The 72089-nt window shown below is 40.2% G+C and overlaps 2 protein-coding genes across 4 annotated transcripts; one reads left to right on the top strand and one right to left on the bottom strand.

Moving 5' to 3' along the window:
- Nucleotides 1-39957: 39957 nt before the first annotated feature.
- On the bottom strand, nucleotides 39958-52801 carry PCTP (phosphatidylcholine transfer protein). Of its 3 annotated transcripts, none has more exons than XM_067308430.1 (6): nucleotides 52629-52801; nucleotides 48952-49069; nucleotides 45098-45177; nucleotides 44591-44762; nucleotides 43833-43900; nucleotides 39958-43318 (listed from the first exon to the last, which is right to left on the bottom strand). In XM_067308430.1, exons 1-6 carry the CDS (start codon nucleotides 52776-52778, stop codon nucleotides 43253-43255), a joined length of 654 nt encoding a protein of 217 aa, XP_067164531.1. In that variant the 5' UTR covers nucleotides 52779-52801; the 3' UTR covers nucleotides 39958-43252. The 3 variants fall into 3 exon arrangements, with proteins under 3 accessions (XP_067164531.1, XP_067164532.1, XP_067164533.1); XM_067308431.1 differs by having other exon boundaries at nucleotides 48952-49066; XM_067308432.1 differs by lacking the exon at nucleotides 43833-43900 and having other exon boundaries at nucleotides 43234-43318.
- A 16002-nt stretch (nucleotides 52802-68803) lies between these two features.
- Nucleotides 68804-69208, top strand: TMEM100 (transmembrane protein 100). The gene has a single exon (XM_067308633.1). It carries the CDS (start codon nucleotides 68804-68806, stop codon nucleotides 69206-69208), a length of 405 nt encoding a protein of 134 aa, XP_067164734.1.
- The last annotated feature ends 2881 nt before the right edge of the window (nucleotides 69209-72089 follow it).

The following is a 72089-nucleotide window of genomic DNA, read 5'->3' as shown; positions in this document are numbered from 1 at the left end:
GGCTCAGGCCTGTGCTTAAATGCCACTGCTGGGCCTATGCGCAGGGAGGATGAGTGGAGGCCCCAGGTGAGGCTGGTCAGGGCAGTTAAGGCCTATTAGTGCAGTCAAGGCCCCAGAAGGAATACAGGGTAAGGATTAGGAAAGGGATGTGCTGAGACAGCACTTGCGGAGTATGTGCCTGTGTATGGTTAATCTCATCTGGAAAATGGTCCCAGTGGACTTTATGCTGGTATTAGATGGTTCTAAACTATTCAGTGGATAACTTAAAACCAGTCCCCAAGAGGAGGACAGAACTGCATCTGCCTTTCCTGAAAAGATCCTAATTGCAAAAATTAGAGAATCTGAACCTTAACTGCTGAGGCACCAGAGTGATAGTGTTTTGTACAAACCTAAAAGGCAACATGCCTGACCCGAGGATGGCAGGGCTTAACTAAGAGATGCCATTAGAAGAAGTTTCAGACATCCCAACAGATGTAGTAGAATTAAATCTAAATTGCCGCTTCCAGTACAAAACCTTTGCCACCCCTCCATGATTTATTACAGAGATGTTTCTAAACTGCATTGAGCTGAACCAACTATACAAACTGCCAGCCTTGATGCAATGTTTTCATAAAAAATGGTCTCTATGTTGTAGGTTAAGCTATTTTGTTAGTTCTAATGTGGTAAAATAATTACAAGTTTATTGGGTAGCTTCAGATGCTATTTGCTTTGTTCTTGTCTAACTCCGGTGGAAAAAAAAAATAAGCCACTAATACTTGCAGAATCTCAAAACAAAATTTCTCCTGGGCCTGCACTTTGAGAATGCTAGCTGAGATGCACTGTAATGAACTGGATTAACAGTCTTCCCATAAGAATCTCTGAGTAAAACAGGTGGGGCATTCTGGAACACCCTTAACGCTAAAGAAATCCCAAAGTATGGGACGTAAAAGAAAGATACCTTTGACAGGGCAGAAATTATCAAGAACTGCCTAGATGCAGCACTCCCATGAACAAATCTGAAAATTTAGTCTGATAATTAACTCCAACTTCCAAGGAATCAAGGGAATGGATGGGGATATTGGTGCCTTCTTATATCACGATGACCAGGAGAAAGGAAAGCCTCAGAGACCAAATCAAGTCCAGAATTTTGCACTGATCATGGAAGCCAATGCAGCTTCTCAGCTGTAGGTGTCTCCCATGAGGAAAGCAGCACTAAGAGTGCTAATGAAGCTTTCAGTAGCTAAATGATGAAAGTATTCCTCTGTTGCACACCCATGTATTGTGCTTTACATTTGCATGACTTACACGACAATGGCATGAAGACTGTAACAGTATCTCTGAATACAGGATTTTGAAGGTTTAATGCTATCAGGCCTGAGTAAGTGTGGAATACAATCTACCAGAGGCTTTCAGGGCCTTCTATGAAACATCTCCTCTTCTTTAGACTTATGAATGCAAAATCTTCCCAACTGGTGTGCTAGATAACAGAAGTTGCTACACAGAATGATAACAACATCAAAGTAATTTTGATCTTATATTGTTTCTTAAGGCAGTATCAGCTTCATAGCACATCAGCAGAACTATCACTTGTAATTGTGATAGTTAGTAGTTTCACAGCAATGACCGTGTCATTCAGCTGTCATGGTTTCCATCTTCGCTTCCCTTTGTTCCACTGAGGAATGAAATACATCTTTCAATGCCAATGGAATTTCTTTTTTCCACTTGTATTGTTGTAGTGCTTCTACACGGCAGGAAGCTAATCATTATTTTAATTTTATGTTGACTCAAAATGAATGGAAAGTACAGCCTTTTTTTCCAAAGTTGGAAATATAAGTACAGCTGCTTGCTTGCTCTATTATATTCCTTTCCTAAGCACAGCTCCTGGCTTTTGATCTGAGCCAGGACAACCATTCTTATACAAATCCTTTTGTGGATCTGGGCCCAGTATTTTGAAGAGACAAGAGAGAATCTAGACCAAACTGTAATACTTGTTTATAGCTGCAGGACAGGAATAAAAAATATTAATATGTTCAAGAGTAATTGTAAAAGGAAGAGAGGAGTTGTTGGTGTACATGAGAGTACAACATGATCATCTGTCCCTCACAATATGTAAGGGGAAAATAATTTCATTTTTGATAAATGCATTTAACAGAGTGCCTGATTTAATTAAAACAGGAAACTGAAGGCACAAACTGAGCAGGGGCTAGTGATAATAAGGAAGGACCCTGTTTCCATGACAACAGGTTTAGCATACTCTCATAATCACAGTAAAGGGTCTAACAGGGAATATGAGATCTGATGGTAGAACACAAGTCAGCTCTACTTCATTGCAGAGCTTTTCTCAACACCTTCCTGAAAACTCATTGACACTATGATTGCAACAAGTAAATGTTAAACATTAAATCAACATCATGGCAGAGACACATCCAGTGAATTTAGTGATAAAATAAGTAACTTGATTTTAATAAACATGGGCAATGAAAGAGTTTAATTGCATATGATGAACAATGCATTAGCTTTGGGACTTTGCATCATGAATCTACATCTATTTATGTCAACTGAAGAGCTGATCTATTGATATATATCTATCTTACAGTGAAAACTGAAAACCATGGACTACTTTCAAAGAGAGGACATTAGTTTTCCCATGCTGTTATTATAAAAAATGACTACAGACTTGGGGTTTGTAACAACTGATGGCAAAATCTGCCACCATCATGCATCCACTGTCTCCTCTAGATTTTCTTGAGTTCACCTTTCTCTAGAGTATTAGGAGAGGATCTTATTCCCTAATTTTCCTGGATTAGGAAGTCGTGCCTTTCCGTAATTATGGGCTGGAAATAACAAGATCTGATTTGACTGGAAGAATGAATCAACACAAATAATTGCATATCTGGACAGAGGCTTGGCATCCAACTTGCAGGGTGAACAGTACGGATTAACATCTCTATGTGGAGTGAAAAGTATAGGCATGTGTAAGAAAACAATGTTCATTAATTGCCTATGCAAAATTGAGTTTTTAAGTTGTTTCTATGGGAAATGAAACATCCAACTGATCAAATCAGAAGAGAGGAAAACACTTTTAAATGGTGCAAGAACTTAATTTAATGTTTACCAGTTCCCCAAGAAAAAAGTCAGTTTTGCACTGATGCATTCCCAGTCTGCTGGCTTTCCATTCATTCATTGTATAAATGTGAAAAGCTGGCTGGGAAGACACTTTCCAAATTGCTGGGGCATTTTCTGTATCACTGAGTAACACTTAAATCTATAGAGCAACACTGGACAGAGGATTACAAAAATATAGATCCTAACAGCAAGAAATTAACTTACCCAGACCTCCTAAATCTCCGGCCCTACCTGTGTGCTCTTACCAGTGATAGCAAGAAGACAAGCATGAGTTTCAAAGGAAAGCAACCCCCTGTCACTGTAAATCGGAAATATCATGGTTCAAAACTCTAATGACAGAACAGTTATGCTTCTATGGCATCTTGGGACTACTGCTGGAGGACTACTTGAACAAATAAAATGAGCAAGCTTACTGACACTGCAATGGTACAAAGTGTTTGAATAGGTTTCATACTGGTCCTGTACGTGCTTTATCTTAAGCAGGAAAAATCTGAGATTTTATTAACTCTTTGTAGCGTATGTGGATAAACACACAGCCATTTCAGGCAAGATTTACTAGGCCTCTAATTCTCTGTTTTTTTTACTGAACAGTGAATACTGTGCTGAAGCTATACTATAGAGTATCAGAAAAGTAGTCCTCTCTACTCTTCACCTTCCTCAATCACTAAACAAACACAACAAAAACAGTAATTTTTTTGTTTCTTTGCTATATACCAAAATACTGCTGTTGTTAGAGTTTTCTTAACCTTTTAAGGAGTCGTGGTGTATGGAAACAGATCTGACACAAGGAAAAGACTACATACAATACTGTAGGAGGGATTATTGCAGGAGCTGTCAGCGTATCTCTCAAAAAACATTTTCAAAAAAATAAAGGCAGGGATTCCATTAACTAAGATATTTCTTATGTCTCCAACAGCAATGTATTAAGGTTTTTCTTATCTCTTTTTGCCTTTTCAGTTTACTTATGGTTTATTAAGGCAATGGCAATTCGATGATGGCTAAGATAACATTACAAGTCCTTTTTTTTCCTTCTAGTTGGTGGTAAGTTACTTCTCTTACAAGAGGCAGATCCCAACAGAAAGCTTCACTGGGGAAAAGGAACAGAAATGCAAGGGCCAAATTCAAATAAAAATAATGAACTGAAATGTCCCAGATCTGCAACTGGATCAATTATTTCCTCAAGATAACTGATGCACATAAAAGCAAGTTTTGTGCATTGAATAGATAAATCCAACTCATCAAAGGTAGCAGTATAAACAAACTCATCGTATTTTATAGTGCAAATTATTATGCTATAATATGATGACAAACATGAAGATAGAAAGTTGTGACAACTAGTCTGGTAACAACTGATTAAGAGGACACAGAGGGCAAACAAGCCAATACGTGACAGATAAATATTGGTGTAGATTTCCAAAACATCACATCTTCTGGAGGAGAAGCAAGAATTGCAGTTACCCCAATATCAAACTATCTGTGTACCCTACCACCGAATGAAGAAACAATGCTTCAAAATCCAAGAAAAGATATGCCAAGAGCTAGTTAAAAATTAGTTTGAAAAAAAAAATCAGCAACTACAGAAGACTTTTAAATATGTAAGATAGATTAAATACAAATAAGATAGCAAGCTATCTCAAATGTGATAAAACAGATGTTATGATTGACAGCTTCCCTATAAAGGCCACTCTAATGTTACAGTTCCCACGAGAAGGCATTGTAGTATTTACACATAGGACCCACAAAGTTCAGGAGCAGTACTTTCAGGAGTGTCTGATAAGAAAGGACAGAAAAAGAATAATCCTTGAACATTGTGCTCATTTGGCTTTTTCTTTATGCTCGAGCATCAACTAACTTCGTTCATTCTATCTCTGCTTTATTCCTAATAAACCAACTATTACCTAAGAGCCTATAGTCTTAATATGTTGGGGACAGCAATGAAGTTACGGAATCAAGGCAACTGAGTCAAACTGGCACAGCAAAGTAAAATGAGTTTTAATTAAAGCTTTTTTAGTTTGCAGAGCAGTGCCATATCTTATAATGTTCTTCATAAAAGTTCTATTAAAAGAAAAGGGCTCACCTTTACCATTTTCAGAAAGGTGTGACCTCAGAAACTCCCTACATTCAAACACTGTTTTCATTTCTAACATTTTTACTGAAATTAAAATTAGTTTTTCTAAAAGATCACAAGAATTGTTTTAAAGGAGGCATATTTATGTAGCAAAAAATTAAGCTTTAAAAGAGATTTCACACTTATGTTAAATGAGATTTAATTTCCGGATCCTAAGGCATTTTTGCAAATGTTTTATGATTGAATAAGCTGAACGCTGACCAGAGGCCCTAAAAGAGCCTATATTCACAAGCAATTCACAGTATGGACAGACCTTTCTTTCTTTTTCTTTTTTTTTTTTAAGGTAAACTGTATCAGAGAGCAATGTCTGTCAAAAAGGCCAAATTTTGCAGAAGTGGGAGTTTTGACAGGGTTAAAACTGGAGGATTTGACCCGTTAGCACAAGCTAAAATGATAGAAAACAAAAATGAAATGCAGGAAAAAAAAAACAGAAAAGCAACCAAACAAAAAGCCAACAAAGAGCCAGACTATAGAGAGGTATAAAGCTAAATTAGAATTATTCTGTCAGGGAAGCTGAATCATACTCCTGAAAAACAACCTCATGGCACATAAGGTCAAGCTATTACATAACTTAAGAAATAAAACACAGACTTCTTGGGCCAACATCTGGCCCAATGCCCTCTTCAATTCTAGTGCCTTCAGGCTTGAATTTGGTCCTCCAAATTCAAGGAATTTTAAAAACCTATAATCAATCAGTGTTCAATTCAGCAAATAAACTCCTTGTCTCTTCCATCTGATTCCCTCTCCCTGCTCCCAACCAAATGCAAACACAAGATCTTGCCCAAAATAACAGATTGCTGACAGTTTTTGTTGCATTTTAAGCACTTAATTTTCCCTTCAAGGACCAGGTTCTCAGCTGGAATAAGAGTAGTTCCATTAACTTCAGTGGAACAACATATATTTACCTCAGCAAAGACTCTGGGCCCAGCTTTTTAGGGAGAGTTTTTGCAACTGCAAGCTGTGTACATATACATGAAAAGCTGATGTAGTCATTAACTATGCAGTATTTAAGCTCTGCATAAAGATGCTCAACAAATTCCTACCAAACCTACAGAGAATTCAGAGAGGCGGCTTAGATGGGTGACATCCTCTGCTTGATGATACATGAGGCAATTTTCTGAAGACAATTTTCTGAATCACTTTTGGAGACTATCAGTGCTGCTCTATTTCCTAGTCCCTGAGTGTGCTAATCAGTTTACGCTGCTCCTCAAGAGATATTCATACTTTTTGTCCTAACAGCCCTTCAGAATGATCTGATTTCAATAAAAGCACAAGCAAGATTTCTGGTTTCTTTAGTTTAAGACTACTAAATAGCTGGGGAAGAATTCTTGTAACTTACTGATATTATGGAATCTTTCAAAACTCCATTATTGGAGGAGAATCCAGAAAACATCTTGAAGAGCTAACAGTATGAGTATGGCAATCATTCTGTCACATAGGCTTTTCTTCTACCACCAACATGACTGGATTTCAGTAACTACAAAAATGATGAAGAATGTTTCTTTTTCATCTACTTTTCTCATATCCTCTAAAACCTGAATCTTCAGGAACTGTGGGTTTTTTGGTGTTTTTTTAATGGGCTTTTTTTAATGTTTTTTTTTTTAAATGTCATATCTCTCCCTACAGAAAACACACATGAACAGAAGTCTTCTAACAAAAAATTTAACTATATTAGTTAGGTGAAGTTGTAAAGATGTAAGATTTTGAAGCTTGATTAGAAGTTTTTAGAATCTTCATTTCAGGTTCAATATCCAACACAAATTAATAAATTTGGATTCTTTCATTTAGGTTAAACCAGGCACATTTTGAGGGTGCTCTTTTAAAAAAGAAGCGCCAAACAAATTTACTAATCTCTTCATTTTGCTGACATTGGTGAGCATTTCATTCCCCTCCACCAACTCCACCTTAGAGAGACAGGTCTTGCAAAAGCTTCGTCTCCTACACATAATCCAGTCTGGTCTCCGCTGCAAAGCAACACTGCCATCATAATAGCCTGTGATCAAAAAAAGAAACTCTAAAGTAGGAGAAGATAGTGAGCAAGGAGATTGCTAACACTCTCACCAAAATACATCTGCTTGTGAAGGAATGCCCTGATATCATGGGGTACAGAATATATCAGAATCAGTAAAAGCAGAACATTCATTTTCAACTTCCATCCAGATACCAGGTGATGAAGGAGAGCAAGCTGTACTCGAGCCTCTGAAGTCAATGAAGAACCTTCAGAAGTTAAGGACAAGACTAGAATAAAAGCTTAAATCTATATTCCAGAAAATAATATAATTCCCAGCACTCTTCTCATGTATTATTTGTATAAATAGCAAAGAAATGCTATAGACAGGTACATTTTCAGAGAGGTTTTGAAATAAATATTTACACAATCAAAATAGACACATGCACAAACATATGCCTGTACAGGAGGCAGTCTAGATGGTTTTCTGACCACATACCTTTTAGGCTCATTATCTTGGCAAATACAGCACTGGCATCGCTTGAAACAAAATTCTTAAATGTGGCCATCACGTGGCTGAAGTTCAAAACTGCATCTTAAAATTTAACTGTGGTTCTGTCTAAACCAAATAAATGATGCAAAATCAGGCTCACAAAATGTATTTCTTGGTATGAAAAATATAATCAGTGTTTTAAACTAGGTATTTCAGAAATAATGAATCCAATATGCCATTTTTGGGTATCTCACCCAGACAAAAAAATAAGTAAATCAACTCTCATGCATCAGAGTAGAAAGGCAATTACCTACTAGTGAAAGTATGAAAATAACCTTTCCTAATAGTTCACTGTGGAAATGTTACTCCATTCCCCCAGGTATCTGCTACTTGTGTTTTTTTCAGAGGAATACTATTGGAGTAGACAAACCACAGTCCTGATGCATTATAGCAATTCCTGCATTTTCAGGATAGTGCAAAGAATTAAAAGTTGCTTCCATACTGAAAAATCTCTGAGTAAGGGCCCTGTTCAGCCAGTGACAATGAAGCTACTATGATTTAATGGAAATGTTATTTCCCCATTTACATTAACCAAGTACTTCATTGCAGGCTAGCTTTTTTAGAAGAATATGTATTCCCTCAAATCTACTCATGACTTGAGTAAAATGGAGTGGTGACAAAATTCAAAACACTGACAAGTAAATATTGGAAAATCTGCTCTAGCAAAATGATTTTATTAGGAGTACATAAAACAAAAGAGCAAAGGGAACATTTCGTACATGAAGGATGTATGCGGAACTGCAAACGGTTTGTTCAGATTCAGTTTCTTTCTGACTTTACCAAAGTAAAATCAAAGAAGTAATAGGAAGGATAACAGGAAGACAGAATCTACCTGTTATCACTGAAGCTGCGATTTTTGTGTGAGAAAACCACGTTCTGTGTGAGACTAAGCGTCTAAAGTAATCTCAAAACTCACCTTCCTGCATGGCTCGGCCTCCAGCTGCACCTGTCCACCAAACTCGCCACCCAAAAGCCCACATCTGCTCCTGATTACAGGGGACTATTTCACCCCAACCTCACGGACTATGGTGCTGAGGGAAAATAACACCGGAAAGGGGAAAAATACCTGAAAATCTCAGCCTCTACCCCCCACCCCCACCCTGCTGCTACCCTTAACAAACCTCGCCGCCTTTTGGGGCGAAGCCTGCCCCGTTCAAATCCAGCACCTGCTGCATTTCAGCGGGTCACAGTTTCGTCCCCAGTTTCTGAGAGTTTCCACTTTAAAAACCTCCTTGTATTTCTGGAGATCTTGTCCCCTTTCTCCGAGGGCACTGAACCCCCTTGCTGAGGGGAACCAGGCGGGCTCTGCGCAGAAGCTTCTGGAAGGGGGGGGAGGGGAAGGCGGGAGCAGCCATGTGAGGCGCCTCAGGGCAGGACAGTGCCGGGGCAGCCTGACGGGAGAGGAGCCCTCCCTCAGGTGACAGGAGAGGAACCCTCCCTCGGGTGACAGGAAAGGAGTCCTCCCTCGGGTGACAGGAGAGGAGCCCTCCCTTGGGTGACAGGAAAGGAGTCCTCCCTCGGGTGACAGGAGAGGAGCCCTCCCTCGGGTGACAGGAGAGGAGCCCTCCCTTGGGTGACAGGAAAGGAGTCCTCCCTCGGGTGACAGGAGAGGAGCCCTCCCTCGGGTGACAGGAAAGGAGTCCTCCCTCGGGTGACAGGAGAGGAGCCCTCCCTCGGGTGACAGGAAAGGAGTCCTCCCTCGGGTGACAGGAGAGGAGCCCTCCCTCGGGTGACAGGAAAGGAGTCCTCCCTCGGGTGACAGGAGAGGAGCCCTCCCTCGGGTGACAGGAGAGGAGCCTTCCCTCATGTGACAGGAGAGGAGCCCTCCCTCGGGTGACGGGAGAGGAGCCCTCCCTCGGGTGATGGGAGCTGAGGTGACAGGAGAGGAGCCGGAAGCGCCCCAGGCCAGGCAGCGCCTCGGAGTTGCCGCACCAAGGGCAAGCTGGGTGGGAAGAGCCCCCTCTCCATGCTGCGAGGTTTGCTTATAAACTCTCCTCCTGCTTTAGGGACAGCCCGGGCTAGAATTAGCCTGGCTGACTTGGGCTCCTTTGTGCTTAATAGCAGTGCCATTTAGCCTGCTGTCTCCCCACCCAGCTGTGGATTGCTTAGAAAGTTCTAGAAGGCTTCAGTGATAAGGGGGTTGGTCTAGTCACAGGTCGTGGATTTCTTTTGGGGCCTGGGTTGTATTTTACTGCTGTGCTGGTGGTGATTTTGCTGTAATTTTTTTTCTGTGGACGCACAAATACGGGTCAGGACATGGCGATTCTCTTTAACGCAGCCAGTGGTGGTTAAAAGCTCTGATTCCTCCCCAGTTCACAGAGCCAAACTGGTGCTCACAAAGGGAAGAAACTATCAGGAAGGGACAGAGGACTTGGGTTATTCATGTGATAGTCTATATGTATCAGCAGATTAAGGGTAGGGTCCCATTGCTGCTTTGACAGTTATAGTGTTTTGATTTTTACAGTTTGTGCCTTGAGAGACAAGCAAACGCTACCCTCTTCTCTGACCTTTCCGTAGCTTTGGTGGGGTTAAGGAAGAAGCTGCATGCATAGTATATCCTCGTCTTGGACAGAGGTTTTCTTCAGATGGCAAATGAAAGTGATTTGGCATAAATAGCTAAAAAGGGGGAAGAAGGGGCAGCATTGAGAGGCACGTAGTCATTGCCAAAGGTTTCCTTTGCTGAACTGTTGCTCTCAGAGTAGATTTAATTGCCAATGTTACATGGAAGTGTGTTGGGAAGAAAGGAACTTATCATGTCCTGGATCTGCTATTGCTTTTATTCTGAGTCCCTCTGTCTTTTGGGGGGCAAATTCTAGTCCAGACAAGAAGAGGCAGATGGGTATCTGACTACCAAGTTGTAAACTGAGGCAGAAAATCTCAGAGAGTTTACTAAATATCATAATTAATGGTAGTTTAGAGCTCAGGTATCAGCTTCTGCTTCCCTGCCCACTGTTGTTTTGCTTTCACCACTCTTAGTATCTTAGAAACACATCTACATCCAAACTTCTTCGTATTTTTATTTGGAGGTTTCTACATGTGATGAAAAAGCTTTAAATGGTAGACGCAGAACCAGCTTTGGATTTAGGCAAATTTTGCGCTCACCAAAACATGTTTGAGCCAAATTTAGAAGTAGTGCCAGATGACATGCTCTTGGGGAGTGAGGAGCTGGCTGTAGGCCCAGATCTGACAAAGATCTTTTGCACATTTTTATCTTTATACTCTGTAAATAGTCCTAGTGACAGTTCTGTCAACCTGAAGTATTAAAACATCATCAGGCTGGCCTTTAAGATTTAAAAGATGTGATCTTTAAACCAAAGAGCTTTTTTTTAAAGTTTTTTTTTAACTTGCTTTCTGTTTATTAAGTCTTAAGGAAACATCTGTGTCATATTTTCCAGTCCTTTTTTGTACAATGACAGGGCTAGAAATTACTTTTTTCCTAAATGAATCTGGAGGTTCTCGTGCAGATTTATGGTTTTCAGAAATGAGGTTTTAGGCAAATGTCACGTATCGTAAGATTCTCAGTATGAACTGAGAGAATTGACAACATAGCCAATGCAGCACTGAGTCACTGAAGCACTTAAGACTTACAGAATCAGGGCTTTGGATCATAAAATCTTTGGGGCAAGAGTCATAGTTGTGCTGTCGTTAAGTGATATATATAAGCTTCTGTATGTACACTGTTCTGGTGATTGCTCTATGTATCTGCTTTAGTCTTTCTCCTCATTACACCAGTTTCAGCCCCTCATGCATCTGGTCCTATGCAAGTACCGGTGACTTTAAAATAATTACAGGTCAATGACTGACACTCATATGCTGTGGAAGTGATGGGAGGAATGAGTAAGAAGGTGACAAAGAGGCTGATTTACCTCCTACCTTCAGAAAGACTTTCTCTGTTTAAGGCAGGTGTCCTTTGGAGAAAGCCGGGCATATCTCTAGCAGCAAAAGTAAAAGCTCTTAATAAACACTATGGAATTTCTCCAGATAACCACCAGATAATTAAATGTTCTGTAAATGAGGACAACAAAATTAGTGTGTAGTTGGAAACAACAGAGAGACAAGCATTCAAAGCATAATATTGATGTATTTTAATTAAAAATTAAAGCAGCTTAGGGCTGACCTAAAGTGCTGGCAGTGAAATCATGCCGAATCCAAGAATGTTGCTGTTCGTTTTACAAGCAGCACTTAGCAGCCCCAGCTGAGATCAGCCAATACTGCTACAAGGTTGTACAAAGAACATAATTACACAGCCTCTGTACAAAACATCTTACTGTTTTAGTGAAACAGAGGGTGAGTTTTACACGTGGAGAAATATAGCACAGAGAAAGTGATTTGTGCATAGTGACGTAGAAAATCTTTGTGAGAGAGGAGCTGAATACAGATCTCTCAAGTCTCAAAGGAGTGCTTAGCTACAAGAATACTCTTTGTCACTTTTGTGACAATCCATATTGTCACTTTTACTATGTAATAGAAATATTTTATTGTAGTTTCACTTGAGAGGTCAGGTAAATACATAGTTACTATATATTTTTATTATGACTTGTCAATGTCTGCTTGTTTTACCTGTAGTCATTTAGATGCCCATAGCAGGATGAGTCTTGTTTACCACAGGGCTAAATTATGCTATTGATGACTAAGTCAGTGCATGTTTGAACACAAGCAGCAGATGCTGCATGCAGTTTGAATTTCCTATCTTGAAATTCCTAGCTGAACTATTAAAATCTATTTTCATAAAAAGCAAGTGGGCAAAGGGAAATGAAAGCAGGTTTGCTTGACCTGCAAGAAACAGATAAACAGTGAAGCAGAGCTCAGCTAAAAATCCCCGTTTCTGTGGACAGTGCTAGTAGATTAGGATAATGAACTGTCAAAAACATACTGTGGCAGCACCTATGTCTTTGCAGATTGGAGAAAAAGTATTTTCCCTTGAAAGATGCTATCTTTAGCCAACCTCCCTCTAAGCTTAATTATTTACAGATTCTAATTACTGACTTTCCCATACTGATGCCTCCTTACATATATCCTTCTTTGGGGGGAGACTGTGGATGAAAGGGTGGCAGCATCTATTGGGGTTCCATGATGGTACAGCCCCTGGCATTGTTTAGGGCTAGGCAGGCCTCCAGTATTAAAGTGGTTCTGGACATTTTTCCTTAAAAAGATCTTGATTTGTTAAAATTTTTGCAGGAAGAGGTAAGTTTCCCTAGAATTCTTTGGGAAGGTTTCTCAGGTCTAAAATACTCTGGAAAACCTTACAGGATGAAAAATATCAGTGGGCTACAAGGCTTGTTCCAAAGCTCATCAAATGTAAAAAATTCCTTTGACTTTAAGAACACTACTTGGATTATTGCATTAATTGTAAATGACCTAAGAATCTTTTGGAAAGGGAGCCTTCTGTATTAGGCGAGTGATATAGGAACCAAAATTATAATAAACTTGACCCAGATACATTTTTGGCTTCACCGGCCCTCTGGTGAAGAGTCCCATACCAGGTGCTCCACAACCATTGTAACGAAAGCCTAATCATGTTTTGAAATGCAAGTCATGGTCTCTTTCAGTATAGTCTGCTCTATGTAGACAGAAGAGTCATAAATGGTTTCTGGGACAGCATATTTAGTTTAATCGCTGCTTCACTCAACAAAACCCTGACAAAATCCATAATAAGCAAAGCAACACTCTATAAGTTTTTTTATGGTTGCAATATATAGAGATACCCATTTGTCTTGCTGGCATTATTTAGATAAAATCTTCTACTACATACAGGTTAGGGCTTAATTTCAGAATTTTATGGCTGTTCCTGACTAAACAATGCCCCATATTGTAGTCATTTTATTAAAACAATTGGAATGTGATCCCGTTGTAAATTTACATAATGTTCTTGAGAAATAGTTTTCCACTGTTACTGTGAGGGTGGCTATTGATTCTCAGTTGCTTAGCATTCTGGCATGTATATTTATATGTATACATATGCACACTTTTAATTGGGGCCTGGCTACTTGCCAGACTAACATACCAAGCACCATGATGAAGGGCATATTACCCCAATAATGTAATGTAGTCAAATACTGTAATCCATCCTTTGACCCCAGACCTTTGTGAAACCCCTTAAGCCATAGTTCAAGTCACCTTTAGGCAATCTTGAAACCTGTGCAGAAAGTCCTATCTGGTGTTGCTTAGGGTGGTGAAATAGCATGGCTGTTGGTGTAGTTGTCATCACTCACTCTGTGCTTATGATAGGGATGGAGGGAAAGGGGAGAATGATGATCAATAAAGATGCAGTTAGAAGAGTTATAGGAGACAAGAAAAGAAATGGTTACAGTGGGAGGAAAAGTGAATTATTGCACTTATTATAACCACTCAGTTGGGGCTTTTGAAGCAAGAATTGCAAATTAGAACAGTCCATACCAAGACTTGGAGCAACTCGTAGCCTCTAAACATGGGCAAGACATTACATGCACATACTCCCAATCCCCATATTAATATGAATCTAATATATTTTTGGCCATTACTGATCGCTCAGGAATACTCATCCCCTTGAAGGACAGAGAGGTACTTAAGCAAAATGATCTTAATTTCTGCCTTAATTTTGGAGAGAGCTGGAGGTAATTCTTACTTCTATAACTTGTTCACTAAATGTGAATATTTGTAATATATGTCCCTAGTTCTAGGGAGGAGAATTTAAAACAACTAAATCAGAGCTTCAGAATTTCAGGGTAGCATTCATGCAGCCAGAATGTTGTACTGAGAGAAAAATAACTTGACTTATAAACCTGTAATGATGCAGTGAATAGGAAATGGTGTCTTTAATAAAATCATGTAGAATGGGAGGTTAGGCTTGCATGGTTTCTTATAAATACCTTGGTTTCAGTTCTTGGGTTTTCAGCCTTAGCTGAGAATCAAATTTACGTTCTCAAACAAAGAAGATAGGTGAGTACATAAGTCTTGTGATAAAGTGCAGCCCTGAGGCTGAGAAGATGAGAGTTAGATATTGGACACAGATTTGCAAACTGTTTGATTCTGGCTATGTTGCCTTATTTTTTCTCATTTCAAACAATTGCAAAATAAAGATAGTATCTCCTTTCTCCCACTGTTTTGTGGAATAAGCTCCACATGCCAGTGATTCATTTTTTCTGTGTTTATGCACATTGCTCATTATATTGTGGCAAATGGTTGCCTTATTGAAAAGCTTAGATAACCTGGTTTGTCCACTAGGTTTTCTACTGTTCAGATTTGCTCTGTCCTAATAACCGAGAATGAGTGAGAATCTCACTTTGGAGAAAAGTAATGATGGAACCTTGAGTCAAATTTTTGGATGCACATTTTGGATACAGAGTTTTTTAGTTGTCAGGAGCTGTGATTTTCGTTCACATCTATCTTAAGTACAAATCACAGAAACAAAGTTGTTTCTTAGGTTGCAATGCCTAGAAGCACCAAGAGATAAATGCAGAGAAATAGCTCAGATTGTTTGAAATAAAACATTTAGAAGTTTGATTTTTTTCTTCTTTCTCTTTATATATTATAAATCATGAAAAGGACTGTCAAGCAGCATTTTCCAACATATCTTTGACTTTGGAAAAAAGAGTTAATGCAGGATAGGATGTATTTGCATATATAGATTATACTTGCAATATACTAACACTTTTCTCCCCCAGAATTGTGGCTTAGGAGGAAAATTATTAGGAAATATTCATTTTTTAAAGAAATGAAAGCTATTTTTAATCTCATTTCTGTTGTTTGAATGTAGCTTGATATTATGCAATTCTTTAAAAAAAAACTAATAAAATTATATAAGAAGACTGATATTTTTAATTTAAACCTCATCTCCTTATAAACTGTTCTAATACAGATACCTAGGAACTATGAACAGCATTTCCTTAGATGTTGCTTTCATATATTTGAAGGTTCCTGCATGTGAAAATACTAGTAAATAATTTAATGTTTATTATTAATAAGAAAATTTGGAGGATTCTTGCCTAATTTGGTAGACAGATCTCATAGGTATTACCATACTGCCCTCTGGAGTACCGTGACAAAACATGCATATGATAAAAGTTTTATAGGAGTCTGCTGTTCCTGTATGCTTCCAGGATAATTATCACTGGAACAAGTAAAGCTTTGGCTAAGCTCTTCAACAGGGAGAATGAATATATAGTTTCACTTCACTTAGTCCAGAAGTTTCTGGGCATATACCATCTTTTCACTAAATAGGCCTTACTACATAGGCCGTTATCCCTGGCTAGATCCGATGTGCCTGTCTGATTAAAGCATAAGTGATTATTTTAATACCATCTCACTGGTTGTTTTGACATTCTTTAGTGTGGTTTTTAATATTGGGTTTAAAAGCAGCAGCTTGAGGTTTCTCAGTAAAACTGAATTTTGTTGTCCAGAGATGCAAGACTGATGTCAGACTGTCTCATCTGATCCGGCTTTTGTGGCTCTTTCCCATGTAACCTAAGCCTCGGAAATCCGGGAGCTGTACCCTGAGAAAGTAGTTGATCAGTGCTAGACATCAAATATGACAACAAAACACATCATTTTTTCTCAGCAGCTCCAAAAATCCTGAGACATTTGGAAGCCATATGCATCTCTTACTTTCTGAATTAATTCATCTTTTTCCAAGCTTTGTCTTGTGGAAAAATTATAATTTCCCCTTCACTCCGCCCTCTTTCCTCTCCCCTACCCCAATTACTTTTATTCCATATAAAATGAAACCAAATGTCAGGAATTTTTGTTATCTTTCTGTTTTGAAACCAGACAAAAATGCAGAGTTTTGGCAAGTTCGGGCTGCTTTAAAATCTTTTTAGAATTCTTACACTTAATATAGATATTTACCATAAAGATTCCCAGCTATAGATTGCATATAGCTGGAAGTATGGCCCCAGGTATGAAGTACAGCAAAGCAATCCTTTATCCTATTCCTGCAAATCAAACAGACTTTAAAATGTACATAATTTATGTGCATTTCTGGGTCCTTTCTCTGCTACCACAATAGGAAGCACTGTACAAATTAAGAGCAAAGGTTGTTATCTTCAAAGGTACTTTTAAGGACTTTACAACACATGCAAATAGCTAATTAAACTGTTAAAATTCCTTAAATATTTTGAACATTTTTGCTTTGGAAGTCCACAGGAATTAGGTACCTTATTTCTTTAGGCCTGTCTGTAATGTAACAAGGTGCCTTTCTTCATCTTTAGGTGCCTAAAGACTTCTGAAAAACTGCTTTTCTCAAAGTCAAGAGTTTAAGGTTAGAAATAAAATGTAAACTCTAATTGTTAAGAGGTTCAGATCACACACAGACTATGTCATAAAAAGTGAAAATAACAGCAGTCTGCAACACGGTATTGTGGGCACAAGTAAACAATGCATTTCAGTATAACTAAGTAAAACATTATGTATATAGGAAAACCTACTTGTCAAAAAGATTTCAGAATCCTGGTGAAGGCACAACAGAACATGAGTTTCCTCTAGAATCTGTTGGCCAACAGAATTAATGCAAACCCTGTGTTTAGGAAAGGGAAAGGTTGCGTAAAAGTTGAGGGATTATATTGTCTTTGTATTTGGCACTGATGATACAACTTTTGAATTTTCTGCCAGATTCAGGCGCCATACATCTTAAAAACTGCTGAGAATCTGGACAGACTTGTGTAAGAGCCACAGGAATGATTAAAAAGATTACTAAAAGCTCCTTTTGCTTGTAGGAATGATGCAGTGTTTGTGCATTTGTGTTGAATTCCTTTGCAGGTTCTTTTGTCGCTTGACGCCAAATTGATCCCTACAAGACTTGGTAACTACTAAACTTAGGGGCTCTGTGGGTAAAACAGAGGGGTCCCCAAGATAGCTAGAGTGGCAGAGACACCAGGGAATTAAGCTGAGAGGGAATGATGAAAGGTACTAATTAGCTAAGACTGACTCTGATTAAAGGAGCAAAACTTGGCAAAGGGGCATTCCCAAACGAAGACGAAATTCAATTTGAAGTCTCACAGGAGTGTGGGGGAAAAGAGAAATATGGTTAGATAAAGATTTGTTTTTTTCAAAGGATAGCATAACGTCTCGCAAGTATTAAATTAAACTGTTAATTACTTCACAGTTATATTGTATAAGCAGCACTGTAACTGCAGATGGCTCAAACAGAGGATCAGAATGTCCCTTGAACATTGTAGCTGTTTGGATTTGGATTAGAATTTTATTACTGGAATCCTGCTTGAATAGCAGCTCATTTGATAAATGAGTAATGTTCAGGTTTTTGGTGGTTCAACCTAATGCATATGGGGAAAAGGGAAGGCACATGTACCCTGTGGTTTAAGTGCTAAGAAGACAATATTGTCTCCGTTACTGTGGAGTACATCCCAGTAGCAACTCCATATGATTTTTTAGAAGGTTTAAGATTCTAACTCCCTCTGGCAGTTTTGGAAATACCGCCTTGTATTAATAGCCTCTAATGATGGAAGGTTTAATATTACTAAATAATTCTTTGGGGAATATACACCCCATACAAGTGAAGACTACTTTGTGTGCATACGGACTGCATAGTAAAAAGAAACTTATTACTGTGTCCTAACTTTTTTTGAGAAAAGATAACATCAGCAAATAAATCCATAATATTCTGGTAAATATTTTTAAAGAGGATCTAAGAGCAGACCAGAGCACAAAGTTAGCTTTACTAGCAGCTTCTACTAACATTAAATACACACACACACACGCACACACACACATATATGTGTGTGTGTATATATATATATATTGTATATATATATATACACACACACACACACACATATATCTTCCAAGACAAAATATACGGCTTCATATAATCTGATAAAGAGAAAAGTAAATATTTTGCAACCGCAAATGAAGTCAAAGCATAACGTTGTGGTGAGACTTAAGAGGAGTTAACAGACCAAAATGTCTCATTATTTCACGAATTATAGCAGCATGAAAAAATACTCCTTTAGTTTCAGGATACTTAGGTATGTTTTATGAAATAAAAATATGTGGTTAAACAAAGCACAGTTTCAGCTACAGCTCCGGAAGCTGGCTTAACTCAGTATGATAGGCGGGTAGGCTGCAGTGCGAATGACACCGAGTCTGCACTCCAGGTACAAGAAATGCATTTTTTTTCACCACAGCTGGCACACTGACAAAGCTTCATGCACAGTGTAATCTTATGCCCAAATGAAGGAGCCAGGCTCCCTCAGGCACGATGATACAGTTTAATGCTGTGGGTTTTTACTGCTAATGGTATGGATTAAAACATCAAGGATAAAATGCGTTTGGTGGCCTGGTTTGCAGTGGATGCTGCGGGCCAAGCTCTACCCTCAGTTACACCCTGCAGCTCCCCTGAAGTCCATAGTGGAGCCAAGTGTAACTGAGGGAAGAATTCGGCTGTGCAAATATGCCCATGGTTACCAAGCCAACTGGCACCAATTGCAAGGGAATAATAGAAGTGTTGAGGGCAAGAACTAAGGAGCCTTCGCAGGGCGGTCTGGAGATCTGCACAGTGCTTGCCTACAGACTGTCTGGTCTCCTGAATTCAAAGCTATTAGTTTTTCCTAGTTGCTCAAACTTACCGCATACAAAAAAAGCCTTTCATTATGAACACTAAAAGATGCCCACTGTCTGGGGCTCCTACAGTCTCCTAGTGCATTGTATTTGCAGTCTTTTGTTTGTGACAGATGTAACCTTAAAGTTTCATGGGGCAGAGAGCAGATTTGAATCCATTTCACATTTTTAAAACACTGAACCATTAGTGTTATTAACAAAAGAACAGCTGATTAGCTTTTAGGCTGCTTATTACACACAGACAAACTCATTTTCTTGCAGCACAGCTAGTTAGGCACTTTATTTAGTGCTTCATGTTGCACAAACAGGGATGTAGGCTTACCAGCTCATACAGTGACTCCCATCTAAGGAAGATAAAAGAGATTGTTTTCATTTCACAGATGAGGAACCAAGATTTTAAAATATTTGTCAGAAGTCTTGTCAGAAGAAAGGAACTGAAACCCTGGTATCCTTAATAGTAATGCCTTCATATATTAGCTGTTAAGGTTTGCTAGTGCTACAGTAGCTGTTCGCAGCTTTGATGAAATCCGGGAGCTTTAATATTTCAATACAGAAGACTTCTTGACACTGAAGAACCTTGAGTTCCTGTTTTTAAAATGGAAAACAAATCGTAACAATCTTCTTATGGGAAAAGTGGATTCTTTGAACTCCAGCTCATATAGAATTAGAAGTAACTATCTGAAAAGTGTAAGCTTTTCTATTCACCAGAATAGATTTAAAATCCCCTGGCAGCCATTTCTATTCAGTTTGATGGACAGAAAACAATAAATACATAATGGAATATCAGATGGACTGAACTAAGAGGGTCCTACTGTTGCGGGCAAAGGGAAGTCATTGGGTGAACAGGGAGGGAACTAAAAACAGCTCTCATAAATGTACAAACCATAAACCCATGTTGATGCCAAGAATGAGGTTCTTGATGAATATAGTGACAAGAAATTCCCTGTTTGTCTTACAAGGACATTATGAACTGAAACTGCTGACAGAAAAGTCACGTGTACAATTTCATACACTGCTAAGAAAAGAAAAGTAAACAATGAAGGAGGGAAGGATACCACTGTCTAAATCACCGGTGGGACCTAGCCTGAATTGAAATGGGATGGCAAGTGGAGAAGAATTAAGGCAGAAAGACTTGAAAGACAGAGTAGCTTCATTTAACCATGGAATATTCTCTTCTAAACTTCCTTAGATGACTTGAGCAAGTGCCCAGGAATGGGAACAACAGAGAAAAAAAGGCAGTTCAGTGATACCACATTACTCTGTTTAAGCTTTTATGCCAGCCAGTTCACCTCAGTTGAGGATTTTGTTGTGTAACTTAAACAGAAAGACAGAAGGAAGACCACTATAGGCAAGATTACTAGCTTCAGTTTGGGAAAGCTACAGAGTTTCTTATGTAAAGAAAACTGCTCCTTCATAATGATTCTCTACTTCATCTGTTTTCATGAAGTTTGAATTTGTCAAATGTGCTTGTTAACTTTTCACTGTTTTAGGTAGTGCTAAACACATTCTTAGCCTTAAACAAATATAATAGTATTGTTGTTCTGGGATACCAGCAATATCAGCAATAATTCCTTTAGTATGTATGTATGTTTTACAGGTGGAAATGTCAGACTTTTATCAAGCAAACTGCATCAGAGAAGCAATTTCTAATTTTGGATATAGAAATTGATGCTCTTTTTTTTGATTGATGCTTACTTTGTTTTGAAAATCTCTTTAGACAGACAAATTATTAAAAAGAATTGGATGAAATATCAGCACCTGAAACAGGTTAGAATTCAGTTCACTCCTTTCCATCCTTCCCATTACACATGCATTATGATTGCAGAGGTCTAAAATACTTCAAATCAAGCAAGCAAATACAAGAATAAATACATAGTGAAACATTACATCTTTCTTAAGGCATTTTTTTTCTGTGTTTCTGTAACTAAGAAATCCATAATCACTGTAATCATCTCTTTAATGCTAAGCATGCAGAACCTTCCACTTTCTCTGGGACAAATTCAGAATAATCTTCCCTGCAAGAACAGATTTCTTCCACCTCCACCAGTTTTACACAAAGTCTGCAATTCCTGACAATTAGTGCAATTAGTTTGCAATGATATAAAAAGAATTTGCACTTGTGTGGTATTGACCATTCTAAAAGAGATCAAAGGGGCACTTCAGACACAATGTACAAAGACCAAACGCATACTCTTATAATGCAGTCATTTCTGGAGGAGAATATAGAAGCAATTATCTACAAGAAACAATTTGCATTAATATTTAGAAGGTGAAGCAAGAAATTATTCAACAATTAAAATCTGAAGGGAATGCTGAGTGGGAAGAATATTATTACTTAAGTGAGAATTAGGCCCCAAAATTTACAAATCTAGTTTGGCTTATCTAAAGTATTTTCTTTCCAGTGACACAGAACCACAAACAGATCAAGAAAGCATAGGCTCAAAAGTGAAGGAGCGATGCCTACAGTGTCTCAGACTTTGCTTCGCTGTCTTCTAGGCAGCTGTTGTACAGCCGTTGAAAGATGATACCCAAAGGTAGGAAGGCAGAGACACAAGGTGCTCAGTTGTAAAATGAGTCCATTCTAATTTTACTAAATGATCCTATTCCTTTATATGGATGAATGTCATTTACTGAGTGATTTTTCATTGAAGAAATCACTTTCTAATTATATTTTCTCTGGAGAGAGATCCATCTTCAATTATCTTTTCAGATTTTCATTGAAAAAGAAAATTATCTTTCAATAAAAAAGGAGAGGATAGAAATGAAAACTACCTTTAAGAAACTTTCCTTTTTTTCCACAGGAAGGGGGTATAGAAGGGAAATACCCTATTTAAAAGTATGGAAACAATCTGTTCCTTCCCCATTGTCCTGTTAAAAATGGAGAAGGGCAGTTCTCATTCTCAAAATGAGAATTGACATTTTTGAGAGCTATGTTTATAGTGATAATTTCCATGTTACTGCACAAAATGAAGGAGAAAGTGTCAGCTGGCTTACATTGTCTGAACTACATGGGAGTCGGAGGAGGTAATACTGTTTTACACCAACTCCAGGACTGACTTAAAGACTGTAAGGTTATCTTATTTTCAATCACTCTAGCTGCTTCAATTCTCATCAGGATGATGTTTTAGAATCTTAGTGCTGAGCAGTCCCCAATTTCATGGCTCTCTGCATCTGTTATTGTGTAGAGGCTAGGAGTCTGTACAAATTACTAGAAATGGCATGGGATGGAGAGAGGGAGAATATTCATTCTTTCTGTGTCTGTTTTTTATATGGTACTGTATGCCACTGTAAGAGAGACAAGGTAACACAAAGACCGGGTCACTCATAAAAGACTCATAAAAGTCTGTGTGGAGAGGCAGCCATTTGGTAGGCATTAAAACAAAAATCAAACAAAACTGCCTTTGTCCCCAGCACAGATTATGAGACAACTGCCCAGCTTTTCTGTGACCAGTGAGTATGCCCTTATTTAATATTCCTTTTGCAGAATTGGCGGAGAAGCAGCATAAAAATGAATACCCCCACACCACCACTGAAACAGAAGACTCAGCCATATGATTTGCATACAGAAAACATGTTGCCTATAGCTCTTAAGCTTCCTGACAGCCTGGATATATGTTGCATGTAGGAGCATTTGTGCCCACAAATGGGCATGGGTAGATGTGAAAATGGAAATATAAAGCATGTTGTGCTTGAGAAGGCTGGATATGAAATACCAGTTAACCTCCTGCAGTCATTCAGGGGAGAAGAGTAGCAGAGATCTAGAGGAAAATCAGCATCCCTTAACAGCAGTTTGGAAGATGGGCAAGGACATAATGTATCAGTACAGCCCCTCAAGCGTATGTCCTAAAATTCTAACGACATGCTAGCAAGTTAATATGTGGATGGATTCTTTTGTATCTGAATTTTAAGTCATTTAATCATCATTCTAAAGGTGCTTTGGATTTCATACAGCCAGACATTCTTACATTGGTATGGTTTTAAGGGTTGATTTAAAACATCCTTTTCTGCCAATGAAAGCATGAACACTGGATGTTTTACTCAAACAAGAAAAGTGTTATTTTCCTTAAAATCACTTGATAAGAAGCATAGAAGAATAGAAAAACCCAGAGAATGGAATCTTCCATTATAAATCATGCTGAACATAATAGAACTGCTAGTAAGTGCAGCAGACACTGTGGTATACTTACTAGAATCTACTCTTGGTAAAAATATAATATGTTAATAAGCTGCTGTGAAGAAGCCAGTTCTGCATGTACTATAAAAAACTAAGCTGTAATCGGTTTCCCATGCAAAACGTTCTTCCTGACAGATAGAACTCAGGAAATATTTTAAATCCACAGACTGCTCACAAGAGATCTGATCTGGTCTGAGAGAAATTCATTACACCATACATAATACATACATACATTTGGTGATGTGGATGATTCACTTTAAAGTATGCCATTTATTCCAATGCATTTAGTTGAGCAGCAGGAAAAGACAAAACATTTTTGACAAATTTCAGTAATTTTCTGACTGTTGAATTTACTTACAGTGATGGTGAGTTTACTGAGTTGCTGCTGGATTTTTTCTGCAAAGGACACCTTGATATGCTTCGTTCGTCTGGAACATCTGAAATAAATAACAAGGAACGGATGGAATTTTCAAGAGAAAAAGAAAATAATAAAACGCCCACCATAAAAACTAATTCTCTATAAATAATCTCAACCAGGAAAACATTTACCCCTGAGACAATCCAAGACTGCCTTTTTAGTAGCTCTTTCCCTTGTGACAAGAGCAAACTTTCCCATGCCACAAATCATTCCCGTCTATCACTTTGATATAATCTGAAGGAAGGCCATCCTACCATCATAATGCTCCCCATTTTTTCAGACTAGATAGGGACATATTTGAATATTTGGCTGGTAGGACTTACTGAACTTGCAACCATTAATTATGATCCTGCTGGCTGCTTTTTCATATGTTAGATCAGCAGTTTCATTTTTTGTAGTTAGGTCCTTGCTCAATTTTCTTCTCAAGCTTAATCCATTTATGCTGGTGTCTTCGTTTGGATAAGCTTTTCCAGTTATTGTTGGGCTGCCTCATTTATATGAATAGAAGAGAGATGTTGGTCTTTGCAAAAAGGAAGCAGAAAAAGGTCCCATGGATCAGTATAGTAGTGCTGTTTCTTCAGGAGTTAAAGAGTTGTTTCCTGTTTCCTTGCTTGAATAGCCTTTCCTTTAATCTTGCAAAGTAGCCTGTCTCAGTCTCTTCTATCTAGAAGCTGATTTTAACTAAGTCTGACTGGTGAAGAGAGCTATTTCCTACATGCTTCAACAGCCTTTCTTTTTGTATCATACCCATCATTAAGGTCATGGAACAAAAGCAATTCCAGGTCCATCATTAACTGCTCCCAGCATTTCTACTTCTGTTACTCGGCTTCTTGTTCCGTTGCTGTGGTTGCAACGATAGGAAATTGTTTGACTTGAAAGGAATACTCCTCTATTAATGCAAATCAAGCCTGTTTTGATTGTAACTTAGGAAAAGCAAATAGTTTCTCTTCAGTAGGAAATAACTACATTTGCCATTGTTTTCATGTTATGTACATTGCAAAGAAAATAACTAGCTAATGACAGGTTTTTAGGTGCTTTTTCACTCTTTTGTACCCTGTGGGTGAATGTATTGTTTGCAAAGCCAGGAGATTTGTAAGCCTGGTTTGAGTTACTGACTGTGTGGGCTTGTGCTGCACCAGGAATTCCAGTAATAAAGCTCATTCCTATCCTGTGTTATTGGTTGTCCATCTTGGGCAGATGCTAAAATGAACGAACTGATGCTGATCCTAGGAGGTGGTATGCATTGTCTCAGAAGAGTCTGAGAGGTGAACTGAATGTACTTAGATGAGGGAGGAAACAGAAAAATGGGGAAGGAACCAAACTTGCAAGCCTTTGTACAAGGGAATGATTTATAGATACATTTTTGCTATATCCTATGATGATTAAAGGGAGAGGTAATCTTTAGCCCATGGAATCATTGTAGCAGTGAGGATGACTTTCAGGCTGAATGGTAAAGCTACAGCTTTGGCTGTTGGATAGGAGAAAAATTAAAGCATGCCCCAAACAGCTGGAACCTTCCCATTTTTACAAAGCATGCCACTGTGGGATTAGCTCTGTAGTGTTCTCACACGTAACAGTGCAAAATGACCTATAACATTCCACTGTTTCTGTTGTTGTATAAGGGAGGTAAAGGGTTACTCCAGTTCAGGGCACAAGGAAATGAGGAGGTGATCAGTAATCTGCTTCTTATAACACCAGAGGGCTATTGCAGATCTCACCAGCACTCCTACTAGGTATTTTTATTCATGAAACAAATGTTACAAATTTGACCTGGATCTTACTGTTTTTAGCATTCCATTCAATATAGGATGAATTGAAACTGAGGTGTATTTTTGCTAGATGTTATTGTAGAATTATTGCACATTGCAAAGTAGAAGTGGCTAATAATAAAAAAGGATTCTCTTTGAACTGTCATGAAAGAATCTCCATGGACTGCTTTTCTAAATGTTCTCATAGAAATTACTCTGAAGGATTACTCTTGTAGTTGCAAACTGTGTAATTCTATTAACTAGCAAAGAATGACTTCTTGTAATGGACTTTCACCAAATGGAGAATGGTTGCCTAAATTATGTAAAACTTATTATACTAATAGGCTGTCACAAAATTCTAATGAAAATATGAATGACTGCACTTGGCAGCAGCTGGTGTGATATTTCATCTTTTGTCAATAAAAGAAAGAAATTTTACAACAACATGTTTCGATATATAATTTATTAAGCTACTTAGGCTCAGTGGAACAAATCCTGAAGATATTGTTCAGTTGCTTCAGTAAAAAGGGAGGTATAAATAAGAACTTACAGGTTTGATCCAGCACAGAGGGTTGAGAGAGAATGACATTTGCTTCATTTTTACTTTAGGCCATGTTTGAGAAAAAAATCTTTGAATGCTTTTAAAACTTTAATTTCAATCTAAACTTACAATTTACCTTTAGGGCCCAATCAGATGGCTATTGAAGTTAATAAAAGGTTTTTATAGATTTTAGTGGGTACTGAATGTAGCTTGTGCTTACCACTTACATCCAGTTTATCACCATGCTGTGAAATGTACTTTAAAAAAAGAAGAGTATGATTAGGTGCATTTTTCCAATATTGTCCAGACTCAGTAAATAATTATCTCAATCTTTCCAGTTCCTGAGCAGCATCTCTATTTGGAGAAGTAGTAATGAGTTTTAAATGAGAGAGATTCAGAAAAGACTTTTGGATGAGTTTGCTTCTCAAATACATTAACTCTGCATGGTTCATATTAGTCATAAGCCTGACCTGAAGTTCTCTTTGCACATTTTGACGCACTGGCCTGTAATTCAAATCAAGAACTTCATGGACTGTGATAAGTTTTGGATGAATTTTTTTAACTATTTCCACACTAATCTTTTTTTTCTTTCAATTTTCCTGCTACTGCACCAGCAACAATTACAATTGTCAATAAATACAACATACTCAGTGTTGACAGCAGAAGTTATTTTAGTCACACATCACCTAACAGTGGTCACAGTTAAAATAGGTTTTTCCTTTGGCAGCCTTTTCTTGTGGTTCAGCATCATTTCCTTCCAAGTATCTTATTAGCATCCAGAAGTTGGGCTCATAAAGCGAACAGCAAAACTTTATTTATATACTTTCCATTAGGAGTCAAAGGTCTAAATTTTGACCAAGAAATTGCCATAGTTTCAAATGTTGATAAATTCTTACCATAAGGTCTTAGGAAAACCTTGATGGGAAACCATCTGTAGGCTACCTGCGAGTTCTGGGGTTTTTTATTTAATAGTGTGAAAGACAGCCCCATCTAGGCTAGAGATTATTGGCTCACTGAGCCACTTCACTCTTCTAATGTTGCATCTGAAGCTAATAGTGGTCACTTAGACTTTCTCAGTATGGTTTCTCCCATGCCTCTTGTCTGATTTTGGAGCCTTTCCATTGTTACAACCTTATATTAGTCCATATAAAGAGAGGACAGATCCCAGGGCTAGACCAAAAGTCACCATGTCACTCAACTGTATCCTAAGCTTTATAGATCAACTGATAGGAGATGTAATCATTTTGTCTAATGCTCCCAGGTGCCATATTAAAATACTGTATTTCAGTTGTATGACAAAGGTTGAGTCTGCTTCATAGCACTAGATGGCAGTAACATATTACATTTTCCAGTGAAATCATTAAATCATTGTATCATTAGTCATCTGTGTTGGGAAATATAAATTAAGTGCAAAATAGAACCAGATTTTTTTCTGAATTTGTTTTGGTCTACAGTCTGAAGTTGATCTAAGCTGACCACAAAAAACATTTCTCATGCTGCATACAGCATACTTCCCTTCAAGGGAGAGCTAATTAAGCTTTTTATGCTTCTGCCAAGAAAACTGTAGATATTGCTAGTTCAGATACCAGCAAAATCAAACAGCTTTATGCATATCACATTTAGCCAAATCTTCCATCACGCAAATATAATTTCATTAAATTAGATAAATGTGATTAATGGCAATGGCATAGTGTGCAAAACTATATAGTTTCAGTTAGTCTTGCATGTAGATTTTCACCAGGTGTAAATTGACATAATTTTAAATGAGTCACTGTTCTTATTGTCCTAAACAGATGCGAAACAGTCTGTGAACTGTTAAACGCTTGTATGTTTTCACTTCAGAGGCTTCTGTTAGTAATGTGCTGATACTAAGATGATGGGTGTGTTCACTTGAAAGATATAGAAGCTGTGATTTAAGGAATACCCAAGCCCTCTTATCAAAGATAGATTTTTATCTCTTGCTTTCACCAAAACACCTCTTGTTCATGGACCAAGGAGATTTTTTTGTCCTTCTCGGCTGAGACAAAGATTTTGGCTAATAAGGGCTTATATAGGTAAACTTGCATGAACTATTCTGAGTGAAGGTTCACCCAAAGAAGGGTTTTAGAGCTGACCTTACCCTGTTTATTTCATGGTAAAGTTAAAGCCTCTTGCAGTGTTTGTAGTTACTAGACTATTGATCCAGGAAATCTGAGTTTCACTTCTTGCTCTGCTGGTGGCTCACTTTACCTTGTGTTCTTTGTCTTTAGAATGCAAATAATGACATTTAACTGTTTAGGAAAGCACTTTCAGATAAACTAATGAAAGTAGGCTTTAGTTATAATTACTATTGATTACTAAAAGTCATCTTCTCTCATTTCATTTCAGCCAGAATGAGAATTTCATCCTGTTCTTTGTACTTCTGCTTTACTCAGTGCTTCTTCAGTCATAACCAGTACTTGATGAACAGAACGAGTAAGTCACTTTGATTTTACAGTACTTCCTTTTTTCCTCCTGGCTTTTCACAAATAGAATCCTTACAGTGTAAATCTTCTTAGAGCCAGACTCTCATATGTTTTTAGCATGAAGTCTGTGGTGGCATATAATGTTATTCATGTATGTATTTGACAGAGAATAATCCAGATCTTTCCAGCCTCTGTTCTCCTCAAACTAAAATGTTAGTTCCAGAATCCTTCTCTTGAGCCAGCATTTATTCCTGGATGAGAACATGCTTCAGTCTGAGATGTTGGTAATATTATATGAATATTTTAGAGTTTCAGTAAGAAACCGTAAACTGTAAGAAACTTTAATGAGTGATATTTTAGATATTACTAAAATTCTTCTTGGTCTACATTTAAGATGCTAAGTTTTTATTTAATAAAATCTAGATGAAATGTCTGTACTCTGCTCTTCCTGCTCAGATTGGTTGGTATTTCACTCCATGAAAAATTTTGTGATGTCGAGATTACTCAGTATGAAATGTATTTATAACTGATTAAAATTTAAGAATCGGAACTTGTTTCAAAACGTTAATTCCAGCTCCTGTTGAAGATGACACTCTCACCATGCTGGTGTAGTTTCAGTTTTAACAGCATACGTAATGAAGCAAAGTAATATTTCTCCTAATGTGATACAGTTTATAATTGCTTTGGAGTGATCTCAGTAGTGGAAGAGGCTAGTCTGGGCTAGTGTCTCAGTTTAAAAACAGTTTTGCTGAAAGAGGCGTTTGGAATACTTGGAGAGTAAGGGGAGGGCATTATTCTGCACCAAGTCTGTCAGACACGACAGTAGAGTAGTCTTTGCCTAAAGCACACATTGATCTTCATTGCAGATTTTTATGATACCTTTCTATTGTAATTTGAAAAGAACTTGGGGATCTGATCTGTATGTTAAAGAAGCCAAAGGGAAAAACTTCCTTTGAAGCTCAAGGCTGAGAGGGACTTTGCAGTGGGCTTTAAAGATTTAGGTATTTTTGTTAAACAGCTAGCTAAATAAATAACATAAAAATGATTGAATGTCAGTATCTTCTTATTTGGTTACAACAGATATAATTTCATATAATTTTTTATTATTTGTACTTACAAACTGCAAATTGGCTTTTGCAAATTAATTAAATGTATTCAGTGCTCTTTCACACTAAATATTGATCAGATAAAGCTTACTTTCATGGAATTTCTGTCATATTATGAAATATTTTCCCTGACAGTGAGAAAAAAAAAAAGACAAAACCCACTAACCATTTTCCAAGAATGAAAAATAGCACAGTGTTGTTTATTACACTGGTTAGCTCATTGCCATGTGTGATCAGCATGAGTGATCTACTTATGTTGCTAAAATTTTTATCCTATCTACAGAGCAAAGACGTGGCTGGCTGCAGTTAGTATCTGTCAATTCCCAGGAGGTAGGAAAAAACATTTTAATCTGTTTCACTTGCTGTAATGAAGATACTGTTAATGCCTTTATATACTGTGAAGCTAGAGACACAGTATCTTGACTTCTGATAGAATGGTGTTGCATTTACAGGTGCAGGCTTGAGTTAAATGAATTGTATTTACAAGCTACTGGAGGAAAAAAATTGTGGCCCAATTACAGTTCACTGTTACTGTTGTTTATTTCAAACAGCAAAAGCACCTGAACAGCCCAAATCAACTGATACATTTGCTTTTCCCCACTTTTACTTTCTTTTTTTTTATCTGGCAGAAATAGAAGATTTATTACTATGAATAACATCCTCAAAGAGGAATAAAACAAGTGTCATGACATTCAGAATGTCTTTTCCCAGTTTTTGTTCATCCCAATTCGATGTACATCACTAATGTGTGTCACTGGGGAATTTCCAGTTTCTTAAAACCATTAATCTTCCATGTAGTAATTAGTCCCATATAAAAGATGACATAAAAAGGAGCACACAAATATTCAGTGACCCTTATGGTGACATAGTAAATCAGTAATAGAATTGAGTAAGTAATTCCATTCCCCCCTGCTGAATTTAAAGGCTAGATTTCTAACTCTAAATGAGATTTGCAAAAATTTTTTAACTTTTATTCTATCCAGCAATATCGTCTTAAAGATTTGTCTCTAAAACTCCAGATACTTCAAAAGAGTCCTGTCATTAAATGCCTACCACCTAAGCAGATTTATTTTGGGCCTTAGTTCTAATAAACCAGTTGAATTATTAAAAAAAATCTTTTGATCACAATAAATTATATGCAAATTCCTCATATGTATATTATAACCTGCATCTGCAAATGAAGGCAGCAGCAGCAGCCAATTGTGGATGCAGAATTGGGGATTTCTGCATATGGTTAATTTGTTTTAGAATGGGCCTGTTACTTTGCAGGAAGCATGGAAAATGCTTTTACTTCTAGATGCAAATATGATTTGAAACTGCTTAATGATCTGATGTACAATACAGCATGAGATTGCAAAGTAGAGTGCTCAATAGGGAGAGAAAATATTTTAGGATATTGCCTTTTGCAGTGCTCCAGTAAAAATTCATACTGTCTAATAGCTTATTTGTCATCAAGAGTAGTTTTGTAGAAAGGGAACAAAATATCTGTAAAACTTTCAAGGAAGGTTTCCTGTCATTGTGCACAACTTGTGTGAGAGGTTTCACAGACATAATTTTACAAAGCAAGAAGTAAACACTCTTGTTAAATTCAGAGAAAAATGACTCCTATCTGCCTGCTTTCTTCTCAGTGATAACACAGTCTTAATTTTTCTATTTTCTAGGAATTCTATTTTATATTATAACCACTAGATGTCACTAGAAAAATTAATAACCTCTCACCGGCTCTGTTTAAATAAGTGATAAAATCAAAAATATTTAAAATTACAATTTGCTCAGTCTGAGAGAATAAATTATCTTTATAGTCAAGAGGGGATGACTGGAAACATATCTCCTGAGGAGAATTTATTTGTAGGTTATTCCCCTTTCTTTCGTTATCAGTGATTTGCTTCAGCAGGGAAGGATGCCATCTTTTGTAATCTATGCTATGCAGGTTGAAAAATGATTTGGAAAATGTGACAAGTTTCTAAGCACTGTTCACTCCTTTGCCTTGTGGGACTGGCTTAGAATTAACCCTGATGACTGGTCTTAGGAAACAGCTAGTGGAAGAAAGAAATCAATCAAATTTATCATTTGCTTAAAGGAAAAGAAAACCTATTTGATGAATTTGGGGAGGCAAGGAAGAAATATTTTATATGCACTTGATCTAAGCAGTTTTGAAGAATAATAAAAAAATTACCAGGTAGACGTTTAAAAGACTAAATGATGTTTCACCCACTGTGTTTTTATTAGTAGTAAATAAAAGCATGAAATTGAGTGCTTCCTTGTTCCCATGGTGACTAGGAAAAATTCATAAGACAAAAAGAATGACTTTCTTTTGTCACCCTGGAGGTGAACAGGAGCTGAAAAAAGACTGGGCAGGTGGAAGACAAAGCAAAACTCCCACTGATTTAATATAGGACTTCTCCCCATGTGAAGTCAGCAGGCAGTTGCAGACTGGAATTAATACATCTAAGAACAAGAGCTTAGCATTTTGGTGAGTTTCATGATTTTGAGGAGACTTAGAACTTCCAGTTGCTGCATCTTAGTAGTTAGTTGTTTTTCAAGCATATTTCCAATCTTCATATTTAAGTAAGCTTGAAAACAAGTATTTTAAAATATCGCATACCGGATGATAGAAATATCTGTTTTGCATGCATGCGTGCATGTGTGTGTGTGTAAGGAGGGTGTCAATAAGATTTTGAAGATAATTTACTGAGGTTTCTGATTCATTGAGATCAGTGAAACTTCAGGGTCAAATTTCTGTATAATCTCTACACTAGAATTTACCTCTGTGTATTTGAGTGTTTGGATTCGCATGTAGACCTGAATGAGGGTCATTCCTAGGAACTGATACTCCCAACTTGCTTCAGGCACATAATAGATCAGTGCTTTCTTTAATGACTACTTCATCTTTTTTTCACAGACAAAAGTATGATGGCTATATTTTTGCTTCTAAAGAGCATCAGTTGGCAAAGTCCTCTTTTTTTTAACCAAATCACTTTTTTAAAAAAAAAATTTCTGGTCTTTTTCCAATCCCTGGTGAAACATCAGGAAAATATCAGGAAAAAGGAAACCAAATGCTGAGGTGACTTCTCAGATAAAAAAATTATACTGTGTCCACATTGCTTCTATTTCCCCAAATCCCTGATGTTGTAGTCTGCACAGACCAGTAAGCAGTGTGTGCCCAGTGGTGCCCTTGTTTGTTATACTGTACTTGTGACCCTTTCCCAATGCTTTGATATGCCTTCCTGGTTCTACTGTGTTCAGGTACCCAGTTTCCTGTAGTCTTTCCTCACTGTTAAGCTCTATTTACTGCCCTTTCCAGGTGCTGCTTTGCCCTCATTTACTTCACATGCATGCCTTTCTGTGCATGGGTATTTTTGTTTTCCTTCCCTTCTACCGCATTTCAGACTCAGTAATTCTGTACTTGCAGCCTCTGCCAGTTGCCTCACCAGACTGAGTATGCAAGGTCATTCTGTAAGATAATGGGGCTGCCAATTTAGAAATAGCATCCACTGGATCAGAACACCTTGGCTTTGTTTCTCAGCTTCCTCAAGTAATCAGTACTTGCTGTCTTAAGCCCATTAATTAAAGATCTTATTTCTTGTGCAGATATGGTTAGCTCTCTTGATAACTCTACTAAAACAAGAGTTAAGATAATCATTAATATATTTATTTCCATGCCGCAAGGCCCCTTGGGTTTTTCCAGCTACAGCCTTCCAATACAAATGGAGCAAAACAAGTATTAGAGGTACTGTGGTGGATTGGGTTGCCTTACTTTGAGATTGCTGGCTTTGAGGTGGGAGTTTAGTTTCCTACTAGACGTTACCATAAACAGGTTAAGAGATTAGTACTTTTGTTCCCAGACTGTGATGCCCTGTACGATGATTCTTCACAGCATAGACGGAATTGATCCACGTCATGGAGGTAGAGAGGTGGGATTCTTCTAATTACTGTGTTGAGAGAGAAGTAATGCTGCTGAAGCTAAGCCAACACGAAGTTCTCAAACAGTGCGTGGGAGTGGATCTCCACTGCTATTTGTGCCGTATAGATGGGAGGAAAGGAGAGAGGTTTGTTTCTGAAGATTTAAGACTTTTCCTTTTTTTTGCCCTGAGTAGAGGTTGCTTTTCAGCAGTGGAAAAGGCTGTTGGTAGTTGAAAGATGTTTCACCAAAGAGAAGTAAAAATACTGTTTTCCGCATTTTCCGTGACTGTATGAGCTTGTCCCAGTTTTCCCCCAAAGCCAGAAGATTTCTTTTCCGCCCTGCTATTGATATCTATGCATCTTTCTCTAGCTCTTCGGCCATTTTATTTTTAATAATAAATGGAAAAGTGGGAGGAAAATGAGGTGGGGAAATGCTTAAATGTTTTGTATTTGCATTTGAAGCTAATCCAATAAATATTCTGTTCAGTGTGGTTTAAATATAGAGTGGAAAATTTGAATTTACTCCATTGCTTATTTGTGCACTTCGCATGTTACAGACCTCATTAGTAACTGAAAAAGCTTTTTGTTCATGGGACAATGGAGGTGTTGTAGACAAAAACACAACCTTGTTGGGTAAACAGCAACTGACAGAGAGAAATCACAAGTGGAAGGTTCAATATTTGTCCTTTTAACCCACCTAAAAGCATGTGACATTAGAATAGCCTTCCACAGTATTTGCAACTTCCTCTAATGTCCCCAGTGAGCCAGATGAGCTTTGTGGATGCTTGCTTCACTACCAAAAATAGACTGCATTATCCAAGCTAGCTGATGTTTCATTCATTTGCTCTCTCTGCTGTGGAAACTAATGAAGGCATGTTAGTGATATTGACATTCTGGAGGTTAAAACAAGAACCTTGTTTGTTTTCCTCCTGATTTGCTACTGTAGGCAATGAACTTAATCTTACTACCAAACTGAGTACTGTGCATTTGTACTGTACTGTATTGTATATTGTACTGTAATTCATACTGTGCACAAATTGGAGACAGTCCCGTGCAAGGCAAAGGTGGAGCAACGCAGAATTTTTTTTTACCTTGCAAGATATTTGGAGAAAACAGGAAACTGCAAATTTGAAGGTATTTTATCTAGTGAAGAGTGCTATCGGAGCTTGGTATTTCCTTTAGTGAAACAGTGCTAAACTAATACAGGTTTGCAGTGTTAAAAGTTAGAAGACAGTACTTACTGGGACTCTAGCAAACATTTTTGTTCTTTGATTAATTGCATAGCAAGCTAAAAATGTCACAATTTCAAGATATGTCGGTGCTTAATGAAAAAAGGGGCAAACATACCTGAAAATTTGTCATGTTTTTTGAGAGGCAATCTGATGAAAACTTTATCATAAAATAGTGTGGCAGTACGTATACTTTATCACACAATTTTAAAGAAAAACTTATTTCATGGTTTTCATTGCTTCACACTGACCAGTTTTATTTCATGTTCAGTACTGTATTTTCTCAGCCCAGTCTGGATTTTTTTCCCTGATTTCTCTTAGTCTCACAGATACTAGTTCCAAAAGTTATATTTCTTAATCCCACATAAATCCAGATACATAGATTCACATCCATATTTTGGGAATGAAAATGCATCCAGACGTTTTTATAATACAGTAAACTGCCCTGGAAGTCACAGACATTGGCATAATAGGTGGGTGGAAGAAGATCCTTGAGAATAATGTTTGTGCTTTGCTCTCCAGAGCAGGAAGCATGGTCAGGTCATGGGCTCATAGCAAATGTTGACACAATATTGAAGGGGGAAGGGAAAGATAAAGGCATGTGAGAGTAAAAGACATTGTATTCATCAGTTAGCATTGATTGGAAATATCCGCCAACTGCACCAGGTTGAGAAAAAGTCCACTATGGAATCAATACAAAGATGATTTCTTAATCTGTCACTAAATACTGAATTAGGCTGGTAATGAGAACCAGGTCTGGTGAAGAGTGTGCTTACTAACATTAATATGCCTTTAATATTAATTTAATTTTACTTAAATATGATTGAATATCTATTCCAGTCTGACAAAAAGAGAGTCTCACCATGGACAAGGCTGTAATTTTGTAAGTGCTATTTGGCTCAGTATGTTATCTCTAAAAATATTGTGCCATGATGGTTAAGGTAAAACTAGAGGATCTTTGTGGAATGCTTAGGTATTCTAACTCTGCATTTCATCATCTCCCTTTTATTTTATCTCCACCTCCGTCTTTCCCAGCTTTAACCTTTCAAATAGAATGCACAGCTGCTGAATGCAACAGGAAATGAACAATAACAACTGGCAGCAGTAACCTGTTTCTAAGTGTGCAGCACAGGCCTGAGTTAGTCTGTCATTGCTGTCCTTCTCCAAAAGTAGTCATATTTTCACTCTATAGTGTATTTATATTAAGCTTTATTAGCAAAAATTCAGAAAGTCTGCTTTCATTTTATTTAAATTTCCCAAATATCTCACCAAATTCCAACCAAAAAATAATTATAGCTAAATAATAAATTAAAACAATAATGCAAACCTACAACTACATCTTGTCAAAAATGTGTATGTACCTGTTTCTAATGCAGATCTTCATTAGAGGACTTTCATGTACTTGTACATATCATTGTATATCATAGGAATTTAGGTTATTCAAGTTGGTCTGTTTAAATAACAGCATGTTGAAAGAAAATAATGCTGCCTTCTCAGAAGACTTCACATTGTAATCTCTGGACTTATTATTATTAAAAATCATAGAATAGTTCAGCTTGGAAGGGACATCTGGAGGGCATCTCATCATCTGGTCCAACCCTCAGCCCAATGCAGGACCAAATTCAAAGCTGACTCTAATTTCAAAGTCAGATAGTTTGCCTCGGGCCTTGTCCAGTTAAGTTTTGAGTATCTCCAAATATGGAGATTTCACAGTCTCTCTGAACAACTTGTTTCATGTTGATTACCATCATCATTGTGAAAAAAACCTTCCCTTATATTGTCATAAAATGTCCTGATACCTAGTCAAGATAAAAAAGATGAGTGCAAACCATTAGTTCTCTACTCAAGTCATGCTTTCAAAAGAAACTCATTGGCAAAGATACTCAGCATACAAAACTGCTACTCTGAAAGAGAAGGTGGGTTAAACACATGCCGGTGAAACACATACTTTGTGAAAGGGAAGGATTTATATGATGTGATGCTTGTAACTGAATTTGGTGGTCTGGCAGATATTTGTAGGCTGTCTTTGTTTGCTAAAAGAGCTCTAAAAGCACTCCTAGAATACTTGATTACTCTTATTCTATCTCTGACTTGTTCCAAATGTTTTTTAAAGTCCCTTTTCTAAATTCCCAGACACCTGTACCTCTCAGTGTAGTGAATTCATCAAGCTAATTATTCAGTGATAATGCTCCCTACTTCATGGTTCCTGGTACCATCCCTTTAATGTTATCAAGGGTCAGTTTATCCCCACCTTAAAAGAAAAAATCAGTGGAATGAAATGCACTCTCACACTCTGAGACAACAGACCCTTTTAGTATCAAAGTGATTTCTTGCTGAAGAATTGTTCTTATTGTTTGTTTTTATTAGAGCAGGTGAGCAGCATCATATGAGCCTTTCACAGGGTAAATGGGTTGGCCAGGCAGTTTTGGCTTTGTGGGATCATGCTCTTCACTCAAGTGTACTACCTCAATTACATGACTTCCATGCTGAGAAAATGCATTAAGTTTTAAAATGCACAGCAGCAGACTGGTCTTAATAAAAATGTTTAAACCCCACTCTTAAACTGTTACTCCATTGTGCAGCTGAATATGAAACATTCATTTACCGCCAATTACGCACAATTTCTGTTATGCTTAGAAAGATACATATTATATGCTAGATGTATTAGAAGCCCCACAACTCTGGAGGAAATAGGGAAGGGCTTAAGATCTTTCAAGATATGCACAGACAGAAATACAGTGAGCTTTGTAACTTAACAGCAGGCATCTATTGAAAGTATGTACAGCACATATGTAACCCTTAGGCTTATGCATTATAGAATCTCTTGGAAGAATGCCTACAATCCAAAACTTGCCATGTTAGGAACAATACAAATCTATTAAAATAATTCATTCTCAAGAGTTTCTCAGTAGATGAAGAGTAATAAGAAAAGTAAGTTTGTGGCAAAAACTGACTCTTCCAGTGTGACAAAGCCTAGAATAGAATCCATCTCTTCTACCTCCATGATCGAATAGGCCTTAGAAAAATCTAAAAATAAGCATGAATATCTAGCGAGGACAGAGAAAGGGTGAAAAGCAAACTCACTTAAATCTTAATGTTACAGATACTTGCACTTAAACTATGGGAACACCCTTCAGTTTAACTATCTGCACAGTTGTGACAGTCATTTTTTCTCAAGGTTACTGTTAATACCTGTGTTCAAGGCCCTTCAACATAACTGTTTATTATGACATGTTCCACTGAAACACTTATTTGCAGGATGCAGTTCTACTTTGGAATATAAGATTTCCAGTGGAGAGTTGCTACCATTTAAAATGTTCCTGTCTCACAGCAGGAGTCCAGGCTACTTTCATAATTCAGACTCCAGAAAAATTGTTTATGGTAAAGTTTCCAGAGAATATGGAATACTATACTAGGGAAAGAAGATGTTCTCTTCATATGTGCATATGTGTTCACATGTAATCCTAATTAATATGTTAGTTGAGAGTTGCAGAAAAGAATTAGTAGGATGCTTAAACACCACTTTAAATTACTTCTTTGGTCAGGATTCCTTCTAGGTCTGCAGTTACAAGCCAGAGTGCTTTTGTTATTACTGCAACAAAAATCATCTTGCTATACAGATTTGTTCTTGTTATTGAAGACAGCCTCTTAAGTGGTCTGCAAGCCCGGTAAACATCAACCATAGTGTCTGTATCTTTCAAAAGCATCAAAAATCAAATAAACGACTGAGGTGCTTGTAATTGGACTTAAATGTTTGTACATATTAACTCAGTGCAGTCGGTTAGAACTCAGTGCCTCCTCATTTAGCTTCTTCACATATTTTTGTGAAGAAAAAGACAGTACTTTGAAGTATGAAACTGAGTCTTGCTGTAAATTAACTTTGATTAACCTGAATGATGAGAACTGGGCCTGATTTACGGAGAGTAGATTAAGGCCAGAAAACAAAAGATTTGCCCGAGTTTCACTCAGTGATCTTCAGAAGGCATTTATCTTCAGTACAGTCCATCTAGATTTATAGTAACTTACCTCCTGTCATAAATCTTCACCTCTGTTTATGAAAGGAGGTTTTCAGTGTCTTTTAAGCATTAGGAGATGAGCGAAAAACACTGAAATGTTGTCTGAAGGTCTAATAGTCTCCTCTGATCAGAAGACTACAGTGGGGCAGTAAATTTATGAATTATCCTCCTGTCCAGAGAAAGGCAAATTTGTGCTCAGGAAGAGACTACCCTCAGCTAAGTGAAATTTAAACACCGTTAGATCCTCTATGAAAGTTTTTTTTATACATAGAAAACTAACATAATAGCAAAAGTGGGAAGACATAGCAAGGCTGTGATCAGATCGATCCTCTCAAAGATGGAAAGCTCTCCATCTCATTCAAGTGGTAAAGGAAAAAGGTGAACTCCATTATGGAACCTCCCAAAATTCCTTCCAGTAACGTGCCCAGACTGACTGGCAGACTCTTTCACTTGGTCTATGAATTCTAGCAAAAAACTTTGGAGAAAGGACTTATATATTACTGCACAGATAATCTCATCTTCCCATACAACTGCTTTAAGCTTTATAAACAGCACTGGTTTTCCATCTCAGACTAGAACATCTGGCTGTGTTATGCCAATAAGCAAATCCCCAGAGAGGGAGTAAAAGGGACATTTCCTCACATCTCTTTCATTTTGTACCTGCCTGCTAGGCTGCACTGATAGCAGAGGTCTATCCCCCTATCTTCCCACACTTTTCTGTTCCACTAAGTTATAAAACAGCCAATGATCTGCTTGAGAATTAGAGTATCAACCAGATGTTTCCTGAGCAAAGACAACTTGTGTTTCCCTTTGTACATCATCTTCTGAGGGGCAGTGCTACAGCAATTCCATATCTGACATCATTCACTATGTTGACTTTGGGTTACTGAGAATCTTTCTTTTACTTTACCATCCAACTCAAATACAGTAGCTTTACAGAGAGGTCACATGGAAAGAATGGACTTGAACAACTAATGTACGTGGAGGAATAGTTTATATTCACTTTGTTACAGCAAAGCCATTTGCTGGAGGGTCATGCAGTAATTGCTCTTTGGGTTTTGCCAGTTCCGTGAATAATCCTAAACAGAACCGAGTCTTCCTGCGAATAACAACATGCAAAAATGTTTTTGGAAGCATTGGCCTTTTAAAACAGAAGTTACACATGACAACAGATCCAAAACTCATTATGATGGATGGAAAGTCTGATTAAAGGCCTTTGGATCGGATGCCTGTCTGTTACTAGAGACTACAGCAGTTTTTTAGTTCTACTCGGCTAACAAGAAAACTTCATTAGTACCTACTAATCTGTAGGGTGAGAGTACTGGTCTGTTAATGGGGGTGGGATATATAAGATTAGAGGCTCAAACATCATCTGGTAGAAATGCTTCTTTCTTTTTCTTTAAACAGCCCTACAGTTCACAAGTAAACATTCTGAAGCACAAACTCTGAACGTCTTTTTCAGGCAAACTGTATTTCTGATGCAAATAGAAAGCTAAATTTCAGATGCTACGTGAGCTAGCAGCACAGGAAGGGGTGAATCAACTTCTGTGCAACAGAACTCATAACGCACAGTGGCTTACAACTTACATAGTAAGATTTTTGTGCAAGGTATCTAGAAAAGTTCACATGATGCACAGGTAATTTACACAACAGCAGTATTTACCAGTCACAAATAAAGCTCTAAACTGCTTTATGAGCAAGTCTTTTGCATCCAAGACTGAATAATACCAACATTTTTTTCTGGTTATAAACTGATTTAGACAAGAAGCTACCACATGCAAGGCCACAATGGCTTTTTGTTACCTAGTAATATGAGATAAATGTGCAATGACATTTCATTCAGATTAAGTATGAATTACTACATCTATGTCACCATGAAAGCCAGTGGAGACCTAAACTTAACAGAAGATCTGATACTGCATTCGTCTCACATCATTGGTTAGTTGCTTGTGAAAAAGAGAAGAAATCTGCTTTCAGTAGCTTCTGTTCAATCAAGCGTGACCTTTAAGTTGGAAAGTTGAATACAGCAAAAGAAACTGCCTGTGCAGTAGCTTTTAATAAGGATACATGAGCAAATGCCACATATTATTATACACTGTTAAGTGTGATTTCTCTAGGAAATCCTGTTTTCAGCGAGACTGACAATGGAGCAATTTAGCCTCATTAGAGTGCTCAGTCTAAGCATTTCAGCGCACTGCAAACAAACATATACAGTGTCTTGATGACAAATTTCTAGAAGAATGGCAAAGGTGCAATCATGAATCTATGAATACAAAATACTTTCACTCCTTCTCATGTAAGGTTGCTTTTATTAAACACCAAACAGAATGATGGAATGGTTGGAGGAAAGAAAACAAAAAACACCCCTCATACCTCTAGGTGATTCATCTCTGTGCACACGGCCAGCTTACTACCTACTCATTTCTTGTAAACTTTGCAACTCTTGAAGTTAAGGCAGATTTGCATTACAAAAAATCCATTACTTTGCATCATTATTCCAGGAAGATCCTTCCTCAACTAGTTCATCACTTTTCCAATTCTGTTATTTCAGGCTGAGAATAGTTTGTTTTGCTTTTCTGTCTTCTTTTGGAACAATCTACCTCGTTCCTCCTTTGCTCCAGGACATCACTTGTATCCATTCTATTGACCCAAAGTTACTTTGGTATTCCGTTGAAGGCTTATGGCATTTGAACTCCTAAATACCTAACACACTACTAAAAAAAAAATTTAGTTTTTGGAAACATTGCCAAAAATGAAAGGATATCTGTAATTTGAAGTTTGATATATTCAATTAAAACACCATCATACTCTTGGTATGACAAAACTGTAGTTTGTTTTAGGTATATATACAAGTAAAATTTTGGATCCAGCTGCAATAAGTGCATGGGTGCAAAAATTAAGGAAAATTAAGGAAAGTGATGGTTCAGAATTTTCTCTAGCTGTTTCTGTTCTTTACCTACTAGAAGAAATTTGTTTAACAGCTAAATTTAAAGTGGATTGAGAGTTGTAACACCATAATATTCAATTCAGTAATGGGCTCCAAAGCTAAGATATTTGGAAAATGGATGATCTACAGGTAGCAACATCCTCAGTACACAGGGAATTCTACTTAATTCTCATGAATCCAAGTTATTCTTCCAAAAGGCTTTAAAAATGAAGCAGCACATGATGTCAGCCTGTCATATTTGTGACCTGCCCAGCAGGGCCAGCCTTAAATATGAGAGATGGAACAAAAGCACTGCATTCTATGGATAGAATAGTGTTTTAATTTAAACAAATATTTACACAACATATAAAGGCAGTCACTTCAACCATTTCTTTTTTAACAAGATACAGCTACCCAGTTACAAGAAGCAGCAGGGTTAGATTTAGCAAAGATGCAGAATATTTTAAACCCCTGAGATTGAGGCCTTCTCACCCTTGATCCACTCTATCCCCCACCCAAAGGTGCTACAAATTTAATTTTCTGCTCAGCTGAGCTTTTGGTAGATTATCAGCCAAGAAATACAGTTCCAGTCTTTACATCAGCATGAAATTTAAAAAGGTAAGCAACCCCCAAGTTTCACATCAAGTTCATTCACAAGTGAGTGAAACAAAGTCTAAATTAGTTGCAGGCATCCAGCTTAGAAGTACTTCCAATTCAAAGTTGGTATCTAAGCTGCCTTATAGGTAAGGTTACTCAGTTCTGAAGATATAACTTGTTTCCATTAAATCAGACATGGAAGGTAACTCATACAGAGGTATTGAGATGCCAATGCAAGGCCTTAGGCACATATCCTTTTATATCTAGACTTAAAGCCATCACAAAGAAGCTTAGAAACACAGAGTTCCAGTTCCTACTGCAGACTTCAAGTAATTTACCTATATACCCTCAGTATCTTTTAGGTTTTTGGCAGGCAGACAATTTAAGAATGACCAATCCAGGTAACAAAAGTGTTTCCACCCAGACAATGCAAGTTCCATTACTCAGTGTCAGTAGGAAGCCACCCTGCAAGGCCACACAGGCAGATCCAGGCATAACGTGCACAGAATTCTCAGGGCAAGTTGAGGCATTTTTTGTTTGACAAGGTCAATGGCATCTCTTGTCTGAGGATGTAGTATTTTATGAACAGAACTCCTCTAGCTGACCTACAATCAGCATAAAGCATGGGGTCAAGACAAAGCTAAGTACTTCGAAAAGGAGGCAGCTGACTTTGGTGTTACCTTGTTGATAGCTAGCTCTTCAGTTCAAGGTGGAAACAAAGGCCTAATAAAATTCAAGGCATAAGCCAACTAAAACAAAATTATTTCCAGTGTTAGAGGTAGATTTTATCCAGTGTGTTGTATGATAGCCATTCCTGTAAGTGCATAACTCTAGAAATCAAACAATTCACATCAGCTTGATGTGGCCTATGTGCTCTTGGAATAATTATGGCAAGCTTTTTGCATGTCCTTCAAGAAAGTAGGCACACCACTCTGTAAAAAGAAAAGTAGAAAAGTCATTCTTCTATGATGTAATTAAGAAAGACTGTAAATAAGACCAGTATCCCTATTTTATAATACCAGTATCCTTATTTTATAGTACAAGGCTTTCAAACAAACACAGGACAATTCTAAGATCTGGTACAAAGCAGTAGACTGTTCCTTTAATGCTTCATGAGTGGACAGCATTATTGAAGTTTGCAAATGTTAAGACTATTCATTTAAGCTCTGGAACATGGATTTGCTCTTTTTGTTGCACCAATTTACCTGCATGGTTGACTAATCAAAGGAATTTAATAGGAATCAAAGGAAAAAATAAAGACAACTACTATGAGAAGAGGAGACAACAGTAAGTCTTGAAAATGGAACTGCATAAGAGCTAGAAGGGTCAATGCATCCATTTCAAAAAATAATTCAACCCAACATGCAGAAGGCATGTTTTGATGCAGTGAGTAGACTGTTAGGGACAGATTAGCCAGAGATAATTGTGCTGTCAACCTTTACTTACCTTGGCAGCCCAGTTGACCAGCCATGATGGAATCATGCCGCCAGGATTATCAAAATAGTACATATAGACTAGATATGAGAGAAAAGAGTTACCAGGAACAGTTTTCCAGCTATAATTTCAGTACAAGTTCTAACACTGTATGACAGAAGCTGTCAGTGTGCATGACTGAAGCACCAAGTATAACAGTTGTGCTTGAATTCTATACAAGAAGTCAACTTGTATTAAAGTGAAATGTCAAATAAGTATAGCCATTCCCCATTAACTCTTGGAGAGCTGAAAGAGTCCTAATTCTAATTTAGCCTTTTTCAAACCATTTCACATAACCAGTCTTGTGAAATAAGGTTGTCTTTAAAGGACTCATCTCAGTCAGGAGTCACTCTCTCAGCAATCCCTTTTATCTATAAATCTGTCAAACATATTACTTAAATCATTACTGAATTAAGCAGTTTCCAGTTACTATCCAACTCTATTCAACTGACTGGCAGGAAAACAAGTATTAGGAGGGCTGGGGGGGACGAAATGATCAGTAGCTTATCCTCAATTACCTAGCCCAACTGTTAAGAATCATTTCCTTACAACAGTAAAACACTGCACAGAATTTTTCACTAAGTTTCATTCATTTTTAAATACTCTAGTGTTCTGCATATCACTTTATAGTAACTGTATGTTGCTCAAACTTTTAAATCTCTTTGTGCATTTTGCTAATAAATACATTCCTTGGCTACATGACTTGTGATCACACTTTCTTGACCTCTTACCTTTAGATCCAGTCTTGCCATCACTTTCAATTGCGAGACTTTGTTTATAGCTTTTAACTCTGATTATACCAGGCTTTTCTGGGCACTGAGGAACAGACACACTTTGAGCTAACACAACCCAGATCTTCCGCCCATCAACATCCATCACTCGACATTCACGAATATAGACATACTGTATTCCAAGTTCAGGAGGCATGTCAAAACAGTGTGTCAGTTTGACATATGATGCAATGACAAGTGAATCGCATTACAAATCCCAGCCCCTTCAAGTGATTTCTTATGCTTCCACAGGATTCAGCCCTGCACAGTAATAATTCTGCTTTGCAAGGTTTTAAGTTGCCTGTGAGAAGGAACACCCACACTCTTCCTCATGCTATTCATATTCATGTAACATGAGCACTGCAAGATCTTAAATCAAATACGGCAGAGCAGTAGTCAATACATTGGCAACGTTCCTGAATGACCAGGTGACAAACTGCAAGGAAAACAAAAAGCTTGAAAGGATACATCTCTGTTTGAGAGAGGGAAAGGGTACTTCACTTCCCAGTAGATTATTTTTTCACCATCATAAGTTTTCTCATACAGTTCTACAGTTGAGAAAGGAAGACTGTTAGATGTATTTAATTCCCACTGCAACAAACACACAGGACATGAGGAAGTGTTCAGAATATTCCTGACAAACACATTGTGTGTGTAACCCTTATACCTAAATTGATAGTCATGTGTTGGCTGTGGCAGTAGAAGATTTTAAGAATTTTCTACAGCAGGATTGTTGAGGAACCAAATGCACAAAAATAGGAGGTCTTTGTTTTTCTGCTGCTACTGAATTCATTGATGAAAAAAAAAAATTCCAGGAGGATGAAGAGTCAAATTCCCTTTCAGACTGTTACTCTTTCAAAGCCTTTCCATCCCAAAGTGTTTTCCTTGTCTATGTATATTCAGTATAATTCTAAACCACCAGGAGAGTATGCTTTTTCAGAAGCATGTAAATGATTCTGAGTTAAGATGGAATTAGGACAAGTACTACATCCTAATACTTGAAGAGCTCTTACACGAGGAAATAATGAAGTCTGGAAAAGCTATTAGGAAGTTCCAGCAGTATATACAGGCAATAGTGGACATTAGACTATAACAGTTTACCAGCCTCCATTACACCACCTTTACTCTGCCTGGAAATTCAATTGGAAGGCAGATGAATTGCAGGGAGGAGAGGGGGAATGTAAGAGTCACTAAAATGTGACAGTGACTCAGTCAGTCAGAGAGGAATGGTGTGGCAGAAAGAAAATTTAATTTAAATCAAACCACATAACTGAGTTTGAGATATTCAACTGTCTACTGTCATGCAACTCAGCTGTCTTCTCTTCCGGCAATAACTGGCATCATCAGGGGAATGGACCTGACAAGTCAGTGGGCTGAGCCAGTGCAAGTTCCTGCCTGCGCAGGAACTGGTCATTACATGAGTGCAGTTACACTGAAGGACATGAGCCAGACCAGATTGTTCACGTTAACAGCTGGACCATTCTTTTCCCACATTCGAACACAGACTTCAGTCTGAGGTACGACATATCCTTCACAGTTAATGCAGTCTGCCACATCAAAGAAGTAGCTTTGAAAGGAAGGCTAGAGGAGACAGATAATTTCATTGTTAAGGCAAGAAGAATGCCACAGATGGGAGATGCTTTTCCCATAAAACGTGTTCCCAGCTAGGCTTCTGTTGGTATGCCCTGCAAGTCAGCTGTCACCCCTGAAAACAACCTGTCCTCTTCTCCAGACTGGGGCAATATCAGATGCAGAGTACTTCCAGTGTTGCTGTAATAAGCTAAACCATTATGGTTTCCACCAGAGGTCACTGGAGTATTGGTTTGTTACCTTTCAACTATAGCTTTACTTTCATTTCCAACTGATTCCTTTTTCAAAGGAATTAATCTTTGCATACAAGGATATTTTTGCAAACAAGGATATTTTTGCAAACACAGAAAAACTACACAATTGGCAGCCAAGTCACATCCACTTGTATTCCCTTTAGTCTGTCAACACTAGTGGACAGAAAGCTTTGATCAAAGCAGAAAATAATGTTTTAACACAAAATTAGAGTTTACCTATCATTACTACAGTATATTGCAGAACTGTTATATTTGTAATAGGCACATCAGCATCTGTTGCTTTAGCAGATCAGTTATGACCATGAAGTTGTTAAGAAGTGTGGTCTCAATCAGGACAGTGGTGCAGTTAGGAGCAGCAAGATTTTTATATTGCTGAGGCTTGACTATGTTTTTTTACCATGCCATAGGAGCCCGTGGTACTTTAGGCACTACTCTACAGTTTAGTCAGAGCTTCCCTGCTGAATTGGGAGCTGTAGCCAGACCTCCAGGCCTCAGGATGTCCAAATTACAGTTGAGAGGTACTGCTCTTGTAGATGTCCATCGGCCTGCTTTGAAATTAGCCAGGGTACTAAAAGCAATGCAACAGTAGCAGACTGATGCCAAAATTTCTGGGGGTCTCCGTCGAACCCTTGGCAAGAACAGGCACCAGCCTGTAAAGAAAGACCAGTCTCAAAAATCGTGTCCATTCTTGCCTCCGGTTAGGCCTTCGTAAAGAGCTTTGCTGAACAGAACTGGAAGACAGAGCAGAGATTAGCTCCTCTTATGTTTAGTGCAGTAGCAGCTACCTTTCTAAATAAAAAGGCAGTTACTGCTTCTCTGGTGATGTTTTCAGTTTAATGTGAGCCAGCAGGTCAGCAAAGAACTCCTTTCTGGACTGCCGTTATTGTATAAGCTAAAAAAAGGAATATGAACAATAAAGCAAAGAGCATGAATTTTCTGAATGGAAGTTATTTCTGTTTTCTCCCCTAAATATTCAGAGTGAGGAGAGGAAGAAGCAAGCATTATATAGTTTTCATAGAAAAGGTTGGCTATCACTATTGCATCATCTATACACGTCTACAGAATGAGTGGGTTTGTACCAAATTTTAAGCTAAAAGGAAAACCTTATGTTTATGCATTTAAAGAGTTAACTTCCATGAAACACTAACTTTACATACCAGCACAAGTATTTTAATACACAGATGAATACATCATGGTCACATAAAGGATATAAAGGCCAGCGCTGCAACACTATCTAACTTTTAGTTTAAGGGTGTAGCTTCCCCCAACTATTTCCTTTCTTTTCTCTAAAAAGGCATTACAAAAAATAGAAAGTGTTTAAGAAGTGAAGCAGTCAGTTCTCTTAAGTGCATTTAAATCAAAATCTAAGGCTACCAAAGTAACCTAAGCTAACAAGGCATTTTTGACATACACTATAACAATATCTGTGTATTTGGAGTCCAGCTCCTTTGTTTCATCTATAGGAGAGAGGCCTTTTCTACAAGAAAGCTCTTTCCCGTTATGACAGATAACACCTTTTGCTAATGAGGTCACAGCTTCTGAACATTAACCAAGTGGTGAAAGGAGCCAAAGAGGTGGGTTTCTGTACCAGTACAGCCAAAGGCATTACTAATAGAGTCATTTACAATAGAGCTGTCCTAGACTTAACAAGTACAACATTTAACAAGTCTTTCATTTTGTAATACTGTTCTTTGCTCACCAAGACACTTGGACATGTGTCTCAGTTTTATAGGCCTGAACTGCTTTTAAGCACAGGCTTAAAATGGGAGGTCTCTTCCATCTTTAAAATGGATGGATCACTACAGAGATCTGCATCAGCTGAATCCTTGTCTTGTCACTGGTGACTTAACATTCAAAATGTTTTAACATCACATGGATATCCAGATTCAGCCTCCTGTTTCAAAGGCAATATTAAATAAAAAAACTGAATTAGTTATTCAGTTCTCTGTAAGAGCTCTAAGTTAGTAATCACTCCTTAGATTCATGAATTTCTAATTTTAAAAGGTGCCAAGAACAACCAACTCTTTTGAACATGTTCAGAAAAAGATACTCCATCCTACATGAAACTGCTGCAAGCCATTTCAGTTTTTAAACCTCGGCTGCAATATGCAAAGATACACAAAAGGTGTGATCTCCATTTCTCCCCAGAACATCTAATAACCTTTAACTTAGGAATCACGAGAATGACTGTATTAGAGGCTGCAAGGTGCTCTGGTAACAAGTGAGGCCAATTGGATGCTTTAACCAATATGGAAAGAACTCCTTCCAAAAGGCAGGTATGTAGTAGCTAGATGTTAGCTGTTCCATGTCAGTGTTAACTTGTATATTTGCAGAGCACAACATTATCTTAAAGAACACTCCAGTCTGGCTCCAAGTCCTTTGGACAAAGCAGCTTTAAAATATCTTTGAAGAAAAGTGTTAGCGGGAAGAGTCAGCGTGGACATAAAGCTTGCTTTTAAACTGTCTAGATCAGCTTACCTTTAACGTATTGATCCCACTGTTTTCTAAAATCTAAATCCATATAGACATCTGCACACAGTTCTGGTGGACAGTCAGCAAGACCACCAAAGACTTTGTATTCATAAAGTCCTGACTGCTGTGGAAACAGAATTGGGAGAGGAAAAGTCACACAGGAAAGGGAAGTATTCTTCAGCAGAAAGAACAGCTTCCTTCAGCTGTTAGGTGGGGCATGTACTACAAATACGGTCAAGAGCTGTGAAAGTAAGTGTTCAAAAAACAATGCAAGATTCAGTCTTTAACTGCTCAACTTTTTGATCTATTCATGAAATTTTAAATGCAGACAGGCTGGCTTGCCCAGCGCAATGGCTGTTCCTTCCCTTGCACCAGCTACCCTTTTACTTCATAAGTAGTTCCAAAGGGAGCATGTTTCTTCCCCTGCACCCATCCCTTTTCATCCTCACTGGTCAGTGTGCAGTAAATCCTGCCCACACTGAAGCTCACCAGAAGATGCACATTAATTGCTATGGCAGGGACTCAAGGGCCTATATAAGGGACCTGAGAATTTCAACCATATCCAAGAAGTTACCAAGTGCTGCATGATCCAGAATAGTAGGTCTTGCTGCAAATTATTCTTGCTGCTGCAAATTATTCTTGCTGCACACTGTGATACATGAAAGTTTTATAATTTTCAGCTTATGTAATACACGCTACATGTATTTGCCTTGAGTATTACCTATTTTCTTTCTGTAAGCTGTCTGTACTGAGAGGGCGGGGTGCAGGATATCTCCTGTGTTAATGCTTTTAATGTTTCTCTCAACATATGGAAACTCCATCTGTGCCTACGGAGCAATGTTTGCACTATTGTTAGTACCAGTCCAGAACGAAATTAAAACAATGAGAGTATTTTGAGGATACAGTGTGGGAGTGAAATTCAAGCATTCCCAAGGAAAGGGAGGGAAGAATTATACAACTGTGTTAATGAATGGTTGATCTGATCTGACGCATGGAAATACACATTTACTGTAGGCTGGACAACAGTAAATCATATTTCTCCTTATCCTTCTGGTAATTTAGAAAAGTTTTATTGCCCCATGTCTTGCGGCTGCTCTTCTGTTGAGCAACTGAAGTCATTTTCTATTCTTTTCCTGGACTTTGATTCTGAACTGCCTCATGAGAGGTAACAAATCAAGCCTACCCAAAACTTTAATTCTGCAGTCAATATTCAAAGATAGCTATTCTTCAGCACACCCACTGTTTCTTTGCAGTCTTTAGCCTCTCTTCATCTGTTTGGCAGAAGAAAGCCATACAGTAATTACCTCTCATTTAAACCATGACAGCTTGCATCAAAGATTTAGTGTAGCATTGTGCTTTGTACCTTAGTGAAAACAGACTATAGTTTCACGCTTCCAAACAGAGTATAGCTTTAGGAACACGAACTAGTACATTAGCTTGTTTGCTCCTAAAGCTTTTATGTACCACCCAACAGGCAGCCAGAAGTGCCTGTAATACTTTTTGATCCAGGATTATCAGGAGATATGCTTACAGTATAGGTCTTTGAAAATGCAATAGATGGAACCTCCAAAGGTTAAAAAAGACCTGGTGGTGATATAATTTACTGTCACAAAATTCAGAAGCAGTTAAATACAGAGTGCAATTAAGTTCTGCAATACCTACTCTTCTGATTCAACACAAAGGATTCTACCTCACATTCAGAGTTAAGCTTCCCAATTGGTGCACGATATCTGTCCAGTCATTCTTACATCTGCAGGTAGGATCACTGCACAAGAGGTAAGAAAATGTAAATGTTTTTCAGTCAACTCAACAGTCCATCCATACGGAAGCATCAAAAGAAGCAGCCCAAGTGGCTTTCAGTCTGGCCAATTTCAATATATACAACAGCAGCAAAGCCGTAGCAACACAGGCTGCTTCAGTACACATCTCCCATGGACTCCTGGTTCCGTTTGTTAGGCTAAATCCAGCCCCCAATTTTCCTAAGTTAATTAGCCGGTTTACTATAAGCTTAATTAACACAGTGCATTTACAGTTCTCTGATGAGCTCCAGACCTAAAGTTTCACTTCACCTACTCCATAAGCAAAGCTCCTAGTAACTCCTATTTCAACATATTTAATTCCTGTTTAAATACAGGATAAACACTGCAAGCAAGCCTTTGCTATATGCACTCACTGATAAGCTTGTCCTGCTATTACCTTTTGCCATTTCCATGCTATAAGTAGGGATTTTTTAACCACAGGAAAAAAAAATATCCAGAGGTGTAAAAAAATGACAATTTTAAGGTAGTAAATCAGATTTCCCTACCCAGCTTTGCATTTCACACACACCAGGATGACCTGTTTGTTTGTTTTCTTTGCTATTTTTTTCCTCTGAAAGCTAACATCCCAAGAAACAGGGCCATTAAGCCACCAGTCTTAAGTGGCAGTTGTGTTTCCTGAGCCTGCATTTAATGCCAATGTATCCCTTGCCATTTTAAGTGAAACCTGTAGTTCAGGTAAGCATGCTAAGTCAGGTGCATAAAGAAAGAACATCTTTCTCTGAGGAGACCTTCACAAGAACCAATTTATGTCAGAAAAGTGGGCCTTCGCAGGACTTCCCAGAAAGAGGGGGACTTCTCGAAAGAAGTGAGGAATAGTTCAGGCATTACAAACCAGGAAGTGAAACACAACTGTTCCTCCGGTACAAACTGGCAGAACTAGCTATGTGGATAGTACACAGGCCTCCTTCTCCCCTCCTTATCGGCTAATGAGAGGCCTAACAACAGAAGATGCCATCATCTGCCATTTCTCTAGGTCTTTCATGTGCAGAAGTCGAGGTGAGCTGTCAGACCTGGTAAAGCACTGCAGCTTGCACTGTCGCCATACCCAAGTTTGGGAAAGGGGGCAAACGGAAGCCTCACAGATGGTTACAACTTCAGTCCGGTATCCCTGAACAAACCACTTCAGAAATCAGTCTCCCTCCTCCAGCTGAGCATGGACATTGAATTAATCTCTACAGCTTTCAGACTTGCACAGTAGTGAAGCAACTGAGAAGTGCCGGCAAACCGGGGTGGGGGGAGGAATAAAAATCACCTAGCATCATCTTTACTGGAAGTGTAATTTAGTTATATTTCATTTAATAAAGCTGAAATGACAAATAGCATTAACTTGCCCAGCTTTATAAGCAATAAGCTTATATAAGCTTTATAAGCGGTAATCACAAAGCTAGAGAAATAGGATGGATTCAAAACCCGTTATTAAATTGGAAACGTGCGTCGGGTTTGGAACACCGCTATGCCAGCCGGCCTACTGAGGTAGTTTGGGCACGTCTGGAAGTCTGAACTTTTTATCCTCTTAAAAGAAACAGTAAGTCCTCACAAGAGAGGGGAATTTTATCAGTGCCCTTTCTGAGCTACCTCCCGATTTTAGGGGGCAGAGACTCGGTTTAAGGAGAGCTCTGGAGCGAGGGGAAGGCAGGGAAGCAGACCCGGCGCGGATGAGGAAGGTGTTTTTAAGGCACCGCCCGCCGCGGCCCCGGAGCCCGCCGCGGCCGAGCCGCTTCCCCCTGCGCACTTAATGGCATTAGCGCGAAAGCCGCTTCCCGGGCGCCCGCGGAAACGGAGCCGCGGGCGTGGCGGCCTCGCGGCGAGGGGCCGCGGCCGGGGCCGGGCAGCCGCCGCCGCCGCCCCCCGGGGCCCGCCCACCTCGTGGAGCAGCCGGTAGATCCGCACGCCCATGCTCTCCACCAGCAGCTGCCAGGCGCCCCCCGCCGCCGCCGGCGCCGGCTGGTCCAGCTCCCGGCAGGCGGCCCGAAACTGCTCCTCCGAGAAGCCCCGCGGCGGCGCCTCCTCCATGCTCCGCGCCGCGGGATGGCGGCGGCCGGGCCCGCCCCCGCCCATGGCCGCCAACGGCCGCCGCCCCTCCCCCGGGGCCGCCGCCATGACGGGACGCGCCGCGCCGCGCCGGGCCCGCCCCGGGGGCCGCGCCGGGCCTGAGGGAGCCGGCGGGTCTGCGCGGGTGTCGCCGGCCTCCCCCCGGCACCTCCCGCCGGGCTGCTCCCAGCCACTGACGGGCCTCGCTCTCCGACGGCCCCCGAGCGAGCGGGGCTGCCCTTAAAATCTTAAACGATCCGTATACTGCCCGAGCGCACGGTGGGACCGAGGGAGGTCGCTCGGGGCCTTGCCCGGTGGGCGCCGAGTGCTCGCGGCGACGGAGCAGCCCCGCGGGGCGTCCGCGGACCGAGGCAGCCGCTGGCCTTGGCCTTGGCCCTCCTCAGGGACGGCGCCTGTAACGATGCTGCGGGCTTTGCCAGCTTCACAGCTCCTTCCAGCTTTATTCTCCCCCTTCCCGTGAGATTTTCCTGGTGAACGCAGCGCCTGGGAAGACTCGGGCCGCTCCGAGCGGTGAGGTTTATCGAACCTGCCGACGGACGGAGCGCGCTGCAGCCCGGCGCAGGCACCGCTGGCCCCCGAGCACGGCGCTGCTCTTTGCAGCCGCCCTGCCGAGCCGCCGACTTCCTGGGCAAAGGGCTGGCCTGTGGCAGCTGCCCCTTGCGCGTCCAGCCCGCTGGTTTGGAGGCTGAGCATCAGGATTTGTGGCTGGCTCCGTTTTGGACACCTAGGCTGAGTATAATCCCTGCACAGGCAATTTGTGAGAGTTTCAGAAAACTTCTGGAGAGAGACCTGTGGCAGAAAGCAGGACGGTATCTCACCACCCTCCCCCCCAGCATGTGATTTTGATGCCGGAGTTTGACCTGTAGCTTCTTTCTGACATAAATTTTCTCTATCTGCTCATACATTACCTTCTCACTGAAACAGATATGCAAACATTCCAGCTCTTTTGCTTTATTTTCATAGTATGGTTGCATGTATTGTGACCTTTTATTATTAACATTTATGCAATACATGCAAAATATTTTCACTTGTTTGTGTTCTTTGTGAATTACAAAGGAGTGCTTTCAGTTAGCTCAGCTGGTTCTCCAAAACACGACAACAATACATTTCTAACAATACATTTCTTACAATACATTTCTTACCGCTGAACCCTTGCAACTAAATTCTTGGCTGAGCTAAGTTGACTTCAGTGGAGCTACGCTGCTTACCCAGCAGAGGATCTTGTCTTTAAAACGGAATATGATCTGCAAGTGAGACTGATTTAGTTTATCTTTCAGAAATGTTTCTTTAAATACTAGATTTACTTTTGCGGCAATTTTATCAGATTTATATCCCATTTTTTAAATGCCATTCATGCTCTCAGATAGGATTTATGTGAGACTGAAAGCACTTGTGGCACTTGTTTGTACAGAGATGACTTTCACCAAGTATGAAAAAGGAGGAGTTGTGAGTGAAAAGCTGATGTTTAGCAGGCAGCAAGAATGCATGCCTGTAAATGAGCCTGGTGGATCACAGGGTCTCTTAAGGAGCCTTGTCTGTGCAAAAAGACTGAAGTGTCACTGCTCAACGTTGCCTTTTGTTTTAGAGTAAATGTTTTCCGTTATATGGTCTACATGGCATCAGAGCTGTAATTTGGCTACGGCTGCCTGGCCACTCCTTCCTCCCCTCAGCACTCATGGAAAAAGAGATATTTATCTCACAAGGCTACTCTAGGGACCAAAGCTCTGAAAAGAGGCATTACTATGTGACCTTTTTTCTTCTTGGTAAATAAGGAGTGGTGATTACTGAGAAAGCACAAACAGTTCTGAAAGGAGACTTTATTTTCTATTTTCATGTATGTTTATGTAAGTGTATGGCCATGTCAGCTGAGGGAGGAAAACAGCACGTGAGCCCAAACCCTTTGGTCACCCACACTGCCTAGATAGCGTGGCTCTAGTCTGGGGTGACTTTGGACACAGCAGGGACTCGCTTTTCCCGGAGCTCTGCCCCACCAGACAGTGGGAACTGCCTCAGGGCAGCCAGTTGTGGGAGCGTGAACCCCAGCTTGAGCACAGCTACCGAAGGCAGCCCAGTTACAGCCCAGTCCAGTCCCAAACAGAGGTCAGGGACCTAAGTACCAACTGAATGAAAATAGAGGGACACTATTCCAGGACAATGAAAAGCATTTCAAAGGTATCCACATGACCTGAGCCCGCACACTTAGTAGTTCTTGGGTATCGAACTCCTGCTGCTTTCAGTGGGAAAGAGTGCCTCAGTTTACTGACCCCGACTATCAATGGGGTTAATGCAGCTAAAATGTCCACCTGGTTTTTACAATGGAAATAATCGCTATTAATTCCACCCTAGCACCTAACCTTTCTGCTACTGACATCGATGGTGAATGAGCCATCAAATTCTGTGGTTTGAGATCAAATCAGTGAGCTGGAGAACTCCTCTGTCACGAAATCATCCGTGACCAGAAACAAAAGCAGCAGTGAATATTGCCTTGATGTTTTCAGGCTCCCGATGAATTTCACTATTTGTTTTGGATATGGGTAGCCATATGTGAGAGAGCGCTACCAGCTATATTGTGTTTTCCTGCAGCTGTCTCAGTGTGGCACTGGTGTACTTTGAGAAATTCTCAAAGATGAAATAAAGATGTGGGATTTTGATGGATTCAACTACTGTGCAGATATATATTTACTATTGTCATTCCATTTTATTCAGTGCATCCCCAAAACTTTGAAGAAATGCTGGATAGCCCTGACACACCAATTATGCAGTACGTGCATTCACATTTCTGTTATACAAAGCCAAACCAATTACAGTGTTCTGCTACTGTTGTTTTATTGACTGCATTACGTAAAAGCCTTTCTTACAAATTGTTTCATGACTTTTGCAGCTTGCATGAAGCAAGTTCTTCATCCGGAAAGCTGAAAAGTAGCAACAGCATCTCCCATCACAGACATTAATGTCCAAGACAATATATAACCATATTCTCCTCTCCTGTGTGAGACAAAGGGTCTAATCCCAAACTATGTCTGTATCTGTACCCATGCTTCTGTATTCAATATCTAGTTTCTACAGAGCTCCACTCGAATAGAGGAGGCCTCAGAGAATCACTGAAGTTCTGCTGCCTTCTAATACCAAGTATTTTTATCTTTGGTAAAGAGTTTTAGTATGCTGGACTCCCAGTGTCAGGACCCCTCTGTTTCATTTCGGTCATGCTTACTTGTGATTTATACTTTTTGGCCACAGCTTTTCAGGAAAGTAATGCACTTCCCATGCAAAGAAACTGCAGATTGTGAGGTGTGACCTATTTATCTGGCCTAGAGACAACAGGGGTGACTTTAAAAACTTAGCTGAAGGAAAGAAGAGATTGCAGGTGTTACCTGCATGACCTAAAATGACTCATTCAAAATATAAGCAAGGCTATTTAGATTTTGATTTGATCTGGCAAATACTTGCCACTCCCATTCCCTCTACTCTCCTGAACTTTTATACTGGATATAGAAATACTTCTAAACATTTCCTATAGCATGTACTGTGATTCTGCAAATAATATATATATAAAGCTCTTTTTTAGTGGGAACATTGTGGATTGGTCTTTCTGCAATAATTCTTTCTGTTCTAAGATACTCCTCTGTGGGTCAGACATTTGACTTGCTGATGATTTACACAGATGTCATCTATTATGTAGAAGAAAATCCTTTTTTTGAACTATGTAAAATATCTTACATAGATCCTGTGTATAAGTGTAATCCTCATGGAATATAGTGGAGAAAGACAAAGAAAGGACTCATTGGATAGGGTTAAAGCCAAAAGACTTAAAATCAAAATTAAAAAAATTAGAAATTAGAAATAAAGTATTTTTTTTAACAGTGAAGATAGATAAGTAACTATTGGAACAAACTAGCAAGACAAATTCTCTGTCTCTTGATTTGGCTATATATAGTATATAGGAAAAATATAGTTCAGGTCAGCAGAAATTTCTGGTTTCAAAATATAGGTCTCAGATTGAATGTAAAATTGAATACTTTGTGTTATGCAGGATATCACCAAGATAATCTGAAGGCTTCTTCTGGCTGCAAAACCTATATATCTGTGCATCAGTAGCCATTGATGCTGCTCTGATAGACCACCAAAGTGCTGTTACTTACAATACAGGATTACTACAGCAAACCTCTGACTGCTTCTGTGAACCAGTTCATCTATTTAGACTTTGACAATAGTCAAATGCTTCAGAGGAAAAGCTGAGAATATTGTTATGGGTAATTTTGTAATCTCTGTGTATGAAGCTCCTTCCTTACCCTGGCTGATTAATGACTGAAGTATATATTGTAAAGTGTGTGTGTCTTACATCTGCTTTTTGTAAAGACAATGATCTGCAGTTTTATTATTCATTCTGTGAGTTGTGTAAAGACCAGAATTCCCCCCGCCCCACCCTGGGCCGTATGATTTCGTGGGCAAATCAGACTCTTGCTCTGGGGAATTCACAGCCTCAACTTCTGCTTCCTGCAAACCCTTGTGCGCAGCTAACTATTCCCATAGGCAATAGGTCCTTTTGATTTCTTAATGAATTATTAAAATCCTGAGCTAGTGAATTAACTACTAGAATTCAAAAACTGATAGAGTTTAAGGCAACTTCACCCAGTATTTTCTGCCTCAAGCCTAAACTTCTGCATTAAACTATAGCCATGACTTTAACAGTAGAGGGTCAAAAAGGGCTACCAAAGAAGGCATATTTCGGTGACAGGTAACAGCTATTGCTGTTTCTGCTGCCTGGGGAGTACAACTACGGGCTCACAGCAGTAGGCACCATGAGCTGGGAGGACACCAAGGGAAGGGCTGCTGCAGCTTTCTTTGGACAATGTCCAGACTTAATCTATGCCTAAAGCCAACCCCACTGAGCAAAGCATCTAAGCATGTGCTTGTCTTTAAACTTTGCTTAAGCACTTTTTGCTAAGCCAGAGTTTGTTCTATCACTTAACATTTATGTAGCACTTTTAAAGATGAAGAGTCCCTGTAGAGGCTAAATCATAGGCTGTGTTTCTCTCTGTCAGCAAGATGGTTATACTTCATCCTCTTCTGGGCTTGCCTTCCACCCTGAGCGCAAAGGGCTTCAGATAGTTTACATGGAGCTTAATGGAAGAAGCATGCTGCCAAACTGTGAGATATGTGTGTGTTACATTTTGTGTCTGAAGGAAGAAGTGGGCCCCAAGAGTGTAAACTGTTTGATATATTGAAGGAGAATGCTTGCCTGTGTGAGTTTGCGGCAGCCCTGTTGCATATGCTGTTGTGCATTTATTTATTCATATTGAACTGGGGTGGGGGACTTAATAACTTGCTGGCAGAAAGCTCTTAAAGAACCTACATAAAATAGAGTAGATGACAAGCAGAGATTTCCCCATACCCATTCCTTTCCCTTCTCACCAATTTTCCCAAGCTGTTTAGAGTCTACAGAGAAACTTTTTGTAAACAAACTAATTCAACCAAAGGCTGTGTAGGTTAGCTGAAAGCTCGTAATGTTCTTTCTACTTCTGGATAGTCAATTTTAGCTGTCTGAAATGCTCCATATTCATTAGATAGACCATCTGGAGAGGGAACAGTGTGTGCTTTTCATGCCATTTCCACTGGCAGAGCAGGGAGCAAGATAAAAAACCTAAGGTCTCTTGACATATTCTGCTAAGTGACCTTGGGCAACTTTTCAGCTATTGGTCTGCATTTCACTTCATGTCCTTGTGCCCTGTAAATTCCTTGGGGTACTCCATGTAGGTGGAAGGATAAGAAAAGCCCTCTACAGAACCACAGGAAGAGATAGTATCTACCCTGACTTAAATGTCAACTGAATCTGCTGGATCCTACTGCAATATCTCTTAATAAATTACCAAAGCACAGTGACAGTGAAATTACATTGTCTTGTGTTTGTTTTTAGGCTTCCTCCTAGCTCAGCCAGAAAGTGGTCACGTCAGTTAAAGATTCAGAGATTCTGTAACCTACGTCTGCAAGATTCAGGATTTGGTGCCTGGAGGTGTGAGTGCATCCCTCAGTTTATTAAAGGCACATGTCTGCACAAGGAATGCAGGTCTTCAAATGTGAACTTCATGTAATTATGAAAGCAGTAGGAGATAAGGATAATTGTTTTCTGTTCCAGATGTTCTGTCTTCTTCAACACTGCAGGAAAGTTAAGTCAAACAGGGCAATAACAAAGCTCTAAAGTGCAGTAGGATACCTGATGTTGACCAAAGTACTGATAGGATCTAATGGAGTTTAAAAAAATGCCTCATATTCCTATTCACCAAAGAGGTGTCTATCATTATAAGCATATCTATTTCATAAGCCTGGTTACACACAGAGTGGGTGGTTTGCATAGCTATGAAGCAACGTGGCTGAACTCCCATGGGCTGTAAACTGTTTTAATGAGAGGAGAGCTACAGCATTTCATGTGAAGTGGAGGTTTGGTTCTCTGGTTTAACTGGCTTTGCTAAGTACTCCCTTCCCCATCACAAAACACATAACTGCATGTCATGAAAGAACAATTTACATCCTATTAAACATGCTGAAAGATTGCTTTCTAAAAGTTCCAGCAAATGCAATCAACTGGCATGTCGTGTCTGTGGGTGGGCCTAGGGATGAAATAAAGAAAAAGTCGGTGGAGGGTTAGGGAAAAGGCAAGAAGAACTAATTGAATAGAGAGCCCACAATGGTTGTATTTTGCCAGATTAATGAGTCACTGTTTGCTGTGCTGTTAAGGCCCAGGAGATCTTCAAAGGAAGCCATGAAGTATTGCAAGTGTGTCTTAGCAGACAGAGCAACAACATTGCTCAATTTTGGAGTAAAACTTCTCTCTCAATAGGCTGCAAGAGCTCCAGACTCTCACACACGCTGCCTTGCTTATTGTCCCGGCAGCAGGGGCTGCACCTCCTCCAAAACAGCTGTGTTAAGGCCACAGGGAGGAGATTTTGTGATTTAGGGCAGGTCCTAAAAGGGAGCTATGTAGCATTTAAGCATGGCAGTCCAAAACTGTGAACCTGTAACCCCTTACGCAGCTGTTGCTCAGTCCTGAAGTTGCCTCAGCTGTTTGCACTGAATTTCTACAGGTGCCAAACATGCTGCTTGGGGTATGTTTGGTACTTCTTTCCCTATATCCTTGGAGAGTCATGCTCCGAACACAGCAGGACTGTAAAAGGCAGAAGTGGTCATCCCTTTTTTAAAGGACCAGAGGGGAGGTGCCCAATTTGCATGAGACCCTTACGTGCCTGAGAGCAAAACCCACACTTTTCGGGAGAGTGCACTAATCTCTGAGCAGCAGAGGGAGGCATCATCCTCACCGCTTTCTACTGCAGCTTTTCTGCTTCACAGAAAGGAGTTATGATGGCACTGGGTCTAAGAGAGAGCATGACTTTCTAGCCTGATGTTAGGGCAGTTATTTGTGCAGAGACACTTGAATTCTAAGCCCAGCTTCAAGGCCTGTTTATGTGTATTTCAGATTAGTTCCTCAAAAATCAGTCTTGGGAGTTACTTTATGTAATACTTTCAGTAATAAACTTGGCATGAAAAAGTAGGAATGTACTAATGAAACTGTTGATGGTGTAAGCACGGGAGGATGTCCTCCTATCAACATAGGAGGACCAAACATTATGCTGGAAGGACTAGATGGGAATTGATTGTAATAGGAAAGGGATGAAATTTAGGTCATGCACATCAGAGCTAACAAGAATTTCTGATTAGGTGATAAAGTGGAATTGATACAGGAGAAAGATATACTAACCAATCACAGAATAATTATGAATTGTTAGTATTTCTGGTAGAAATAGGAAAATATTTATACTTCTATGCCAGATACTGGTAAGGCCACATCTGGAAAACTGATGGTCAAAACAAAGACAGAGACAGAATCTGATTTCTTCCTCATAAGGCATTAGAGGGTTAATTCCCAAGAAAAAGATCTATTTAAGCAAATACTTGCTCATCAATGTCTATGAATAAATTTAGCTAGAAACAAGATGAAGGTTCCTAGACATCAGAAGGAGAAGGCTCAGAAGCTTCCAACAGGAGAAACAGGAAACCTGGGTAGTTCGAGATGGAACTGGGTAAATTTAAAGATGTTATGTGGCATGGCTGCTGCTATAAGGAAGGATTAGACTTAATGGTCCAAGGGATCCCTTCTGATGCCAGTTCCCCTCAGGTCCAGTGTGCATGTCATTTTTGCTGAAATGCTTATGTATTTGGAGGGAACACTAGCAAATAGGGGGAAAAAATGCCAGTTTCTTGTATAAAGCTGTGGAGCTCTTCCAGAACCCCCCAGCTGGTTCGGCTGGAGGAGATGAACCCTTGGCAGGATCTCCATCACTGTGCAGATCTTAATAATACACAGAGAGTGAAATCCTGGCCCCAGTGAAGTTGATGGAAGTTTTGCTACTAATTTCTGTGGAGCCAGGATTTCACCCTGGAAGAGGAGTCAAAAGTACACGCATGCTTGCAGAGACAGAGTGGCTGATTAAACACATCTGGTGCACCGCTCTTTTATCAATCATTGATAAAATAGTGCCTTTTAAATATAAACTTTGGGCAAACTTAACCACAGAAATCAAACGTGGCCTTTCCCCAGCCTTAAAGGCAAAATCTCTCTGCTTTTTGTCTGAAAAGAAGAAAGGAAATCACAGTAAAAAAAAAAAAAAACACATACCCACACCCAGCCACTCCAACCCCCTGCAAGTATTTGATGTTCTACTTAAATGGGTGAGTAAAGCATAGAGTATCCTTCTAAATAATTTTAAATGATACATAAAACTTCCTCCTCTAAGGGCTCTCCTGCAAACCGACGCTCCTCGCTTCGCTGCGGAGCAGCCGGGCGCGGGGCAGGAGCTGATCCGGGCGGCAGCACGCTGCGGGCTTTGGCGGCGGACCCCGGCGAGGGGCGCCGAGCCCCGCTTGCCACCGGCTCCGTCGCGATGCCTCGCACCGCCGGCACCGGGCGCGCGGGGCCGGAGCCGGAGCCGGCGGCCGCGGCAGGGCTGCGCGGAGCTGCGCGGAGCGGAGCGGCGCTGCCGGGCGAACAAAGCGGGGCCGGGCCGGGCCAGCCCCGCCGCCGCCACCGCCGCCGTCCCGCCCCCGCCGCCGCGTTTGCTCCGGTCCCTTAATTGTTTCGCTCTCACCGAGGACTTTGCGCACAGTCCCTCGTGCGGGCGGCCGCATCCCCCTCCTGCGCGGGCGGCGAGCGTCCGCCGCAGTCCCGCCCGGCAGCCGGGAGGTAAGGTAAGGCACGGCAGGGCATTGCAGGGCAGGGGTGGGCACGGCACGGCACGGCAGGGCATTGCAGGGCAGGGGTGGGCACGGCACGGCACGGCAGGGCATTGCAGGGCAGGGGTGGGCACGGCACGGCATGGCTCGGCTCGGCTCGCTCCCCGGACGGCTGCGGGCTCGGAGCAGCCGCGCTGCCTTCGGTGCAGAGCGCTGCCCCCGGGTCCGCTCCGCTCTCCCCGGGTCCGGCGCGCAGCCCGAGCTGAAGCTCCGCACCCGCCGCAGCGGGCGCTGCTGCCGGCCGGGGCCGTGCCCGTGCCCGTGCCCGTGCCTCGGCGGGGCACCGTGTCCCGAAGGCTTCCCCTCCCCGTGCGCCTCCCTGCCCTGTTAAACGCGCGTTTGGGGATAGCTGCGACTCGCACGGTTGTGCTCTAGGCGCGCGTGGCGTTTTACAGACGCGTTTGAAAGTTCTGCAGTTTGCAAATCTGGGGTAGTTTGGGGGGAGGGTGGGGGGAGTTGGTTGGTTCCCCCCACGATGGCTGAAAAATGAAAAAGGTGTGAGCATGAGTCTTAATTATTTTGCTTAAAACTTGGTGGTGCAAACTTACCCATATGTGCATCCTGAGGCTCAGACACTTGGCATGGGTGTAATGTGCTCTTCTGCTGCCCCTTTAGTTAAGGGCCTGATCCTGTGGTCTTACATGCATAAATTCTAGTTCTGCATTTTCAGGAGTGTTCACATGAGTAAGAGCTGTAGGACTGAGTTTAGGATTACTTTAGTCTGTTGAACTCCAAGCAAACTCTCCTCTCAGTTCAGGATGACTCCTTATTCTTCTCTTCCATAGTCACCTTAATGCAAAACCAAGTGGGAAACATGGGCATTATGATTTATTAGCATTTTACATAAGCAAAAAAGTGGGTCTCATGGGTTACACAAGATGCGGGTGCAGAACCTGAAGGCAGAAACCTACTTGCATCTTGCTGGTTCTGAATAAAATGCAAAAAAGGTGCAAGGACTGTAGCGGCTGGGAAATAGCAGCTCTTTGCACTCGCGCAGAGTTATGCAGCATGTGGGCAGACTCCTGAGAGAGCACTACATTGAACTGATTCAGGGTTAGTATACTGGAAGCTTAATTTATAGATTTCATGTGTTTCTGCTTTTCAGCTTTGTGGAGAGAGGGGAAAAGGAGGGGGGAAGAAATACTGTCTATAAGAAGCTGCCTTGTCAGTCAGGTTTGTTGATAAAGACATTACTTTAAAAAATTACTTAAAGTGTACATATTTGAGGGCAAATACAGATAAAATACTGACAGAGCAATTCATCTTTTTCAAGGAATGATGCTAAGTCAGTGGTTCAGGGGCACAATTGCATCAGGAAGAGGCTTTCAAACTAATGTAACCATTCTTGTACTCTGAGTGGAAATGGGCTATAAGACAGTTTCAGAGGTCTGCGTTTGTTTTTATGGAATCTAGATTACTCATCTAAGGGTGTTTGGTGGTTTTTTTTCTTTTTTTTTGCATTTTCCTCCAAAGTTTTCAAGAAGTCAAGCTTTTTGCTAGATAGTGCGCACAGGAATATATTCAAGGAGATAAGCAAGGAGACTTCCTAATTATTAGCCAACTTCAATGATCAGCTAAATATACTTTAGATATGTTACAGGCTTATTCCTAGGAGTGTCTGGAGAAGAACAGAAGCTGTTTGTGCCCATGAAATGTTAGCACAGTCCAAAGAACTTAAAAAGTGGGGAAAAAAAGATAAGGTTTATTATTACACAAATTTATTCTCATCTCCATTTAGGAGCTCCCGCTTCAGTGTTAAAATGATCCGCCATAACCATGCACATACAGAAGGGGAATGTTGAATAAGATTAGCAACATAAATCTCTGCTGCTTCATAAGTTTTACCCAGCTGCTTGGTGATTTCACAGCTGTTTCTGCAGCTGATAACAATTTCCATCACTGCTCTCTGCGGAGTTGTCACACTGCGCTGCTGCAGGTTCTGCCTAGCCCCTATCCCAGTTACAAATCTTGTTTTAAAAAATCAGGAAACAGAAAGGCTGATGAATATTAAGTATAATGGAATCATATTTGTTACTCTGAGCTCTTGGATTCAATTAGTTGGCCTTTAATTTAATTTGATTTGATTTTTTAAGAGACCTTTTTTTTGGATTATATTACCTAGCAGAATAAATTTAAAAGGGGTTTATAATGGGAAGCATGTTGTCACTGCCAGTTTACAGCCAGGAAAAACAAAGAGCACAGAGATGAAGTGATTTGCTTAAAGAAACTGGAGGCAAAGAGGAGACAAAATCTAAGTGTTCCGAGTTGTAATTTGGTTCTTTGGTTCCCATAGATGAAGTGAGCAATAGAAATAGAGCTAAATGAACTTTTAACTGCAGAAATTCATGTGCACTCCCTTATCCTGCCTACCTCTTTCTGGGGGACTTGCCTGGGTTGTGACACTCATCATCCAGACGTCACATCATCAAAGGAAAAACTTACATAAGGCCAGAAATAGGTGGCTGCTGCCAAGAAAAGAGGCAGAAGCCAAGCAGGAGAGCGAGAGGTGGAACATCTCCTGCTTTGGTTAGGTCGGGAGCGGGAGGCAGCATACGGCAGAAACTCTTCTATGCCGGAGTTTTGTTCTTAAGAAGCTGATTAATACCCAACTGCTTTTCTTTGTAGGAAACCTCCACGCTAGAACATTGTCACCTCCAATTCATCACCCAGCAACATCTGACCCTTCAAAGCCTGGAACGGCTCTCTGCTGCCTGACTCTGCCTTGAACTGACAGACAACACGTCTTGAACAGACTTTCTCTGCTTGCTGAGCCGAGTGATTTGTTACGATGGACTTTGCTTGGACCTGGTAGGTGTGCATGCTGATGGATGTTGATTTTTGGGTCTTTTCCGTAAATCTCAACTTACACTTCTCAGTGGGTATTGTATGCTCCAGGGTAAAACTTTCTTCTCCCCTTCATCCAGCGTTAGCCGCAGATTGCCACAGAAACACATTCTTCCTCCGAGTGAAAGTAGCTCCTTGAGCAAGTACTTCTAATATGGTCACTGAGAGGATGCTGGTGTTGCTGGGTATCTTTGCCTAAATTTCTTACTCTGAAACCTGAACCAAGTCACCTGTTTGCATAAGTCAGAAGTGTCTTTGCTGGCAGTGAGGATCTAGTGCCCTGTTTTCTGGGAGTGAATACCTTTACTCACACTTTGAATAGGGTCTGCTGTTTGTTTAACTTACAGTATTTCAACAGAGCTTTGTGTATTTGTTTTTTATGAATGCCTGTCTACTTACATCCTATTATAGGCAAGCATTCTGCTTCTCAGAAGTCAACAGGTACTTTGCCATTTACTTAATTTTGGTAGTTTGGGAGATTTTTAATCTGTGTTAGTTTTGGCTGTATAAATATCTCTTCTTTCTTCATAAATCTCCGTATAGGATATCTAAGAGATATAATTCATATTGGGGATGTATCTGAAGCAGAGGGACAAGGGCCCTGGAGACAGGAGTGAATACACTTTGATTGAATGTTAAAGTCTTCAAAAATGATCATGTTTCTTATGAGCCCAATCCAAAGTCTTTTCAAGATAGTACGAGATTTCCCTATTTCTTTGATTGGTAAAGAAAATATTCAGAGTTTTGAATAGTTATTACAATATATTTGGAACTAAGAGACCTTTTATAGGCAAAATGTTGTTCTTCCTCAAATTAGTAATAAAACATTGAACAGACTGAATTCAAGTAATGGTACAATCCAAAAGGTGGCATTTCGGGGCCACCTTCTCCCCTCACACAGAACTTCTGTAATGTTTTACAGATCAGTAACACAGCAACATAGTGACACCAATATGCTTCTCATACTGGAGAGAGTATGGATAGTCTTACAGAGCAATCCCATGGCTTTCCTGGTTTCTCTCGGCTGATACGAAGGGTGCTGAATCATGGCTAAGGACAAAGCAACAGTACCAAGGTGCCAGCACAGATATATTTGCTTTGTCTGATGAGCACTGATCAGATCCCCTGCCTGCCCTTTGGAGGTACCAAGTATTTTCAGTGTTGATTGCTGTCATTAGGGGGGGAAAGGCTACTCTTTCCAGCAGGTGCTGAGCACCCTGCAGGATTGAGCCCTGAAGATAACTGTATATAGGTTTGTAAAACATTGAGCAGAATATTTTTCCTTAGAACAGTAGAGCAAAGTCACTGTCAAACCAGATCTCAGCTTTCCTTCTCTCCTTGGGGTTCAAGGAATACAGATGCAAACTCATGACTAGGCACAGGGCATAGCCTGGTTGTGTGCGTTAAAAATAGTGAAATCCTCTTTCTCGCAGAGCACACACGGTCAGTTGTATGAGGCATTGAGGTACAAGCCCAAGGGCTCTCCACAGTGGAGGAATATATCTTAGCAACAAGGGTGGGAGTGGTGGGAAAGGAAAAGGAGAATACAAGTATCTGGCAATTAACTTCCTAGTCACAGATGTGAAGGTGATAAAAGTGATAAAAGCACTACTGCGTTGCCAACAGCCTTCCTTGTTCTCGGAGCTGCATACCACACTGTTCGCAAGAGCAAAAGCTGCACAGCCCGCGCTGGGGAGTGATGGAGGAGGTCCTGTGAGCCGCTCCTGGCGGGAAAGCCTGCTGGCTCCCCAGAGCCCCAGCCTCTGCACGCGGTGGGGTGCGCTGATCCCGCGTCCTGGTCCGAGGCCACGCAGCCGCGGCAGCCTCAGCTTTGTCGCGGGTGCTGCAGACTACAGGGCGGCCCCCACGCCGGCAGGGTCCCAGTGGCATGGCAGAGGTCTGGTGTGGCAGCCCGGGGCATTCAAGAGCAGCGGGCTGTCTTGTGCCAGTCGGGTGAGCTTCAGTTCTGCATGGGGCTCAGATGGAGGCAAAAGCTGTTTTTCCCCATAATTCAGAGGCAATCGAGCTGTGCCTGCTGCCTTTTGGACTGATAGTGTGTATGTGGTATGGAGACAAGAGGAATGTAACAAAGTTGGGTGACTATGACTGTAAATCTCCCTCCTCATAGCAGCATGGATGTGGTTTCATGGGCTTGTAAGGGGCCCAAACCACTTTTCCATCAAACTGATCAAATGGCAAGCCAACGGCCATGCACTGACGTTGCTGTAACAGTAGGTTCATCAGCTTTCAGCTGGCATTTCCTGAGCTCAGGGAGTTGTCTTCATCCCCATTCCCTGCACATCCATACCTAGTCATGCCCGTTTGAATTTTTTTGCTAAGTAACACTTGCTCTGAGAAAGGGTTCACTGTTCAGTGACAAGAGAACAGCTTTGCTGCTGCTGAGGGTGGCGAGTCTGACATAAAAGATGAGCAGCAGAGTCTGGAGCCAGCATGTCACGAGGGAGGAGAACCGGGCTGGTTTAGAGCATGAGCAGCAGTTTGTCTTTTCCAGGATGATGGTTCTACAGTAGGTGTCTGGGAATTTGTCCTTGGCCCAGGAATCTAAGCTGTGCCGTGTTACATCCCATACGGAGAGAAAGGAGGGCAGCGGTTCCTGCCCGCTGTGCTCCGTGTCGGGGACTGCTGCTGGAGTCTGCCATCTCACAGTACTTTCCTCTCCGAAGTGTGACTTCCTTCAGCTCTTTGGAAAACCCAGATGTGATCAATAGTTATGAGTCCCTGAACACAGACAGACTTACAGACGTAAATATCCATACTCACAGGAGTAGTTTCAGCTGTCTTTGGTAACGTAAACAGATCAATAAGAAAGTATATCATTTTACTGTAATTTTAAACAATGTCTGTTATTATTCCAGGGACAGCTTTAAACTCTGTGATCAGGATGCTTAAATAGTTTGGTAGTGAGGGACACAACTGACTGCAAGAGACGATACCATTCACATCTCCAGTTAGTTAAGTCCCAGTTCTGCACACATTTATTCCAACAGGCGCATGAAAATTGGTGAGTACATCTTAGGGTGCAGGGACACAGTTAAACCTATTTTTGCTTAGGTAGATCTGCTGTCAAGCCATAATCAAAATTGAATCCTGCAGCCAGTATATACGCAATCCTTTGAAGTATGCATGCTGCGTACTGTCACCCAAACTATAATATTCGGGCTTATTCTCTGGTGACCTCTGATCCACAACTGATTTGTCATTTATTATGGATTTGGGGAAAAAAACAAAAAGATATAGAAAAACAAATCAAGATTGCAATAAAGAATCACGCTAATAAAGGAGTAAGTCCCGTGTTTTGGTGGGGCAGCACTTGCCCATATTGTTGTGATATGCATTGGAGCAAAACTGTGTAATGTGTGTATAGGTGTAAATATAAAGAAACAGTGTAAAAAAAAAAAAAAGAAAAAAAGTGTGTGTGAGCAAGAGCAGAATTTACAACCAAAGCAGCCTGTGAACTTTGCCTCCTCAAAAGAAGATGCAATTCTATTGAAATCTAAATTGCATCCAAAAATACTGACTTTAGGATGTAACTTAAAGCCCTATTTGGCCCACAATACCTTAAGGTTGGTGTCTGTCTTGGCCTGTCAGTCTGTTCTTTCTAGTACTCGTCCACATGCTTAAGACTACTGTAAAAATTGATTCAAATCCGCTACATTAAGCTCACACACAAACCCTCGCACGGTCAGAGCCTGTGATCCCGAGTGGGATACTTGTGCATCCCAGTTTGTCAAGTAACAGTAATGCTTCTTAGCTGAACACATGCTCTTCTTCCCACAGCGCAACGCGTCGTCAGCAGAGCCTGCTCTAGCTTCAGAATTGACTAAACCAAGAAAATCGAGATGACAAACGAACCTATTAAAGAGATCCTGGGAGCGCCAAAGCATCCCGATCCTGTAACCGCTGAGAAGAGCAATAACAATGACTGTGTAATAACCACCATCCCCCTGGTCAGCGAATGCCAGCTGACGGCAGCGACGGGGGGAGCAGAGCTCTCCTGCTACCGCTGCACCATCCCCTTCGGCGTGGTCATCCTCATAGCCGGCATCGTGGTTACGGCTGTGGCGTACAGCTTCAATTCCCATGGATCGATCATCTCGGTGTTTGGATTGGTCCTCTTGTCATCGGGACTCCTTTTGCTGGCTTCTAGCGCAGTGTGCTGGAAAATCAGGCAGCAAAATAAGAAAGCGAAGAGGCGGGAGAGTCAGACAGCACTTGTGGCACATCAGCGGACCTTGTTTGGGTAAAGACGACCAGGAGAAGGCTGGATGGAAGACGGAGCCCTTGTAAATCAACTTGACTATTTATCAATAGGTCGGATTGCAGGATTTAATTTAATGTTGGAAATGAACTGAAATGAAAATGGAATGGATTAAGAAAGACTCTAAAAAGTCCACAAATGCTCTTAATGTTTTTCTTACTGCAGACATAGCGGTAATTCTTTCCAAGACAGAGGGAAAATAATTTTCCTTTGTAGAAAACAGTGTTATCATAACTCAATCCAGAGCATTCTGCAACATGCTGATCGTGTTTGAAAGGGAGCTTGTGAAAACTAAGAAAATATTTTTAACTGACTTAAAATGCCAGAGATCTCCTTAAATACTGTGACATTTGACGAAGGGAGAAGTCACGGCATTTGGAGTGACTACAAGGTTATGGCCAGATTGCCAGTGACAGTAGAACACTGTTGCTCGGAAAAAAGCAATAACAACCAAGCAAACTGCAGATTGCTCGATAAGCTGATTCTTAGATTCTAGGTAACCTTTTCTCCCCAGTGATATCTGTGGTACTTTCCCCCTTTTTTTAAACAAACTAATATTAATTTTGTTTTGCTATTGAATAGAAATAGGTAGAAATGTGTAATTATATTGTCTAACCTAAATAACGAGGTATGAGTATAGCTTCATACGTGAGACTTTTTTGTAAATTAAAGTGGTCAGGTTTAGCACTTTTCATTATTTTGCTATAAAACTAAAAAGTAAATTTCATTAAAATAATATTCAATGCTGCTAGAGCTTTAGAAAATCTTTTTTTATTGTTATCAGGATAACTTGTATCTTCAACTTTGAATACTTCGTGATTTATTTTTATTTGTAGAGCAACAGCTGTGACAGTAACTGTGAACATACATACCACTGATCTGTTCCAAAAATCTCTGTAGACCGTGGATTTTGATTTGACAGCCCATTCCTCTTGCAGCTTCATTTACAACTGAATTATTGAAAAATCCTAGGGGTCAGTTCTTCAGACACTTATTGGCATAGCCAGTTTTACTCAGTTATTAATAATTACTCATGGAAGCAAAGTCATTCAGGTGTAAGTGTTCACTGGATGAGTGTTGGGATTATGAATCTGTGTGAAAATGCAGGTCTCAGGTGCCACCGTATGTGTGCGAGATGTTTGATTCTGTAAATCCTGTTCTAGAAGTCTTCCAGCTTTTCTCAGGTAATGAATAATTGAGGGGTTGGCCCCGAACTGGAGCAAAACCAAACATTATTTCATCCTCTCTATGATGAAGGAAAGCGGCGCTGAGCTAAGCCGCAGATGTCCACCTCAGTGAGTGTTTATGAGGGCGTCCAAAGGCAGAGGGGATGCTTGGAAGCCTCTTTTTCTTTTTTCTCCCCCCGCCAGACTCACAAGGGCTGACGTGATATATATATTTTTTGCTTCCCACTGCTACAGCCTCCTCTTTGCCCTCGCTCCCGGCAGTGGGAGCACGCCTGCCGAGCAGGGGCTTGCCTTCAGCAGGTCATCCCCGAGCCACACGCTTCTCCTGCCGAAATCACCCAGGCATCTTGGCTTAGGTGCCACCTTTTCCTCTGCCCTGCGTGGTTTAAGGTTGTTACATCCATAACTTATCCCTGGATTTGCAAAGTGCGCTGCATGTTTTAAATAGAGCTGGCTATATGCGTGGGAGGGGATGTTTGGAGTCACTATTTGCGTTGCCACACTCCATGGTTACCAGACGCTATAATAAAATCACTTGCATCAGAGGAAAGCTGACAACACATTTTAGCACTTCCATAGCTCTAACTTAATCACGGCAGGAAGCTTTCCTTCTGCTAGGAGAACATGTTGCGTCACCAGAACATCTGACACCGGTGTCTAATGTCAATCACTTTGCTTAAGGTCATTACAAATATTAGGGTGTCCCCTTACGATGTACAAGTTTTGCATGAGTGACAATTCATGGGAAATGCATAGCATGATAAATAATGCAACAGGTGGACTAAAGTGGTGTCTTTCCTGTTTAAAATGAGAAAAGTGATTGACATTAGCAAAGCTGGGTAAGCTAAATAGGGCTGTTTATTTTCTTTCCCCTGGGAACACAATAGTTCTTCTGACTCCATCTCCCCTCCCCACTTCTTTCTCCCCAGTGGAGTTTTGCGGACGGCCGAGAAGAGCGTTGCGGGTGATTCCCGCTGCCCGCGTGCAGCAGCTCAGCCCTGCTGGTCGCGGATGGGGCCGAGGGCGGGAGCAGGCCTCTCGCCCTCCGCAGAAGGCTTCCCCATCCTCGGGCTCGCCCTCTGCCGCTGGCGATACAGGCGAGCTTGCGCGCGGTGTGCCGTGCGCGGAGGGAAAGGAGAGGTGCAAGGTGAGGCTCTGCCCCAAGTCGAAAGAAAAAGCCAAACTCGGAGGAACGTAGGCAACGAGTTTTGGGAGCAGGTTTGTAGGAGGGGTAGATAAGGGCGAATGGGGACTGCTTGCTCTGCAACTGCTAGAGATTTCCTTTCCCTCATCTCTGCTCTCTTTATGTTTAATCTGCGTGTGTGAGGAAAGAGCAGAGTGCACGCACCAGCCTCTGCCTTGCGAAATGCGGAGCATTTAGACGTTAAGGACCAGGTAAGCAGTGCCAGACTGCATTACAGAGATGTTAAGACTGATCCCCCAGCATTGCAAAGCTTCAGATATCACCATGGTGTCCTGTAATACCCGCTAACTGGCAGGCTGAGATGCCTCTAGATACTACGGGACTGCTACAGCACAAACCGCCGAGCTCGGTAGCGTGGGCTGTATCCTTGTGAGGCAAGGTCCTCGCGCAAGCATCTTCATATCGAGCAGCGAGTGAAAGTCCGTGCAAGAATTCGCCCTTACTTGCCCTTCATTCAGAGAAGCAAAATGATAATT

The sequence above is a fragment of the Apteryx mantelli genome, chromosome 19 (genome assembly GCF_036417845.1).
Source record: "Apteryx mantelli isolate bAptMan1 chromosome 19, bAptMan1.hap1, whole genome shotgun sequence".
In the NCBI taxonomy this organism is placed as follows: Eukaryota; Metazoa; Chordata; class Aves; order Apterygiformes; family Apterygidae; genus Apteryx; species Apteryx mantelli.
This window is presented reverse-complemented; position numbering and strand designations above follow the sequence as displayed.

Coding starts and splice junctions, on each gene's coding strand:
- PCTP (XM_067308430.1), bottom strand. CDS start 52,778: ATGGAGGAGGCGCCGCCGCGGGGCTTCTCGGAGGAGCAGTTTCGGGCC. Junction 49,070..52,628: donor TCTACCGGCTGCTCCACGAG/GTGGGCGGGCCC, acceptor CTGTTTCCACAG/CAGTCAGGACTTTATGAATA. Junction 43,319..43,832: donor TGGTCAACTGGGCTGCCAAG/GTAAGTAAAGGT, acceptor TTCTTTTTACAG/AGTGGTGTGCCTACTTTCTT.
- TMEM100 (XM_067308633.1), top strand. CDS start 68,804: ATGACAAACGAACCTATTAAAGAGATCCTGGGAGCGCCAAAGCATCCC.